Genomic DNA, 72,089 nt, shown 5'->3' on the forward strand with positions numbered 1-72,089 from the left:
ATTATGTTCTGTTCGGATCTTAAGATTTATCAATTTCTTTTTTGCATGCAAAGATTTTTATGGTTACCGTCGCCCATGGACTTCTAACGCAGCAATGCAGGAGAGCAATGCCAGGGACTTAGCCAGGCCGCTGTCTACCGCTTAATATTCTCCAGTTCACCCCACTCGGAGACTCGCCTCAGATAGTTCTCCACTTCAGACACAAGTTTTGATCGTCTCTCTTGTAACAGAAAGCTCCGAGAGATATACTGATGGCCGATATATGGCGCATCCTCCGTGCTGTCATTCGCATAGCAATGCATGCCATCAATAGATAGCACGTCATTTATATACAGGATGAAAAGCGTGGGGGTTGATACTCGGGATGTGTTTTTTGTCATAAAACTTTTAAACACTTTAATGATTGAACTTAAAAATGATTGTTTCAGCTTTAATTCAGCTTGCTGTTTGAATGTTTTTTTTTTGTTTTTATTATTTCTCAAAGAACATCTGACATTGAATTGATAGATAAAAGATAAACGGTATTATTTACCATCATTGTCATTTTAAGTCCACAGTAACTAAACTTGACTTCCTGGTGGAAATCTGATACCTCTGAAGTAACTTTTATCGAAGATTACGTTGCACTTTCCTTGAGTCGAAAATTAGTTAGGGCAAAGAATAATAATAGTGTTGAAGATGACACTTCAAGTCCAACAATATTTGAATTGGCTTTGGACATTGCTTGCGAAGACAACAACAAAAAACTCATTTCTTATTTACCCTCGTTTCCCGTGGTCAGCCAAATGACGTACATGCTCGCCAAATCTATTCTACGTTATAAAATCGATTTGCAGTCAGGGAATCTTCGTTGGCAATCAATTCTGTAGATCGTATTTTGAGCTACCCTGTGGTATGAGTGCGATGTATCGCGAAGCTATCACAAGTGCCAGTTTGAAGTTGTTATTATACTTGAATTCAGAGCATTTATGTGTCATGTCTTTTTGGTTGAAAATACCAAGTTACTCCAAAATTTTCAATTCAACCCGTAATCATTCCGCACATTGTCCGGATCGGCCCGGTACTATCAGAGTATTGGGGCGTGAATCAAAACACAGTATCAACCTGTTTTTTTTTATTGCTTAGATGGGTCGACGAGCTCACAGCCCACCTGGTGTTAAGTGGTTACTGGAGCCCATAGACATCTACAACGTAAATGCGCCACCCAGCTTGAGATATAAGTTCTAAGGTCTCAGTATAGTTACAACGGCAGCCCTACCCTTCGAACTGAAACGCATTACTGCTTCACGGCAGAAATAGGCAGGGTGGTGGTACCTACCCGCGTGGATTCACAAGAGGTCCTACCACCAGTAATTACGCAAATTATAATTTTGCGGGTTTGATTTTTATTACACGATGTTATTCCTTCACTGTGGAAGTCAATCGTGAACATTTGTTGAGTACGTATTTCATTAGAAAAATTGGTACCCGCCTGAGATTCGAACACCGGTGCATCGCTTTAATACGAATGCACCGGACGTCTTATCCTTTAGGCCACGACGATTTCGTATTTAAGACTTTTATTAGGTTTAATAGCATATAATTAAAGAAAAACAGATTTCTGCTTATATAGCACAGGTGTGATACGAGCTGGTGATGGCGTGCCACTAACTTATGCAGTAATCATAAATTTCTACCAAACAGCACTATTCAAGCACGGGATGATATCAAGAGATGATACCGTCATCTCGTTTTTACCATCACACCGCCCGCCACCGGAGTAGAGTTCATCCATACTACCGGGAGCCACTGCGGTCATCCACACTGCGTTTCCAGAGATCTTTTTTGCCACGTACCATCCGGCTATGGAATGAGCCCCTCCCCTCCACGGTGTTTCCTGAGCGCTATGACATGTCCTTCTTCAAACGAGGCTTGTGGAGAGTATTAAGCGGTAGGCAGCGGCTTGGCTCTGCCCCTGGCATTGCTGAAGTCCATGGGCGACGGTAACCACTCACCATCAGGTGGGCCGTATGCTCATCTGCCTACAAAAAAAAACGGCTCATGATCTTCGCCTATCTTAACACAGAGAAAATCAATGAGAAAATGCTTTCTTTGCTATGATTTGTTGTATGCCGGTAATACGTCGAAAAGCAATTACTAGTGCCAGTTTGAAGTTGTTATAATATTTTAATTGAAAGAATCATTAATCTTGCGAAAACATAATTATGATAATTACTTCGGAGCACGATAATAAAAAACATCTTTGACATGATCCCTCGAGCAATTCCGAGTGTTTCATAATTGAATTCTTGCTCTAGTCTATTAATATTAATATACAATTGATGAAAAGTTTTGTCCGTTCTGACACAAATTATTCTGTGGTTTTCTTGGGAACTGCGCGATGATGATCCGAGGCAGTTATTGAACGAAGTGTTTGTAATTTCACCTGATATTAAGTTGGACAAATAGCTTTAGCTAACTAGTTGTGTATAAAATACATGGCAGATACAATTCACTAACACTTTTATAATTTTTATTTTATTTACAGTGATGTCCATAAATTTTGTTTCGATAAAAGTAGCGTGTTACAAAAACACTGAAGGCTAGTTAATATATTAGTAATATCCCTAAAATGGTGTATACATTTAATCCAAGTCCAACCAAATTTATGGTAATATATATGGTATTATTTATTGGTATGGTATGGTATGGTAATATTATTTATGGCATAAAGGTATGTGTTGGTTTAATATTATGACCGTCTGAAATATTTATTATAAGCCATACATTACTTGTCAAGTGTTATATGTTGTTGAAAACCATCTACAAATTGTTGTAATTATTACAGAAGACTTTAGTGGAACATACCAAGGAGTTTTAATTTCTCTAAAAGCAGTGAATGACGAAGTAATATAAGTCATAACTAATAAAGGAATGTATCAAAGAAAATAACCATTATTTCAATAATTAAAAATGAATTAGTTGCTCACCCCAATACGATAGAAACTTAAAGCTTCCGTTTATGAAAACATCAATAACCCAAAAACATTAAGTAGTTACATTGTTATAAGGATTGTCAGCATCAATTACAATGATGGTTAAACCAAACAAATGTTTGCTCCTTATATTTTCCGCGTTTGTCAAACGTTTGGCTTACGAAAACCAATCTTAAGCCATTGTTTGACCAGTATTTATGCACGCGTTTTATGAGACTGGGATCATTGGTGTGTAATGGAAGAAATAATTGGATAGACCTTCTGGGCTTGGTAAAAATGGTGCTAGCTATTTTGGTTTTTTTTATTTTTTTTTTTATTGCTTAGATGGGTAGACGAGCTCACAGCCCACCTGATGTTAAGTGGTTACTGGAGCGCATAGACATCCACAACGTACATGCGCCACCCACCTCGAGATATAAGTTCTAAGGTCTCCCCACCCTTCGAACCGAAACGCATTACTGCTTCACGGCGGAAATAGGCGGGGTGGTAGTACCTACGGACTCCCAAGAGGTCCTACCACCAGTGATTACGCAAATTATAATTTTGCGGGTTTGAGTTTTATTACACGATGTTATTCCTTCACCGTGGAAGTCAATCATGAACATTTGTTGAGTACGTATTTCATTAGAACAAATTGGTACCCGCCTGCGGGATTCGAACACCGGTGCATCGCTTCATACGAATGCACCAGACGTCTTATCCTTTAGGCCAAGACGACTTCAGAATTGTGTGTTGGCAGTATTTATATCGCTCAATAATAAAATGGATGTTGGTCCCAATGACAAACATTGGCCGCTTACTTAATTCTATTGTTTCTTTCACTGTATAAAATGCTCATTAAGAGAAAAATAAATGCCTTTTCATTTATACTAAGCGTTCGTCGAGCCATTGTTTTAATAACAATTTATGTGAATCATTTCATTTATTTACGTTTTACGCTTTCATTTTCAAATGTTTTTTTGTAACTGGATTCATATTATATTGTTTTATTTATGTTATTTTTATCGTTTCTTTGGTGTGTATTGGTGTTTTACTGTTTTCTAATTAACAAACAATTGAATATCTAAATCTGTATCTGTTAAAAGATAAACAGCGAAAATATATGGAGTCAATATATGATAGATGTAATAAGATAGAGAGAAAAAATTTTTAAGTCGTCGTGGCCTAAAGGATAAGTGGTGCATTCGTATGTAGCGATGCACCGGTGTTCGAATCCCGCAGGCTGGTACCAATTTTTCTAATGAAATACGTACTCAACAAATGTTCACGATTGACTTCCACGGCGAAGGAATAACATCGTGTAATCAAAACTAAACCCGCAAAAATTATAATTTGCGTAATCACTGGTGCTAGAACCTCTTGGGAGTCCGCACGGGTAGGTACCACCACACCGCCTATTTCCGCCGTGAAGCAGTAATGCGTTTCGGTTCGAAGGATGGGGTAGCCGCTGTAACTATACTGAGACCTTAGAACTTATATCTCGAGGTGGGTGGCGCATTTACGTTGTAGATGTCTATGGGCTCCAGTAACCACTTAACACCAGGTGGGCTGTGAGCTCGTCCATCCATCTAAGCAACAAAAAAAAAAAAATTTTTTTTCTTTCTGCAGTCGTTGTATCTGTTGAACCGTGAAATTTTGTTTTTGTTTTTAGTTGCATTCTAAGTTTAAAGGTGCGAGCTTACGGCGCATAGACAATAACAATACTAAAAGCTCATGCAACCAGCTGTTTACTAGTGTCTCTTTTCAAATTTTATTCAAGACATGGTATTTGTGCACCTCTTACCTTGTAAAATGACATTGTTTTTTTTTTTTTTTCCACAGGAGAAAATCGCCGGATCCCCACCCGCACGGCAGGTGGGGTATGTAGGAGTCGAACCTCACTAAAAACTCCTGCCGCTCACAGCCAGCGCCCTACCCCGGACCGGGCGGGAACCCAGTCGGAGCTATTGAGACGGCGGGACAGGGTTTAGGCAGAGCACATTACATCCATCCCGCCGTCCCCCAGACGCCGGACCGGCGGCCGCCAGCAACATGACCGCCGGTTCCCTCGGTGTAAAATGACATAGATAGACATAGATAGATTCTAAAGTCCAATAGCTCATAGCAAACTAAAGCCTTGAATGTCATTGTTGATGAATGCAGTCACGGCTCTGGTATAGATAATATCTGGTTTAGTGGCGAGTTAAGGCAAATGTTATACAAAATACAGATAACAATGGGGTCCAAACGATTTGTCACTTTGGAATTAATGACAATCTGAAACAACTACGGAACCCTTCAAAGATCTGTTTCTTATCTGCCCTAGCTCAACTTCCAATGACCCAATTTGGATAATAAGTGTTCAACAACTTTGAAACCATCCTTACTCGCGCAGTTAAGACGCGGTCTAATCGAGATTTGAAAAAAGTTTTGCACCGGCTTACGGGTATTACAATAAAGTCGAAATTATCAAATCATATTTGATGGTTTTCTGTTATTTTAGTGGCACTATTGAATTAACATAGTGTTCTATCTTCTATATATATATATATATATAAATGAATTGCTGTTCGTTGTCTCGCTAAAACTCGAGAACGGCTGAACCGATTTGGCTGATTTTGGTCTTGAATTAATAGTGGAAGTCCAGAAAAGGTTTAAAAGGTAAATAAATATGAAAATGCTCGGAATTAAATACAAATAACAATTTTGTTTTTCCTTTGATGTGTCTCCCGTCGGACGTATTCCCTTTGTTTGTTTTAAGTTTATTTTATACAAAAGTTTAGGTCTTTTATTTATCTATTGAGGCACTACAAAGTCTGCCGGGTCAGCTAGTCTACAATAAAATCGTTAAATCCAGTTGAAATTTTAAGGCTTAATATCCGACGTTACAGTTTTAAATATTTAATTTATGTATGCATTTTTTTAATTAAGAACAGTTATTTTTTAATTCCCTTATAGGCAGACGCGCACAAGGCCCACTTGATGGTGAATGGTTACCGTTACTCATGCCATGCAATGCCAGGGGCAGCTAAATCACTGCCTACCATTAAGTACTCTCCACAAACCGTGACTTTATTATGTTCTGTTCGGATCTTAAGATTTATCAATTTCTTTTTTGCATACAAAGATTTTTTGTGCAAGACATTTCGCCAAGTAATAAAATAATCAATTCCAATTAATCACTCATACTTATTGGAACATTGAAATATAAAAATAAACGTATTATGTATACTTTGTTTTCATAAATAATTTTACAAATGTGTTTTACTTTTTAACATTTCCAAGTAATGTATGGGAAGGAGATGTTTTGAGTAAATTAAATGTATCTTAAAAAGTTCCGGTTTTATCTCAATATACATGATATGCTTGAAAATATGATTAATATTCGACCTTATGTCTTTTGGAGGTAGATTTACATTAGCACTGATTCGTAGAGATCGTTTGGCCTGTTATAAGCTCGTAGGGGAGGTCACACTATCACACACTCCTGCAGCGAAGCGGTCATGTGTTCCAGGTTCAAAGGCGGGAGAGCCTCTATATTTATAACTAGCGACCCGCCCTCGCTTCGCTTCGGAAACATTAAATTTTATTGTTGATAGCCGAGTCCCGCAATGCTACCCGCGGTTATTCTCGTACCGCGGGTGATGCCGCAGGGCAAAGCTAGTCTAAAAAAGTAGCCTAAGCTACTTCTTATATCATCAGCTACCTATCAGTGAAATTCCCGTCAAAATCGGTCCAGCCGTTCCAGAGATTAGCCGGAACAAACACACAGACAAACAGACAGACAAAAATTGTAAAAAATGTTATTTTGATATATGTACCGTATTTATATTCATATGCATGTATGCAGTAAAAAGCGGTTATTTCAACATTACAAACAGACATTCCAATTTTATTTATATGTATAGATTGAGACTTCAACGTCATATCTGAAGGTATGTGCGGGAATTCACTTTGTAAAGTCTATCAGGGAAGAGAGCTCATTCCCTGATTTAGCGGGAAAAAAATAGGAACTTTGGAATAATCTAGAGTAGTGAAGAAACGTTTTTAATATTTGTTTTACATGTTTTTTTTTTTCGAATTAATGACCATCGTTGAAAACTTTTTTCCTACCTTTTCGCTGGTAGCCTAAGAGGCTATTACAGTTACGGCCGTATGAGTAGATGCGCTCACGGGCTCAACCTGAGAGAATTTGCTAAGACTAGCCATAGCAAGAGCAGCGCTTCACAGTATCTACCACCGGATCGGAATCGCTGCTCCCTTTTGGAAAGAAGTTCCTTAAGGGACGATGCGGAGGGGTAACCTAACCGGGAAAAAAACGTCCGTAAAGTAAGATTTTTATTAGTTATGCGCACAGTGTATGATTTAACTTTGTAATAACGTACAAAAAATAGCATATTTTTTATCATTCATTGACCTCGATCTCAGAGCGTTCGTTTGCGCAGTACACTAACTCTTATGCAACAACCGTGAATGAAGTGTATGTACCACAATAAGTTCGCACGTTACCGAAAGGCCGTGGGTTGTTGCGAGACCTCCAGTTTTATTTTCTTTATACTTCGAATAGAACTTAAATTTAATATTTTTATAATAAGGAACTTCGTTCCCATCCGGTGTCCCACGACACCACACATCTTTCTTTTTTTCCTACCTATACTGCTGAGCTTTACCCTAGGTGAGCTCTACGGGCTCAAACCGGAGTTGTTGCTAACACTGGCCCTAGCAAGAGCAGTGCATGGCAGAATCTACCACCGGATCGGAATCGCGGCCCAATAAGAAGATCCGGCGAGAAACTCAGTGGGCTGTGTCTATGGGTTAGCTCGTTCAATTACGACTAAAAGTTCGACGAGTATATCATTGCAAGCGTACCCCAATTGATGCTATTTTAAAACCTATTTCCGTAGCGAAATAAAATATTCAGTTTGAAAGAATACTGGTGGTAGGACCTCTTGTGAGTGAAGCAGTAATGCGTTTCGGTTTGAAGGGTGGGGCAGCCGTTGTGACTATACTGAGACCTTAGAACTATATCTCAAGGTGTGTGGCGCATTTACGTTGTAGATGTCTATGGGCTCCAGTAACCACTTAACACCAGGTGGGCTGAGCTCGTCCATACATCTAGGCAATAAAAAAAAAAAAAGATAGTTAAATAGCTTTGATTAATTATTCAACAAGTGAAACAATGGAAAGTACTTCACATATTATATTATATATTATTCGTGATATTTGTAAGACAATATAATGCAACAAGATAAGTACTAATAACATTTCGAAACATTTAACCCGTCACTATAATCTAGATATAATTTTACAATTATAATAAATAGTACAATAATTATTGCTGTTATGAATTTTATTTATTACTAAATTTACGTTAAATTTAATAAATAAATAAAAAACATCCTTCAATTATATTTACAAACCGTAAATAGCTTAAATGAAATCAAAACAATTTATTGCAATTAAATATAGCACAATGACGTCACAGTTCATTTATTTACACCTAATGATTCACGATACTTACTATCAACACTCAAAATTATTTATAATGAGAACACTTACATAAATCTAAATCTATCTACATAAATGCACATTTTAAAATTAAATCTTAGGTCCAAGCATGATCTTATAAAGTTATATCAATAGGTATTATTGTTTAGACTTCGTTGGAGTGGGGAACCTTTTCAAACCATACGGCGCAAGTAGAAGAAAATGTTGTCTATCGGGAAACATTGCCTAACACATTAATAAGGCATTTTGATTATCCTTTTGTTTCGCTTCTGTGAGTCGTAAGCTGTATATATAATTACACTTCAGTTGCAAAGAGCAGGACAACACGTATAGTGCATTGGAATAATTATTTTGGAAATCTTTCAAATATTTTTTTTTATACTTCATAGAACATCGTCGTGGCCTTAAGGATAAAACAGCTGGATAAAATGTTCTCTTACTGAGTGACTATGCCAGTGTTCGAATCCCTCTGGCCGGCGCAATTTTTTCCAATGAATCACGCATTTAAAGCATGTTCACAAAATACTTTTATGGAAATCAAATTGCAAAAATTATGATAGGCGTCATAAGTATAATCGGTAAACAATATGACGAAAATATCTCTAGTATTCATTATACTATTATGATTTCTAGTTCTGCCAAGGTATGTATACAAAATAAATTAATAACTCTGATCAATATGATGTATACATTGTTTGATATTATAATACAAATCATAATTATTAAAGTACTACTGGCCTAAATGAATTGAGTATCTAATCAAACATCTACAATAAACATTTATTCCCAACACTAACACGGAAATGTAAAATATCTGGATAAAATCTCACACAACAACATTTATTTACAAAAACAAAGGGATTATCACAATTTTTACATCGATACTAAAATCAAGAACGCACTCTAACAAACATTTTTACATTTTACGATTTAATTTACGTATTTCTTTTCCCCTTTTCTTTGCGAATTAATATTACATCTCAAATGTTAATTAATAAATAACGTTATAACGGAAACCAACGTTATTTTAATATTATTTACAACGTTAAAGCTGCCATAGCGCGATCATCCGGCTAAAGCGCAGTTGGTTCTCGTTATAAAGTTTTTATAAACACGTTTTTAAATTTATAAAAAAAAAACACACTCACACAAAGCTTAATTAACTCGCTTAAAGATTAGATAGCTACTAGTTCCGTAAACTTTAGTATCTACAAGATCGTTGGACAGAGATTTGTTTAAACTGATATTTAAGCAGACGCTTTCCTGTTGTATAGATGTAGTGAGAAATTATTTTCCTTCAGGAAAACTCGGATCTTTATCGGAATACGATGACACCCGAACTGTCAATGAATAATGGTATTAAATGAGTAACATTTTCATATCCATTAATATGAAACTTTATTGTTTAGTGTCAAATGTGAAAATGAATAATGTCATTGTATAATATAGAGATGTTTTATATATTTGTTGGAGTTATACGGTCAACTTTTATTTGTCATTCGGTGCAAGTAGAGTGTTTAAACGCCCACCTGTCCTGGTGAAACTGGAAAGGCCTCCGGGCCACCAGTAATCCTTCAGTCATAAAATAAATAAATAATAAAAAAAACGTTAAAAACGACGACCCTTTTCTACAAATAATAATAATAATAATAATAATTTATTTATTAACCTTGAAACATTTACACATAACAGTTTGCTAAAAACTCTCCACACTAGGCACTGCCTATCTCGTGGATAGTTTTTTTAATTTAATTATAATTAGCATATAATTTATAATTAAATTAATATTATAATTGAATTATAAATTAATTATAATTTAATTATAAATTATATGCTTACGTTAAGATTACTAAAGTGTAATTGCATGACATCACTAGTTAGTTGCCAAGATGTGAGTGAGCTGTGTTAATTTAAATACAATAAAATCGCCATAGAGGACGATGTTTGGGCGCACAATAAAAAACTATAATAATATATTCTTGAGGTCTGGAATTTTATTTACCTCAAGACTTCATTTGAGAAGTATTTCATTCTGGTGTTTGGTACATAAAGGTCGCGATTTGACCAATTGTTTTTAACATCTTACATTTTATGATTGGAATTAAAAGTTGGGTATGTTTGTTGATGGGAGTGTGATATGGGGATTTTAGTGTCGAAACGATGTCTATAGTCCGTGTCTCTGTCTGTCGTATATCTATAGTCCATGTCTCTGAACTTGATAATTCCACCAGTGGTTACATTGTTACTGGAGCTCACAGAGATCACAACGTAAAGGTTACTTAGACACGAGAAGGAAGTCTCAATTGTACCGCAGACATCCTATCCATCAAAATGGAACGTGTGACTTTTTTTGGAAAATATAGACAGGGTTTTGTACCTACCAGTGCGCGTTCATAAAACACTTAACCAGTGTCTTCAACCTGTGTTCACCCAATGCTGTTTTTTTTTTTTGCTTAGGTGAGTGAACGAGCTCACAGCCCACCTGGTGTTAAGTGGTTACTGGAGCTCATAGATATTCACAACGTAAATGCGCCACCCACCTAGGCCTCTTTATACGCTTGGTCTTTATATGTCTAGGTCTCTTTATATGCACTCTAATATTTTCCGTCTTTTGTCTTTCGCATCCAATCCCCATCAGTTATTTTGATCAGGTCATCCGTCCACTTCATTGGCTCTCTGCCGTCTTAAGACGACATTGTTTGTACTAAGCGTGTTGAATGACAAAATCTTACACTTCATAACTGAATTTCAAAGTTAGCATTTTATTCCCACTGAGTTTCTCGCCGGATCTTCTCAGTGGGTCGCGTTTCCGATCCGGTGGTAGATTCTGCGAAGCACTGCTCTTGCTAGGGTCAATGTTAGCAACTCTCCGGTTGAGCCCCGCGAGCTCACCTACAAACGTTTGGGCGAAGCTGAAATAGCCTCTCAAGGCTATCAGCATAGGTAAAAAAAAAAAAAAAATTTTTGTGCCTAGGCACGTTCTTAGGATTTCATTTGTTTGCACTTTTCTAAGCGAAGCCGTTTTACACTGGCAAGCTCTACAGCAAATTACGTCAACTGTGCTTTAAAATGTCCAATGCACTTTCCACGTAGGATTTACGAGAGGTGCGCAAGTGGAAAGCATTTCTGTGTTTCAAAAGCTACGTTTGCCTCCGGGGAAATGTTTCGAGCGAGTCAGTTAATCTTGTTCATTATAGCAACAGGGGCTTTTCGTTTGTCGTCACACTTTTAAGAATTGTTTTCGCGTCTTGAATTAGATTACGTAAATTGCGGGGACCTGAAGAGTTCTGGGCTTAACTAGTCATTCAGTGAACGGTTTTGCTGTGGCTACACAAGTAAGCATTACGTATTACGCTTTTTTTATCTTTGTTTGTTCGATAACGTAATGAGGTTAAGCCAGAAACATTTTCTCTGAGGTCCTAATGGCAACTCGAAAAGTTTTGAAAGTTTTCGAGTATTGCACATTTTGTAATGAGTAATAAGATACAGAGAAAAAGAGAGAGGGAGATAGAGAACGAAATACAGAATGAGAGAGACAAAGAAGAGCACGAGAGAGAGAGAGGATTTTTAGATTTTTGAAATCGGCTATTAGAAGTTCTTTAGAAAGCCACTATTCGAGCCACTTTTTAAAAACAGCCCTCATTGGGAGGAGTAACTTACTAGCATTAGTAATTTGTACGTGAGATATTGAATTCACCACTAAGCCATTGTTGTTTTCTTCAATATTATAATTTGCTTTAGCGGAACCAATCTAGGCAAGCACTCACCTACTCCTCGGCTAACTAACCTTTATAATAATCTAGTTAGAAAAGTTGAAAACCTTGACGTATTTGGCGATTCCCTTCCAATATTTAAGAACAAAATTATAAAAAGTTGTTGTTGAACCTCAGCCTCGGCCTTGGTCTGAGTACTCGGGTATTACTGTCCTTGTTGTCTTTCTATTTTTAATTTTTTATTATTATTTTTTTAGTATTGTTAAATCTCTATTAATATGTTAATGTAATGCATGCTGTGATTGCCTATAATTAGAGTTGCAGTTATCAATTGCTCTAAGCATGTCAATGTTATTTTATGTCTTACTGTAAACCCTGTCGGTAATCCTTAAATAAATAAATAAATAAATATTTGAAACTGATGGGGCATGATTTAGGACCGTTTGATTGTATGTTTCTCAAACAGTTTTAGGTTTCTATATAAATGGAACTACACTGGTGAGGTGATCTGGTGGCTGAGAACAATTGATCTGACTACTACGCAAGATAAGTGGCAAAGATAAATGGTCAAAATCAATAATGAATTGGTTCACAAGTCATATGAAGAGGAAAAAAGGTAGACCATCCAGAAGATGGGTGGATGATATTAAATCCGTAGCAGGAGGTTTATGGACAAGAACTGCCAAAGACAGAGAGGAATGGAAAAGGTTGGAGGAGGCCTTTGTCAATAAATGACATACAGACGGGGTTATCGATGCTAAATAGTTAAGGATAGAGTTAAGACTTTAATATATAAAGTATATAAAAATAAAATTGTTAACAAAAAGAAAATAAGATATGTAAATGAAATACTGTCTGAATAAAGGCTATTATTATTATTATTATTACTACACAAGACTTTCGTGATTTTAATAACTTTTATTTTTGATTCAACAAGCACGAAATCGTTTCAAAATATCGGGGAAAATGCTTACGTAACGCAATAACTATCCAGATTTAATATCCGAGATCGGAAACTCATTTCCTAGAGTTCGTCAAACAAAATACATTACAATAAGGACTTCGAATTTCACATTACTAATTCTATGGTAGAGTTTAAGTCAGAACGTGCTTAAGTTTTCAGTTTGAATGGTGATCATTGATGTCTAATCAAATTTTAAAGACGTCGTGTTTGAACAAAAAAAAACATAGATTCTCAATTCTGGTTGTGTAAATTTCATCCAAATCACTGTCTCTGATTCAAAATTTAATTAGATGTTAAATTCACAGCCATTTTTCTATTGTACACATTCCAATGCTAAATTTAAAAACTCATAGTTAGTTTGGATTTTCCAATGTCCATAAGTCACTAGGCAACTTAGATGGCGTCTGCATCAAAATCCCAAAGAATAAAAATCGTTTTGGACAGTTAAAAAAACCAAGGTAAAATGATTTGGACTTTGATTGAAGCAAAAGTTTCTAGAAGCAAAAGTTTCTAGAAGCATTTCGATTGACATATATGTATATATTACATTTACGACTAATATGAGCAATCCGAAATTCGTAACTAAATTATTGTTGACTAGCTGAACCGACAGACTTCGTACTGCCTCAATCGATAAATAAAAGACCTAAACTTTTGTATAAAATAACCTTAAATAAAACAAAAGGAATCCGTCTGACAGGGGACAAAGGAAAAACAAAATTGTTCGTTTTTATATAATTCCGAGCATTTTCATATTTATTCTTTATCCTGTATCTTATCCTTTTAAACTTTCTCTGGACTTCCACGAATAATTCAAGACCAAAATTAGCCAAATCGGTCCCGCCGTTCTCGAGTTTTAGCGAGACTAACGAACAGCAATTCATTTTTATATATGTATAGAGATGTTTGAACACAGGATAGGTACAAAAGTCCATTAGTCCTCGACACAGAGTTCCGTTTTATTCGATAATTCGAAGCAATAGCGCGTTCAATACCCTCCCAGTTCGGAATGTAGCGTAGAATGGAACTGCGAGATTGATTTATGAATCCCATCTAACCGATCCATTTTATTGGGGGCGGATATTTGAAAGGGTGCAAGGATATGAAAAATTGTGTTTCGTGGTATCTGCTTTTATTAAATTGGCTTATTTATTTATGAGAAAAGATATCAAATAAAAATTATAATAAATTATAAGTTTAATAACTGGGAACAAATCACGCACGGTCTAACAGTTCTAAGGTCTCAGTATAGTTACAACGTCTTGTGGGAGAGTCCATGCACCCTGCCTATTCCTGCCGTGATGCAGTAATGCGTTTCGGTTTGAAGGGCGATGCAGCCGTTGTAACTATTCTTGAGATCTAAAATTTTATATCTCAAGGTGGGTGGCGCATTTACGTTGTAGATGTCTATGGACTCCGGTAGCCACTTAACATCAGGTGGGCCATGAGATCGTCCACTCAATTAAGCAATATTTTTTTTTTGATAATAAGCACCCAGATAAATAGCAAGGAAACCTGTTCATCAAACGAATGTTTGCTTGATGTCGGGATCGAACCCACGACCCTCGACGCGACAGTTAAGGGCGTTAGCTACTGTACCACCGTCAGTCAGTTAAGATTTAAGCTTTATTGAACGAATAACTGAATAAGCTTATGGCTCACATCGTTATCTGGTTATCAACACCCCTAAATGCCGCGCATGCCGCCATCTATCTTGTGACTCCCATCTCGAGACCTCATGTCATGTCGAAGTCCTGATTAAATTGAATAACGCTAGCTTCACCCATCAGAACGGAGGCCGAGATTGCGAAATTAGTAGAAATATGTAGATTGGTGGCTATCGTTTTGTTACGAATTCTGCTCTAATATCAGTCAATGAATCTACGTGTCTAATTGGAAGGTTCTGGTTTTAATTAAGGGCTAACTGGATCATAGCTTAGGCACTTGATACTTTAGAGCGAGGATTGATGTTCGGTAATAAATAAAGGTCGGATTAAATTGACCTCAAAGTTTGAGTAATAATTTATAGTTGTAGTTATTTAATATTTTTAATGATTACTGACCTCGCTTGTACCAGTGAACGGTGATATAGAAATTGATGTTTATGTACTCTAGTAATCAGTAAAAAATTCTGTCCAAAAAAACCATCAAATCGTTCTTAATAACCATCTTTGAGAGAAGAAAAAAAAAATTTTTAAATCCCAAAAAAAATATGTATCACTTTCGCACGCACCATTACCTTTGGCGTGCTGTGATGCGTGTAACGGATTTTTTATGCGCAGAAAAGCGTTAAGCTGTAACAGAACGTACTTAACGACCGGGCTTATTGCTTAGCGATTCGTGTGGAGTTTTTCGGAGCTTTTCAAAATTATCTTAAAATTATTAATGGACTTAATTTTATGGGTGGAATGGCTGGAAACGAGAGTTTAATCTGACAATTCTATGATTGGGTCAAGTCGGAAGCTGTCATGTTACATTCCAAAAAATGATACAATGACCACAGTACGGAAAATGACGTGTTTTAAGACTGATGTGTAACGTATACGCGGCTTTAAGTCAGAGTATCAATAAAAAAAATACATTCCCAGCGATTGTTAAGCTGCTCTTGTGACACTCAGGACCTCTAGAAATAGACTCTACGCTGATGCTGGAGTATATGTGGACCTTAAAATGGTTGGATCGATACAGCAGTGTCGATTAAGTCTGGTTATCTGGACGTATTTGTGTTGTAAGAAATGAGTGTTGAGATGATGTGGAAACGACTGATTGTCTAGACATATCGGCTATGACAAAGTAACGATAGCCATATCGAGAAATTCCCATCGCGATGGGCAATAAACACTGAGGACCCTTCCTCCGGGACCTGCACAGGATATTTCGGCTCTAGGCAGCTGTCGATGAACCTGGCTGACGACGCAACCTGCCATTTCAGCATTTTGAAGGTGGAAGTGTACCACATACTCGGCTGTTATATTTGCCTACTAAAGATAAAAATTAAAATCTTGGGCAACATTACAGTTACCTGGATCAAGATGTCAATAGTATCTTGTCTCCTAATGCTATTACAAGGTTCAAACTTGTATTATTTGGTGCGAATGTTGCGATGTGTGGAGTAACGAGAATGGATAGAATACGAAATGAATATGTTAGAGAAAGTCTGAAACTGGCACCTGTGACAGAGAAGCTGAGAAGTGCGCGTTTGAGATGGTATGGACATGTGATGAGAAGAAATGAAAATGAGGTTGGTAAGAGAGCTTAACTATGAATGTGGAAGGATGTAGAGGAAGAGGCAGACCTAATAAGAAATATATGGATTGCGTGAAAGACGATATGAGTAAGAGGGGAGAGGGCGAAGAAATGGAATATGATAGAAGAGTATGGAAGGAGAAAACAACGCTTGCGCTGATCCAGGTGACTGGGAGAAGGACAGGAGAAAGATGATGACGGTGATGAGGAGCAGGGTACAAGAGAAAGACATAAAATTTCTCAGGGACAATTGCTTGCCCAGCCTTCCGTCCGTGGCTTCGCCCGCTTAGACTACTCTTAGAATCGTGTGGGCGAAAACCGTGATTTGTAGGATAAAAAGTTTACTGTATTCATTCCCAAGATTCAAACTGTTTCCATAGCGAATTTCGTTAAAATTACTTCAGTGGTTTGAGCGTGGAAAAGTTACAGAGACTTTTCCATTTCAACACCATTACATTCGTATTTAAAGTATTAATTTGATATGGTTTATCAAACCGCACAGAAATTTAAGGAAATAAGGTGATATGAATTTACAGCTACTCACGAATTGGCATGGTTAAATCTCTGGCATTCTCAAAACTAAGCATTTGAATTTGTTTGACTGTGTGCGACCACGAGGTCAAAAAAATTAATGATGACTTCATTTAACAGAACCTCTTTTATGTTTTGCAAAAATGTCTCTTATACGTCAGAGCGTAGTGTACATTTTACATTATAGCTTATTACCGAATGACAACCGCCATTAAATGATCGTGTCATTCTTGAGCAACTACTTAATATATACACTTCTCTTCCTTAACAATTAACTAAAGCGTACTTATTCTATGAACATAAGAGTTATTGCTATGTGTTCGCTATCATAATTAAATCTATACACTAACGCTTAATGTTTTTTCTTGTTTGTTTTGTATTTAATTGCGACTTGCGACCAAAAATTGATTCGTAAGAATTATCGTCAAAAACTTTGTTTGGGAAGTTAAAATATAAGTCCTCAATTCCTTTGTGATTTCGACTCGTATTTGTTCAGAGCACTTGCTTACCCTTCTATCTACTCGTGTGATACTATTTCAGAAAGATTCCCTCGAGGGCTACCGATATTTTTACTGAGTTTCAACTCAATCAGACAAACAATCCACAGGTGCATTTAATACCAACGCACAGACTATCAAAGCCATACAATGTTTACAGATGACAACAAATTGTTTATTAAATTTTATTGATCATTTTAAATTATGACAATCGATATATGTTTGCTATGTTAAACAACATTTTAATAAGAACGTTAAAGTTTTTTGGAACGAAGTTCCTTATGCGACGATGCGGAGGGGTACCCTAACCGGGAAAAAACGTCCGTAACGTAAGATTTTTATTAATAATGCACGCATTGTACGACTTAACTTTGTAATAACGTACAAAAAATAACATAATATTTTTATTATATATTTTTTCTAAATCATTGTGAATAACATAAAGTTGATAACTTTGTAAAGTAGTTTTTTTTATATTTTTATCAATAAAAAAAAAACAATAAAAACTGTATACCCGAATAATTATTTTCTTTATACCTCGAATAGAACTTAAAATTAATATTTTTTATAATAAGGAGCTTCGTTCCTATTCGGTGTTCCACGACACCACACAACTTTTTTTTTTGGTACAACCAAAAAGCAATCAATTGTTTAGTCGCACGTCAGCTAATTACTACACAAACTGAGCCGTACCCGTATCCTTCCAACAACCGAACAAACAGGGCAGGGCACACATCAGCGTGTTCTTAAACGCGTCCCGGAAATCTCGATTGAAATACGCGTAAATCAGTGGATTCAAGGCCGAATTGAAATAGCCGATCCAGAAAAGCACACCGACCACAACCGAAGGCGTCTCGCAAGGCTCCCCGCACACGTTCGTCGTAACGTACCTGAGAAAATTGAATATTAATACATTTAGTTGTCGCTAATTGCCGACTAATGGGGTGCCAAAGTGATTTAACATGTCTCAGTGCCTCATGTACGGGTATATCGGAGTTTGATTAATGGATTCTCAAATGTAATAATTTCGAATATTTTCCGTATAAAATTAAAGAACAAAGTGAAAATTAAGGTAACATTTAATTAGCGTAATTGACGTCACACGGGTTGGTTGTTGGTACCTTGCATTTTCATGATACTGAAGCCAAAGAGCCATGCGTTACTGTTCAAAGAATCGGTGAGTCGTCATAGGCTACAATTGGGATTTCGATCTAATATCACAAGGCTTTATTAACGTCTATTATACCCGGTAATCACTTACCATCGAGCGGGTCGTATGATCGTTAATTTCTCGAAGCAAAAATGAAGGCAGACAGACTTTGCGTCTAGTGCAAAAATAAATTCAAAGCCTCTAAATACAAAGTCGAGCTATCTTACAAGGTTAAACAAGCTAGTTGATAAATGTGTGGCGTATTAGAAAATTTTATCATCATCATAATCAGCCCACAGACATCCACTGCTATAGGCCATCGCCAAGGTTCGCCACGACACTGGTTTTACGCAACCTACATCCAGCGGATTCCCGTGGTCTTTCAGAAAAAGAATAACACCTCCCCATCACGTCCAATGGGTGTCGTAAAAGGCGATTGAGGGTCCAGAGGAGAGGCATCAGCGTTCTCCGACCACTACGATCCGCCAATTCGCACAACAAGCCTGACGATTATTCTTTTTTTAATTGCCCTTGTAGGCAGATGAACATACGACCCACGTGATGGTGAGTGGTTACCGTCGCCCATAGACTTCAGCAATGCATAGCCAAGCCGCCGCATACCGTAAAATTCCGATTCCTTTGTAAATTGTTGAACTTACCAAAGAAAAAATGGTAGCCAGCACAGCAGGAATGCACCTACAATGATGCCAAGTGTACGCGCTGCTTTGTGCTCAGCACGCCACGACTTCCCAGCGGCACGAAGCGTTGCCCCTTTAGAAGAGAAGACAAAAAACAAACAATTTTTATTAGAGAGTAATCTCAGGGTTCGTTTATTTAAAAAATGACCGTAATCGTTAGTGATTTTAAGAGTTTGTTTTGATTGTCATTTGAACAATGAGATATTGTTTAGTCTAGAACAAAAAAAATACAGGTCAAGCGCTGTGACGCCAGTATACAAGAACGGCACGTGGATAGAAAAGGATATCAATCAAGTTTTTTTTTATTGCTTAGATGATTGGACGAGCTCACAGCCCACCTGGTGTTAAGTGGTTACTGGAGCCCATATACATCTATAATGTAAATGCGACACTCACGTTGAGATATAAGTTCTAAGGTGTCAGTATAGTTATGGCTGCCCCACTCTTCAAACCAAAACGCATTACTGCTTCATGGTAGAAATAGGCAGGTTGTTGGACCTACCCATCTGGACTCACAAGAGGTCCAACCACCATTAATTACGCAAACTATATTTTTACGGGTTTCATTTTTATTACACGATGCTATTCCTTCACCGTGGAAGTCAATTGTGAACATTTGTCGAGTACGTATTTCATTAGAAAAATTGGTACCCGCCTGCGGGATTCGAACACAGGTGCATCGCTAGATACGAATGTAACGGACTTCATATCCTTTAGGCCACGACGACTTCGAAACTATATAGACAATTTACTATGCTCGGAGTCTATGTGGACAGTATGGGGAAAGCTTTGTTCGATAAATCGATAATGCAAGGTGACTCAAGCTTATTGAATCAAAGGCCTTTGCTTGCATAATCCGAGTCGACAAATTCAGGGCCATATTAAGTGGTCAACGGAGTACTTAGGAACCATCATGTGCATGCCTTCGTCGAGACACGGTCCTTGACCTCAGGGTCGATTTCGCGATTGTGTCGTAGAACAGCGACCCCGTCATTCAAATTAAACACACGAAAGTTTCGCGGCAGAATAACTGTAATAATCAGCTAGAGACGCAGCATATTCTCCCGTGATACACTTAATACCATAGAGAAATACGGTAGTGCTATTCTAAACCGATTTTACACAGCCATACTTTAACTTGATGAAAGGAGAAAGAAAAGAAAAAAAAGATATGTGGTGTCGTGGGACACCGGATAGGTACGAAGATCCTCATTATAAAAATATTAATTTTAAGTTCTATTCGAGGTATAAAGAAAATTATTATTCGATTTTTATGAATTTTTTTTATTGATAACAATAAATAAATAAATACTTTACAAAGTTATCAAGTTTATTTAATTCACAATGATTAAAATATATAATAATATTATACAAAGAAACAGCTATTTATATGAATAATAATAATAACAGTCATGACGCAGACTATATATTAGGCACTGTATAGCCATCATACTAAGACTGTACATAAATAATAAAAATCTTACGTTACGGACGTTTTTTCCCGGTTAGAGTACCCCTCCGCATCGTCCCATAAGGAACTTCGTTCCAAAAAAAATATTGAAGCCCTATTTAAGATATTGTTCATCGTTTATTAGGTCAATTTAGTACTGAACTATCTTTTACATTTAAACGAGCAATTCTTGTATATACATATTTAATCTGAATCTAGGAAACGGCTCCAACGATATTCATAAAATTTAGTATACAGTGGATTTCGGAGGCGATAAATCGATCTAGCTATGATTTATTTTCAGAAAATGTTGTTTTTTTCGTGTTTCCAATAATCAACTTTATCGATAATTCCCGACATCTATTGGCGAATAATAATACTATTTTTCATAATCTATATATTAATACGTGAAGCAAAAACTTTGTATCCCTTTTTACGGAAATTGCGTGGACGGAGGAGTATGAAATTTTCCACACTTATACAGAATATAGAGAAGAAGTGTATTTTTTTTAAATAATGCGTAAAAGGTACTTTAAATCAATAAACAAAACATTACACACACTACATACCATACCATGTATTTGACGCACACACGCATGCATACTATTTATTGTCAAACTTTTGTTCTTGACGTCTGTTGTCAAATTGAGAAAAGATTAAATATTGTTTGTCTTTGTTAATATTTTTTATAGTGTAGTCTTGGCGAATTTTGTGATTACAGAAGTATAAAACACAATCATAATAGTGTACAAACTTACAATTCCAATTAATTATAGTCGAATTTCGACTACTGCGGGACCTCTAGTTGTTTTAAAGACACAATAACACTAAAGCTATTTCAGCAGAAGGCGTTGTTAAGCCACCCGAAGTCACTTAAAAATGCCAAAACGATCTTGGAATAAGGGGTCGATTGCTTCCCGCTTCCGTAGGTTTAACCCGCGATTCCCTACAAGTGACCCCTGGGTGGTGCTAAACGGGAGCCGAAAACATAATCGGTGGTAGGACTAGTCCGACTGGCTGGCGACCACCCTCCAACTAGAGTCCGCCGCCAAATAGCCTAGCTGTGTTCCGGTGTGTGGGTTGGAGAGCCAGTTTTATTCCTTTCCTTTCCTCTTCCTTGTTGGGGGTGAATCTTGATGACACCTGGAACATGCGGATCATGAACGTGCGCGCGAGCTTGCGGGACGTGATTGTTTGACAGGGGTATAGGGAGACCCAGTGAAACGGTGTTCGCCGCCGCCCGCCGGTCAGTAGGGGACCTGAACCCGGGTGTCACTACTAAACTCCGCCCCGGGAAGCTGTCCCGCCAACCGGTGTAAAATCCTGTCGTGCGGTCGTCGTGCCGGAGTCGGAGACCGGAGTGGATCCCGGCGATCGTACGCAGGGTGGACTGGGGGCCCTTCCATGCCCTGCGTCGGACTCTCACGGAACCCGTGATCAACCGCACACTATGTTCCGCGCTTTATTCAGGTGTTGTCATGTTTTCACTCCGAACATCCTACCTCACCTTATCCCACTCTCCAAAAAACAAAATGAAAATAAGAAAAAGAAAAAGGGCTATATCGGCGATCCCCTATTCCACATTTAATGTGGATTTCAGCAATGTCAGGGGCCTACATAGCAACCTTGACGCCGTACACCACCACCTTGAGACGGCGCAGCCTGCCCTACTGTTTCTGACGGAGACACAGATATCTGCTCCGGATAATACCTCTTACCTTGAATACCCCGGCTGCGTATTGGAGCACAACTTCCTGCGTAAAGCCGGGGTGTGTGTATTCGTCCGGGCTGTTGTCTGTTGTCGCCGTCTACGAGGCCTCGAACAACGGGACCTGTCCCTCTTGTGGCTGCGCGTAGATCACGGGGGTTGTACCCGAGTCTACGCGTGCCTGTACAGGTCCCACAGCAGTGATGCAGGTGCAGCTCTGATAGAGCATGTGCAAGAGGGGACTAACCGCGTGCTTGAGCAGTACCCATCTGCGGAGGTGGTGGTTCTTGGAGACTTTAACGCTCACCACCAAGAGTGGTTGGGGTCCAGAACCACTGACCTACCGGGTCGGACTGCCTACGATTTCGCCTTGGCCTACGGCTTCTCCCAGCTGGTGACACAGCCCACCCGTGTCCCAGATATCGAGGGGCACGAGCCTTCTCTGTTGGACCTTTTGCTGACCACGGATCCGGCCGGATACAGTGTGGTGGTCGACGCTCCGCTTGGATCGTCCGATCACTGCCTTATCCGTGCTGCCGTACCACTCTCTCGTCCTGGTCGTCGAACGACGACCGGGTATCGAAGAGTTTGGCGGTATATGTCAGCAGATTGGGATGGATTGCGTGAATTTTACGCATCCTACCCATGGGGGCGGTTCTGCTTTTCCTCTGCTGATCCTGACGTCTGTGCGGACCGTCTTAAAGACGTGGTGCTCCAGGGGATGGAATTGTTTGTTCCCTCTTCTGAAGTGCCCGTTGGGGGTCGCAGCAGACCCTGGTATAACAATGCCAGCAGGGATGCTGCACACCTCAAGCGGTCCGCATACGTGGCATGGGATGATGCCAGGAGGCGTCGGGATCCTAACATCTCAGAGGAAAGGCGGAAATATAACGCCGCCTCCAGGTCCTACAAGAAGGTAATTGCCAAGGCGAAGTCGGAGCACGTTGCTAGAGTTGGCAAGCGACTAGAGAGCTATCCCTCTGGGAGCCGTGCTTTTTGGTCGCTCGCCAAAGCTGCAGAAGGAAACTTTTGCAGGTCTAGTCTCCCACCACTACGCAAGTTCGATGACACTCTGGCCCACAGCGCGAAAGAGAAGGCTGACCTTCTGGTCAAACTCTTCGCCTCGAACTCGACTGTGGACGACGGGGGTGCCACACCACCGAACATCCCCCGGTGTGATAGCTCCCTGCCGGATATCTGCTTCACACAGTGTGCAGTCAGGCGGGAGCTCCGACTCCTGGACGTCCATAAGTCGAGTGGGCCAGACGGCATCCCCGCAGTGGTTCTGAAAAAGTGCGCCCCTGAGCTGACGCCTGCGCTAACGCGTTTGTATCGCCTCTCTTATTGCACTAACAGGGTTCCGTCTTCATGGAAGACCGCCCACGTCCACCCTATCCCCAAGAAGGGTAACCGGTCGGACCCATCGAGCTATAGGCCTATCGCGATAACTTCCTTGCTTTCCAAGGTGATGGAGCGAATAATAAACACACAACTCCTGAAGTATCTTGAAGATCGCCAGCTGATCAGTGACCGACAGTACGTTTCCGTCACGGTCGTTCAGCTGGCGATCTTCTTGTATACCTTACTCACAGGTGGGCTGAAGCCTTGGAGAGCAAGGGCGAGGCTCTTGCTGTGAGCCTTGATATCGCGAAGGCCTTCGACAGGGTCTGGCATAAGGCGCTTCTGTCGAAGCTACCATCTTACGGAATCCCCGAGGGTCTCTGCAAGTGGATCGCTAGCTTTCTGGATGGGCGGAGCATCACGGTCGTTGTAGACGGTGATTGTTCTGATACCATGACCATTAATGCTGGCGTTCCACAAGGTTCGGTGCTCTCCCCCACGCTTTTCATCCTGTATATCAATGACATGCTGTCTATTGATGGCATGCATTGCTATGCGGATGACAGCACGGGGGATGCGCGATATATCGGCCATCAGAGTCTTTCTCGGAGCGTGGTGCAAGAGAGACGATCAAAACTTGTGTCTGAAGTGGAGAACTCTCTGGGGCGAGTCTCCGAGTGGGGTGAATCGAACTTAGTTCAATTCAACCCGTTGAAGACACAAGTTTGCGCGTTCACTGCGAAGAAGGACCCCTTTGTCATGGCGCCGCAATTCCAAGGAGTATCCCTGCAACCTTCCGCGAGCATCGGGATACTTGGGGTCGACATTTCGAGTGATGTCCAATTTCGGAGTCATTTGGAAGGCAAAGCCAAGTTGGCGTCCAAAATGCTGGGAGTCCTCAACAGAGCGAAGCGGTATTTCACGCCTGGACAAAGACTTTTACTTTATAAAGCACAAGTCCGGCCTCGCGTGGAGTACTGTTCCCATCTCTGGGCCGGGGCTCCCAAATACCAGCTTCTTCCATTTGACTCCATACAGAGGAGGGCCGTTCGAGTCGTCGATAATCCCATTCTCGCGGATCGTTTGGAACCTTTGGGTCTGCGGAGGGACTTCGGTTCCCTCTGTATTTTGTACCGAATGTTCCATGGGGAGTGCTCTGAGGAATTGTTCGAGATGATACCGGCATCTCGTTTTTACCATCGCACCGCCCGCCACCGGAGTAGAGTTCATCCATACTACCTGGAGCCACTGCGGTCATCGACAGTGCGTTTCCAGAGGTCTTTTCTGCCACGTACCATCCGGCTATGGAATGAGCTCCCCTCCACGGTGTTTCCCGAGCGCTATGACATGTCCTTCTTTAAAAGAGGCTTGTGGAGAGTATTAAGCGATAGGCAGCGGCTTGGCTCTGCCCCTGGCATTGCTGAAGTCCATGGGCGACGGTAACCACTCACCATCAGGTGGGCCGTATGCTCGTCTGCCTACAAGGGCAATAAAAAAAAAAAAAAAAGAATATTTCATCATTAAAATTTTATCAATATGTAATTCGTATTTAAATAAAATTTCTAAAAAATACAATTTATCAAAAAAAACCGAGCCAAGCTCGGTCATCGTCTAGTTATTGTTATACAAGTACATCACGCGATTATAAGACGGGAACTTTTCATCGCTGACAACAGACATTTTGTTGTTCGTAATACGTAAGAAAATTGAATGTTCTTCTGTTTTTTTGTGAGTCACATTACGTAATCAAAACTACTTTTACGATTTAATCTCACTTTTACTATTTTCACTTTACTGTTTCGGATGTTGAAAATTCTTTACAATTTTTCTGGTCACCGATGATGAATAAGGAATTATGGGTTGACATTTGAATATTGTGGTAACGATCGTCAATAATTATTGTTAACCGACTTCAAAAAAGGATGAGGTTCTCAATCGACTGTATGTTTTTTAATGTTTGTTACCTCATAACTTTTGACTGGGTGAATCGATTTTGAGAATTCTTTTTTTATTAGAAAGCTGACGCTTCCCGTCCCATTTCAATTTAGTCCAGTTCTGATATTGGTATCCATGAGAAAACCATGTAAGTCTTAAATTTGCATTAAGTACGTGCGCGACAAATATATGAATAACTCAATAACTCAATATCACGCCAACCGATTTCAATGTTTCTTTTTTTCAGTGTATATTGATTTGTTTTCGAATATCTTTTTTTTCTATTTGAAGTCGGTTTTTGTTAAAGCATGTCTATTTATAATTATTATTTAATTAAATATTTATTGACATTTACGTTTCTTTTCTGTATGAAAAGTGGCAATAGTAAAATTAAACTATACATGAAAGATTGAACAATAGAAGCAGTTTCAATTATATTTACGATTGATGAAAATTCAAGAAAATACTAAAAGATAAATTTTCAAATTAAATACGAAATAATAAAACAATGAATATAATTTCTTGCGAACAGTATACATCAAGAATGCTTAGAATACAGTTTTGTTGAAATCCAAACCTTTTGATTGCCCAGGCTGTAGAGAAATAAAGTTATAATTTATCTTGTTTTAAATTGTAATAATTTATCGAGGCCTCGATTATGAGTCATTGACCTTTATTTATAGTAATAATCTGCTCCGCTTTTAATATAGATAAGTTTTGAGTGCTATAAATGTACAAACGAGGTCGTGTACCCATATAATGTTAAGTGGCTACCGAAGTCCACGCCACAAACCTATTATCAACTATAGATATGTATATTAGGCGGAGCTCTCGCGGTATTAGAATCTTATCAGTTGATTTTTTATCCTCATCCACCCATCTAAGCAATAAAAAAAATTATGTCGCCTGCCCACATAGGTTGTTAAGTGGTTACTGGAGCCCATAGACATCTACAACGTAAATGCGCCACTCACCTTGTGAGTCCGCGCGGGTAGGTACCACCACTTCGCCTATTTCTGCCGTGAAGCAGTAATGCGTTTCGGTTTGAAGGGAGGGGCAGCCGTTGTAACTATACTTGAGACCTTAGAACTTATATCTCAAGGTGGGTGGCGCATTTACGTTGTAGATGTCTATGGGCATCAGTAACCAATTAGCACCAAGTGGGCTGTGAGCTCGTCCACCCATCAAAGCAATAAAAAAAATCTGCCTTTCTTGCAACACGGCAGCTGCTTCTCTGCAACCAGGTTAGAATGGCGACCCGTAAGAAGTAGAAGAAATTAGTACCCACATCAGAAGTTGGACACCGTTATAACCGAAACATAAACATGCCATATACACCATAGAGACCCCAAGGCTGGTAGTGGATTTAACAGTAAGCCGTTTCATACTAAATCTTCCATATCTATACTTAATATTATAAAGCTGAAGAGTTTGTTTGTTTGAGCGCGCTAATCTCAGGAACTACTGGTCCGATTTAAAAAAATCTTTCAGTATTAGATAGCCCGTCTTTGTAGTCGTCGTGGCCTAACGGATAAGACGTCCGGTGTATTCGTGTTGAAGCGATGCACCGGTGTTCGAATCCCGCAGGCGGGTACCAATTTTTCTAATCAAATACGTACTCAACAAATGTTGACGATTGACTTCCACGGTGAAGGAATAACATCGTGTAATAAAAATGAAACCCGCAAAATTATAATTTGCGTAATTACTGGTGGTAGGACCTCTTGTGGACAGAATTGTTCCCCATTAAAAGATCTAAAAAAAAGTCCGCGGCAGCATATGTCTATATGTTAAGGTTGGCTCACTATAACGTTTTTTTGCTAACCAAATTTGTTCTAAAATAAAGCATTGTTTGTTAACTATTCCACGCGGACGAAGTCGCGGGCAAAACCTAGTCTATACTAATATTATAAAGAGGAAAGATTTGTTTGTTTGTTTGTATTGAATAGGCTCGGAAAGTACTGAACCGATTTGAAAAATTCTTTCACTATTTCGAAGCTATACTATCCCTGAGTGGCATAGGCTATAATCTTTTTTTAAATAAATTAGGGATCCGTACTAAAACTCCAATAATATAACCCAAGGTGTAAAAAAATTACCTAAAATATTCTTTATATCGCGTTCCCTGCGAAAACTATTGATGATAGAATAAAATAATGTACTACGACTTTGTATTATTATTTACAAAAAGTGTTGCGACAGCATATGTCTAACTATTATAGTTATGCCGCAATCAGTGTTTTTTTATTTAAAAAAATAAAACAACGTCAAATATCGTTGAAATTTTTGTTAAAGACCCGAGCGGTGCCGGAGCGGGCCGCTAGTCTTTAATATTTTGCTTAAAAAAATATTAATAAGACGCGAAGCATCGACCCATACACTGAACTCGAAGCGCTCCTGTTTTCTCATAGCATAAAAATTTTATAAAGTTCTAAATTTCGTAAAGAAACTTCCGACGAAGGACCGGTGCTCTTCACCATTACCCGAACCGCGAAAAAATATGACAAACGATCGAAATTTTCATAAGTTACGAGCCGCGACTTAGAATTAATGCGAAATACTTTATTTTTCGACGGCTACAGAATTCAAACTCGCGTTTAGCGGCACAAGTTTCACGGAGAACGAATGTGAATTTCAAATTATCGGGAAAACAACAGTACGAAAAAAAAACACCTAAATTTATCGATAGTCGATCAAATTCAAAACCTTTTTTAGTTGTATAAATTTATTTAACGCTCTCAAAGAGTGCTTCTACCATCGATTCGGTAAAAATATTAGTAACTAGCTGAACCGGCAGACTTCGTAGTGCCTCAATCGATAAATAAAAGACACATATCAAGGGGACACATCAAAGGAAAAACAAAATTGTTTGTTTTTATATAATTCCGAGCTTTTTTATATTTTCTCACCTTTTAAAACTTCCCTGGACTTTCACGAATAATTCAAGACCAAAATTAGCCAAATCGGTCCAGCCGTTCTCGACTTTTAGCGAGACTAGCGGACTGCAATTCATTTTTATATATAAAGATTACTGACTAAGGATCAGAATTGCTTTTTCTAATTACAATCATGCTAAATACTGGCTTAAAATGCTTTCTTCTTCTTTTTCTCCACCTTATTCCACTAGGTGGCGTCGGCACAGCTAATCTTTCTCTTCCATTCTCTTCTATCAGCCGTCATCTCAACAATCATTCCTCTCTCTCTCTCTCATATCGTCATTCACACACTCCATCCATGTATTTTTCGGTCGACTTCTTTCCGCTCTATCTCTAAATTTAAAATGCTTTATAACATAGTAATTATTAATAAATTTAGGTATTTTTTGAACTGTTATTCTTCCAATATTTTAAACTCACATTCGCTTTCGCTGAAGTTTCTGCTAAATCTATTCAGTAATGTCATATTTTGGAGCACAATTTCAGTATTTATAAATAGCTTCAATGGTTATTTTGATTTCTTCGATCATTTTAAACCGATTTGTCGACGTCTTTACCATGGAGTATTCGTAGCGTTGACATGATGCCCCGATACACTGGCAGGTAGCGGTTCGATCATGCCCGGGCTCCAATCCCCAGGGGGCCAATTTGTGAAACGAAATATATTCTCAAAACATGGTCCCGAATGACTTCCACGATGATTGAAAAGTTCTAGTTGAAAAGCCGCTTTTCCGTCGTGATTACATTTAATACCAATCAACATTTTAATGTTGCCATATTATTTTAAAGTTTGCCTAGAACAACCTTCGTTATGATTAGCATCGGTACTTTTGAAGCAAAGGGACATTGGTCCGTTCCGGGAAAATCCTTGAGAAATTAAGATATTATAATCAAATCGTTTTAAATGGATTATCCTGAATTAACTCCAAACTACGTAGCGTTTGTAAACATTCGTTAGCGGACTCGATTCTTGGGGATTGTCGAATAAAATTTTCGAGCAAGACTGAACGGTTTTTCATTTCGTGATTCAATTTTCTTTCGTTTCGGTTGATTGAATTAACTTTAAACTATTCCTATTCTGCATTACTGTTTTTGGTATTCAAATTTAAATCTTATATAGTTCAATATAGCTATTAAAATCTTTAAGCGCTTAGGAATTGTTTTAGATCTTCATCTCCTAATTGTCATCGCACCTCTCGCCGCCGGATCATCCACAATGCGTTTATCCACAGATCTTTTTGTTACGTACCATCTTCCCGAATGAAGAATGAGCTGCCTTCTACGGCATTTCCGAGATCGCTATGACATATCTTTATTGAAATGAGATTTGTGGAGAAAACTCGGCGGTAAATCGCAACTTAGATGTGCCCTTGATCTTACTGATGTCCATGAGCGACGGTAACCACTCACCTTCAGACAGACCCTATGCTCGTCTGCCTAAAAAAGCAATAAATAAGACATTACTGCTTCACGCCAGAAATAGGCAGGATGTTGCTACCTATCCTTGATCGCCCCCTAGACCTATCTACCACCGATAATTACGTAAATTATAAATTTTACGGGTTTGATTTGTGTTACGTGATTTTGCTCCGTCGTGGTGGACATCATTCGCGAACATCTCGTCAAGTAAGTAATTTCATCAAAAAAATTGGTACCTGCCTGCGGGATTCGAATTCGGCACATGCGATACGATGCGCTAGATATAAGTGCACTGGACATCTTATCTCGCAGTCTACGACGATATCAAATTGAAGTCATCGGATAATTAATTTAAAGTGTGACCATTTAAAGAACTAAACTTTAATGCAACAAGAATAAACAAAACTCATTTTAGCAGTGCTAAAACAAAATTATATTGCTAGTCAACAAAGACGCGGTCCTATGTAAATTATCTTAGAATCTCGGTCCCGGTATTCGCCCTTGGTCCGTACTTGGTCCGATTGCCTTAATCCTACAAACCTGACAACAACAATACCATTATCGGAACAATTACGTCCGGAACCGAACCGCTTTGCGTGACATCGTCCACTTAGCCATACATTTATCCATACGTTTTACTTTGATTGGACCCGACGTTTTCCGGTACCCTTTTAATTCGGTTCGCTCCCATACCCCATCAAGCTGTACTCACTTTATTGCGGTTGTTGAAAACAATGTGAATAATTTATCAGAAACACATTGGCTTGGAGTTAATAACGAGATAATATTAGAGGTCGCAGTAAGTTGGGATATGGCTTTGGGTGGAGGACGACACTGAGACTATTTAATTACCTTTTTATTCAAATACATTCTCTATACCATAAGAGTCACACAAAATCTTGAAATTCTATAAACTTGTTTATAATTTTTCGAGATACTAAGTTTTTTTTTTTTTAATTCTACTCCTGTTTGCCCAATGGTGTAAATTCATACGTACGTCCGTTGGATCGTCTCAAGATCTCCATTCTAGGCAAGATAAGAACAGTATGTAAATCCTCAGAAAAACTGTCCTTAGAAGCTAACGCAAAGAAATTCCGCTTGCTGGTTTAATAGGTGGTACAACACGATTCAATTGAGTCTTTACGTCTATATGTCTCTGGGTTGCGGTACCCATTTATCTTCAAATGAGTCGCGAGCTTGTTCATCGATTTAAGCAGAAACATCATAGACTTAAATAGGTTCACGAACTTTGAGTTCATGGTCCGTATTATCGGCGGACGTTACCATTGTAGATATAAAAGTCAATTGCCTTACGGCCTGGCCACGGGGATCGGCGGTGCGAACAGCGAAGCGGTGGACGAGGCGACCATTCGCGCAGCACCGTTTGCAGGCCACGGGTACTCACGTTCGCCGCCGCGACTAGTAAGGAAGTCCGACAGCGAAATGTCTATATCGAAATTATCTCGATATTGCTTACAAATTAATAGTTTTTTGGTTCAGGACCTATTATTTGGAAAAGATTGTGAAGTACATGATTTGAATAAGAATCGGAGCATACCTATAGATGGAGAATTCCACAAGAAGTACGAGAAATACTTTGGGTGGCTAGACTTCCAAATAGCTGGTCTAGCTAGTATTTCAGCTAATTTTTTTTTATTGCTTTGATGGGTGGATGAGCTCACAGTCCACCTTGTGTTAAGTGGTTACTGAAGCCCATAGACATCCACAACGTAAATGCGCCACCCACCTTAAGATATAAGTTCTAAGATCTCAAGTATAGTTACAATGGCTGCCCCACCCTTCAAACCGAAACGCATTACTACTTCACGGCAGAAACAGGCAGGGTGGTGGTACCCACCCGCGCGGACTCACAAGAGGTCCTACCCCCAGTAATTACGCAAATTATAATTTTGAGGGTTTCATTTTTATTACACGATGTTATTCCTTCACCGTGGAAATCAATCGTGAACATTAAAATTTGTTGAGTACGTATTTCATTACAAAAATTGGTACCCGCCTGATATTCGACTACCGGTGCATCGCTCAACACCGGACGTCTTATCCGTTCGGCCACGAGGAGTTAAAAATATAAAATTTTTTTTTATTAAAAATATAAAATATAAAAATTTCGGCGTTCATTTTTCGCGGCTACAACTAAACAGCCTGGCCACGGGACATTCGCCGATACGAATATTCGCGCGGTGCGAACGGCGAAGCGACCGGCGAAATGTACCGAGCGAATCGCGCGATGCGGCGGGCGAGCAAAACAAATGCATGAATACGGACGGCGCGAGCCACGGAGTCGAGCGGTAGTCGCGGCGAATAGTACAGTGATTAAATGAGTTTAGTTGTTTTCGCCGCGAAAAATTAAAACCGAAATTTTTATATTTTTTATTTATTTTTTATTTTATATTTTTAAAGTCGTCGTGGCCTAACGGACGTCCGGTGCAATCGTGTTGAGCGATGCACCGGTGTTCGAATATCAGGCGGGTACCAATTTTTGTAATGAAATACGTACTCAACAAATGTTCACGATTGATTTCCACGGTGAAGGAATAACATCGTGTAATAAAAATGAAATCCTCAAAATTATAATTTGCGTAATTACTGGTGGTAGGACCTCTTGTGAGTCCACACGGGTGGGTACTACCACCCTGCCTATTTCTGCCGTGAAGTAATAATGCGTTTCGGTTTGAAGGGTGAGGCAGCCATTATAACTATACTTGAGACCTTAGAACTTATATCTCAAGGTGGGTGGCGCATTTACGTTTTGGATGTCTATGGGCCAGTAACCACTTAACACAAGGTGGGCTGTGAGCTCGTCCACCCATCTAAGCAATAAAAAAAAAAATAGCTGAAATACTAGCTAGACCAGCTATTTGGAAGTCTAGCCACCCAAAGTATTTCTCGTACTTCTTGTGGAATTCTCCATCTATAGGTACACTCCGATTCTTATTCAAATCATGTACTTCACAATCTTTTCCAAATAATAGGTCCTGAACCAAAAAACTATTAATTTGTAAGCAATATCGAGATAATTTCGATATAGACATTTCGCTGTCGGACTTCCTTACTAGTCGCGGCGGCGAACGTGAGTACCCGTGGCCTGCAAACGGTGCTGCGCGAATGGTCGCCTCGTCCACCGCTTCGCTGTTCGCACCGCCGATCCCCGTGTTAATCACTGCACTATTCGCCGCGACTACCGCTCGACTCCGTGGCTTGCGCCGTCCTTATTCATGCATTTGTTTTGCTCGCCCGCCGCATCGTAAGTCGCCCGCGTGATTCGCTCGGTACATTCCGCCGGTCGCTTCGCCGGTCGCCGGTGCGCGTGGCTTGTTAGGTACATTTCTATGCTCTTATTTTAGTCGCTAGACGCTTCGCCGTTCGCACCGCGCGAATATTCGTATCGGCGAATGTCCCGTGGCCAGGCTGTTAGTCCCGACGCCATAACATTGAACGTGTCAATTTAGTACTGACTTAGTAAGCATTGCTTTTTATTGTCATGTGTTCGAGCGCTAACACCCATAAACCTAAGACAAATAACAAAAAAAACTTTACTGGCATTTTATAGATCTACATACAAAAATCAAATGCCTGACCAATATTTTAAGCATTTTATTTAAAGCAAGATTCAGACTTTTTTATCAATTATTGACTAAAAAATATTTAAAGTAACAATACAAAATGAATCATCACATCATTTTCTTCCATTTTTTAGCAAAGCCAAACACATTTATGCTCCTTGAATGAAATCATGTGCATTATAAAGTGATGTGCTTTAGTCCAATTTATTAAGTTCATTGCCTCGATCGATCAAAAGCTTAATACTAAGCACAGAAATCTATCCATGCTCAGTGAAAGCCATGTGTTGTTTCTCTCAACTTTCAACTCAATGACGCACAAGTTCTGAATATAAAAACTACGGAAAATCAATATTAATATCCCTATTCCCTATAGTATTCGTAAACACCTTTTACCGTGTTGTTTTCCGACGGCGCTTGTAACTAAGTGCTTGATAATTAGGACAAGACGTAAGATCGTCTACACGGAAAGCCAGAGTTTCGTTTCTCATTCATTCTCGCTAAGTGAATGTCGAACTTTTATGGAAGTTCTTTCCTCATTAGTACATGTAGCACCATTAACAAAACTTGCGAAGGGTTTCACAGTTTCAATTGCTGAAATTATTCTAAAACCTTTACTGAAATATGTTTCTATTGATTGATATTCTTGCATTTTATGTGTTCCTGTTTCTTTAATTGCAAAAACAAGCTGATGACCGGTCTGATGTTAAGTGATTGACGGAGTCCATAGGCGTCATATCGTGAATGCCACCACCCAGATTGAGTCCCCTGATATTTAAGTCACAATTGGATTAAATGGGAGTTTCCCAGTCCTTCAAATTGGCTCGCATAGCTTGTTTACAGCAGAACCAGCCAGGGTGGTATTTTCTATAGGCTACCTTTTAGATTTACTAGGTAACAGGAGTTCTAACAAATTCACAATACGTTTTCAAATGTCATATTATTATCACGTTTCATAAATTTACTTCCTTAACTTATTTATTGATGAGTGAGAGACTAGAGTAGTTAAAAATAATTTAGAACAGATAAAAATAAATAGAAGTGGAGTTTCACAGCTGTTGCTGCATTTTGAGATCGATTAATTATTTTCTTAACAAAATATATATATGATTGTTTCTTAAATATTTGCCAACTTTCATTGATTAATGAAATGTACTAGTGTTTTCGGTGATTTTGTATGAGTATTATATTATGTTTATTCGAATGAATCCCGAAATGTTCTTAACGGCACTTTTCTAATATCGATAGTGCTTAAGAAAATCCTAATCTCAACAAATTTCTCAAAATTTGATGTGTAATCCATTAATATTTAAAACCCATTTATCGTTAACCCAAGAATCTTTAGATTTTTTTTGTTTCTCTAGTCTTGACTCCATGTTGATGAGGTAAGCAGCATTTCCAGGGTGACGTTGTGTAGAGGAATAATTATCCATAATAAAACACTGTTTGTCCAGATTTGAATGTAATTGTGAGTTGGTTAGATTCCAGTTCTATTTCGATTAGTTTAAAAGCTATTTATTACACCAGAGAACTTGGCCACTTGACAGTAAAACTTTACCGCTTTCGAATTCAACAGAATTTGTTATTGAATTAAATTTCTCGAGCTAAAGTTAATCTATATTTTAATTATTTAGAAAGGAAACTACAGGAATCTAGTTCAGTAAGGAAAGGTATTCTTTACTGGTGACAGGACCTCTTGTGAGTCCGCACGGGTAGGCACCACCACCCTGCCTATTTCTGCCGTGAAGCAGTAATGCGTTTCGGTTTGAAGGGAGGGGCAGCCGTTGTTACTATACTTGAGACTTAGAACTTATATCTCAAGGTGGGTGGCGCATTTACGTTGTAGATGTTTATGAGCTCCAGTAACCACTTAACACCAGGTGGGCTGTGAGTTCGTCTACCCATCTAAGCAATAAAAAAAATATGAAAAGAAGCGCTTCAGAATTTATATAAACACGCGAAACGGATCAAATTAATTTATATTTTACTACTACAAAATTTTAACGATTTAAAAACAAGTGATTCTCACCTTGCGCATTCAGCTCCGTGGCAGCTTTTGCAAGATCTCTTGTAGCAATCGCGGAAGAGCAACTTGGTCTCCATCCATAAGGTGGTTGACCACTTGAAGATCTCTTGTTCGATCCTCCGGAACAGTACCCCGAACTAGCAGTATCACAGCTAACGTTCACAGATTTTCTCGGGCTGGCCTCTTTACTAGGACAGATATCTCCCAAAGACATAACAACTTCGCCAAACTCAGTTTCTTCAGGACCCACTTCAGTGAATGTACTGTAGTTTGGGCTTATATCTGAAGGTCTTCTGTCAGGGTGCAGATAATGGGAATGATGAGCAGCATGTGACGTGTGCTTTATATGTACAGAGTTCAATAGAATATTTGACGAGGTTCTCGTTAAGGCTTCTCTTTGTCTGATCGCTTCCCGGAATATTCGGCAGTACATCGAAATCATGACCAAACTCGGAATCCAGAATGAAACGCTCGAAGATACTATAGCATATACCATATTGACTTTGAAAATGCACACATCAGGATGATCCTTCCTATATTGGCGGTGTTGTTCAGTCGTATACCAACCCTTGAATATGGGCACGAAACTAATAAACGCGGGCCACAGCCATACGTTTGCGAGCATGAAGCATACAGTCCTATGAGTCATGGTAACTGGGTACTCGAGGGGCCGCACTATAGCGTAATATCTATCAACAGATATGCAGCACAGATGAAGTATAGAAGCACTGGAGAAGTAAACGTCAAGAGAATTAAAGATATCACAGGCTAACGGACCAAACAACCAGGCGTCTGTTAATTCGGAGCTAGCGTTAAAGGTCATTGCGCATAAGGCGACCAGCATATCGGCCACAGCAAGACTAACAACGTAGTAGTTAGTGAGAACTCTGAGCTTTCTGTGTCGATGTACTGATATGATAACGAGAGCGTTGCCGAATAAAGCGCCGAGGATTATTGTGGAGAAGATGAGGCCTTTGATGATGAGGATGAAGGTATGCTGCCAGTCGTGGTCGGGCGCGGCAGGAGGCGCCAGCGTTGAATGCAGCCCGTCGAGAAACGCTGACTCCGTACCGCGCCCTCGCGCTTCTACCTCGCTCCGGAATACACCATCTGACAACAATAACACATTTCTTATTCATTTTGTTTTTTTTTTACACAGGAATGGTTTAGTACGAATTTTGCCGGCTACATTGATCGAATAGTGTCTATCTCATATTTAGCGTACGCTAAACTTACAAATTATTTTGCTAAACAAAATCTAATCACGGTATTTATAATGGTGAGCTCTTATTATTTTCGCGTTTTTACAAGCGCCTTGGTAAAGCCTTGGTAAGGATTAAAGCTTACCAACATTACTGTGATGTAAAACCACACCGTTGCCATAAAATTTGGTAGTAGATGGTAGGACTTCTTGTGAGTCCGCACGGGTATGTACCACCATCCCGCCTATTTCTGCCGTGAAGCAGTAATGCGTTTCGGTTTGAAGGGTGGGGCAGCCGTTACAACTATACTGAAACCTTAGAACTTACATCTCAAGGTGGGTGGCGCATTTACATTGTAGATGTCTATGGGCTCCAGTAACCACTTAGCACCAGGTGGGCTGTGAGCTCGTCCACCCATCTAAGCAATAAAAAATAAATTTTCTTTAGTAGCCGCAATGTCCCAAGCATCCTTCAAAAAGTGATCAATGTTTACTTCTGTAGATCGTGATAGTTAATTATCAGTCATAAAACGTGTTGTGATTGGCTCCTACTTATTATAGCCAATTGTACATAAAAAGGCTGCCATTAACGTTCGATGCTTACATCATATTCAAAAAACAAGAAATTCGTATTCAATGAATCACAGAAACAAATGTGGATAAAATCAGGCACGACTGATAAGTTTGACTATTACGGGCTTTGTCTCGCTCAGCTTCTATCCGTTAGCCGCAAGACGGGTTAAGCTTCATCGAATTAGTTTGGACATCTAATCAGCCTTAATTTGTTAAATCACCGCGTTAATACGTAAATACAAACAAACCGGTGAGATCTTCTGATTTGTATATTATTCTTATTAAAAAGGACGTGAGTATTTTAAGGATATTTCTGTTTACGTAAGTGAATTGATGATCTTTTTAAAAGCAGCTATGATTTCATCTTTTTTCATTTGGCCAATGTCTAAATCAGTATACATAATATATTACTGTAATCTGTATAGATAAAAATGAATTGCTGTTCATTAGTCTCACTAAAATGCTGGAAGAACGGCTGGACTGATTTGGCTAATTTTGGTCTTAAATTATTTGTGAAAGTCCAGAGAAGGTTTAAAAGGTAGATAAATATGAAAATGCTCGGAATTAAATAAAAATAACAGTTTTGTTTTTCCTTTGATGTGTCCCCCGTCGGACGGATTCCTTTTGTTTATTTTAAGTTTATTTTATACAAAAGCTTAGGTCTTTTATTTATCGATTGAGCCACTACGAAGTCTGCCGGGTCAGCTAGTTCAATATAAATATAAATTTGTTTTTAGAAGAACATCCGACGGATACTGGAATCGCATTTTTACCTTTTTTACCCATTGAAATACATGTTTCTCTTCGAATTACCCTAGTTAATTTAATTAAGGAGACCGTGAAGGAAATTTCAGAATCGAGACGTGTGACCAATACCGTATGATTAAAGTTTAATTATCGTTCAAACCGCAGGAATTACCGGAGCACCGTTCTGTCATGACAGATAATAAGGAGAATTCTATTCAGTGCTTTTCAAACGCGAAACGGACCCAAGATGGCGTTTAATTAAATAGGACATTTATGTGGATAACGAATCCAATTTCGGGTAGAATGTGCGATACGAATCACAATCACGGATTTGATTATTTTATTATTGTCAAGATAGTAGAACGAACAATCAAAGAAGATAAAGTGGAAAGATTTAGTGCTGAAGGACAATAGGGAATGCAATGTTACTGACGAGGATGTCGAGGACAGAGCGAAGTGGAGGGAGTCAGGAAAGTTGACCCCACCCATCACTGTGGAATAAATAGCTAAGAAGAGATAGAAAGGGTATAACAGACAGTCAACTTGATTTTATATCCTTATCGGACAACTTAACATTAGATTTGAATCTTAGACTGAGCATTAGATTCACTAACATTAGATTTGACTGTTAGTGATTTCTCTAACATAGCATTAGATTCGAAGTCTCGGTTGCATTTTACAAGAACTATCCCTTCGAACTGAAACATATCACTACCGCGACTGAAATAGATCAGGTTGCAACCACGATCTTTCAACGCACCCAATCACCAATGTAAATTTATAAATGTTTATGGTTTAAATTTTTACACGATCTCATTCCTTAGTCGTGGACGTCATTCGTGAACAAGTATCAAGACGTTTTTCTTTAGAAAAATTGAGCACGGCTTGCGAGATTCGAACACTGGCACAGTCGCATCGCTTGATACGAGTAGACCGAGCGTCTTCTCGTTTAGATCAGCATGATATCAATGAAATTACTTTACTGGTGGTAGGACTTCTTGTGAGTCCGCGCGGGTGGGTACCACCGCCCTGTCTATTTCTGCCGTGAAGCAGCTATGCGTTTCGGCTTGAAGGGCGGGGCAGCCATTGTAACTATACTCGAGAGCTTAGAACTTATATCTCATGCGTGGGTGGCGCATTTACGTCGTAGATGTCTATGGGTTCCTGTAACCACTTAGCATCAGGTGGGCTGTGAGCTCGTCCACCCATCTAAGCAATAAAAAAAATAAAAAAAAATGTGGTTTGTTATTTGTCCCATGCATTCGCGGGATATTTTCACTCCGACCATATAGAAGTCAAATACACCATTTCAATAATCTATTTAATGTGTACAATCTTGACGAATACGCGCGCGAATCTTGTTGCATGACGTCACGGGACACCTGCGCGTTCGGTAACTCCGATCGAGAGCGATGACGCCCGAGTGCGACCGAACGTTGCACGCTACAAAATCATTTTCAAATTCAAAAATGTTCTATTAAGAGGCGTAACTTTCTGTGAGAATTTATTTACCCCGCACGAAGATCCGTCTTAACATTCATTAAATAAAGAAATAAAATGTGTGTGTATGTATGTTTGTGTGTGTTACATGTATTGATTAGAGTTAGTCTCAAGATAGCAGTCAGAAGCAAGCTATTCATGTGGCCTTATCGTCCATTTACTAAATTTTCTACCAGTAAATAAGTTGACAGGAGCCGATTTCGAGTTCACGATAAAGCGATATAATATATAGTCATTTGCCAGAATTAAATAACTATAGAGTCTATGTCCTGCTGAGCTTATGCCAAGTTCGAATAAAGTTTAAGCTTTTTTAATACCTTTAAGCTGTATAACTAAAAACTGAAAAAACGTATTGTTACATCGTGAAGAGCTCGCAAATGAAATTGTACGATTTTTCTAGAAACAATCTTTATGTTTCTCTCAAAGCTGCGCATCGTCTGAGCTTCGCACAGACTTTTCAGCTAAGTAATCCTTAAATCTGGGCTCAACAAATCCTCGTTTTACTTCATTACTTCAATAATGTCGCCAACTTTAACTTTATTGCCGCTTATTTAGCGGGTACCTTTTGTGGAGAACTTTAACGATAAAATTATATTTATAACGTTCTTTTGTTTTATTGGAATGGAATAGTAAAAATATGTTTTTTTTTTAAATATATTTAAAGTAATTGTGCTGGTTTTGTATGGTATATATAATTACAGGCTTTATTGAATAGATAAAGGCATAGCAGTTCCAAGAGCGGAAATAGAGTATAAATTGAAAAAAAATCTTATCCGCCGAATGTAAGTTAACGAGTCATAAATAAAGATACTACTAACAATTCACAGCGTTAGAAATAGTTGACTGCTTGTGAAACATTGTGTTGACAACTAATCTCTTTACATTTTTGTTCTACTACATACTAATACTAGGTATATACTTCATATCTTTATACAGAAGGACACATAAGTTCTTGTTTTTTTTTGTATTTTTTTTGTATTGCTTAGTATAGTTACAACGGCTGCCCCGCCCTTCAAAACGAAACGCATTATTGCTTCACTGCCGAAATAGGCAAGGTGGTGGTACCTACCCGTGCGGACTCACAGGAGGTCCTACCACCAATAATTATGCAAATTATAATTTTGCGAGTCTTATTTTTATTACACGATGTCATTCCTTCACCGTGGAAGTCAATCGTGAACATTTGTTAAGTACGTATTTTATTAGAAAAATTGGTACCCGCCGGGATTAGAACACCGTTACATCGCTAGACACGAATGCACCCGACGTCTTATTTGATACTTTCTATTATAGCCGTCTTCAAACATTATAGTGATCAAAAACCATAAAAATACTATTATAGTACGTAAATTATTTCAGAATCTGTAATATTTTTAGTTCTGCATTACATAGACAAACATTGATTCTTTCGTATTACTAAAATCCGAAAGTGTTTTTTCCCATTAATATTGAAATGTACCTATGTCTGTGAGTTAATATTTTTACTTCCACATTACATAGACAAACATTGATTTTTTCATATTACTAAAATCCAAAAGTATTTTCCCATTATTATTGAAATTTACCTGTCTGTTATTATATGTTAGTTACTGTGAGCCTTCACGACTCTCTGCACTTTATAGATCAGATCAAGTGTGAACTTGGACAACGTGAACTCGGGACAAAACTCTTAATTTCAAAAGAAATATATTACCTAGATTTAAACTAAGACTTCCATAACACTTGACGAATTTTGTTTGTTTCGCAGAATCCCGCATCGATCGGCACCAGCTGGCTGAAGGTCATTCTGACCGTCGTTTGGCAAATCTACCCGGCTTGGAAGCCAGCCAAGAAGTTCGCAGCAACGTTTACCAATATTTTGGGAAGATGTAAAATTTACGGCTCTATGTAGACGACATGCTCTCTGCAGCTTTTAACAGTATTAATACTTGCTTGAAAAATGATGTAATGTAAACATAAATTATTATTTTTATTTTGATAAAACGATGCTGCAATACAACAGCTGCTGCTGATGCTGCAGTAGAACTGTTTGTGTTTATAGCAGAAGCATAAATTGTGAAAATCTGCTTTCTTTTGTAGGGTATTTAAATGTTCGGTTTTGAAATGTCGTTCGTCGATCTTTGTTGATTAACTTTGTTTAATCCTCTTTAAAGGTTTAAATTCCAAAATTTTAAATCAATGAAATCGTTTAAACAAATTAGGTATTTTTAAATATAAGCAACGGTTTTTAACTGATCAGGTATACTGCTTCATAAAACATTGGCTTTCCCATAATATTTTTTCTGTCTGTTCTTCAAACAAACGCCTTAGTTGACAAATAAAACAATTCGAATGTGTTGATGTAAGCGTTTACTGCTTTTTGTTCTCAGAAGGGCGATTTATTAATATGGATTTCATATTATATTTGTTAGGCTGCAATAGATTAATATAAAAAGGATCTAAAATTAAAACTAATATTACGGTTAAATAATGGATTTATTACTCTCATTATGTTATTTCCGATGTTACAAATACTTTGGTTTTCGTGATTTGACTTTAAAGCAAAAAAAAAACTGTAAATAAACTTCAAAATAGTTTTAATTACACTTCTGAAAACCGTAGGCGATAAATAGTTTTTTTTGTTGTTGTACAGAAACGACAAGTCAATTTAATTATGTTTTTCTAACGGTTCTAATAGAAATGCGTATTTGTTGCCTATCTTGTTTGATGAAACTTGAAAGAGGGAACTTGACTCCTAACAGCCTTAACAGGAATTCCTTTTAATTGAAACAGATAATAAAAGAATTGAAATGAAAATTGGTATTTTATAAAATATGTTATTGTTGTTCCTTTAATAAGGAAAACGTAGTTCGTAACTTGAATATTTATTTATTTCTCCTTTGCGATAAGATAAAAGAAGTATGGAGGGAAGGTAGGTACTTTTAGTGTGGACATGATCGAATTATCTTAGATAAAACCTGTAAATTGTAACAAGAGCTAAACTAGTGGTCGGATATTGTTTCAGGTTTTTCAATGCAATTTAAAAACTTATGTTTTAACTTGCGCTACTCAATCTTTTTAGACTGTGGTTTAATATAACAACAACATAAAGGTAAATCGGCACAAAGAATGAAAGCACTGAATTCTAAGAAATCATTTAAAAGTAATTCGATACACAATTTCGATCGAATGCAGCCATTCATTTTAAATGAAATTGTGCTATTGATTTTCTTTAGAATCGACAAGGCCGCGGCCTATTGCAAGTCTCGACGTTTGATCACCGGTCAAGGAATTTTAGGCCTTATTTCATTAGGGTTTGTTTCGTAATTGCCGGTTCTTTTTTTTTTTTGCCCTTGTAGGCAGGCGACCATACGGCCCACCTAGTGGTGAGTGGTTACCGTCGCCCATGGACTTTAGCAATGCCAGGGGCAAAGCCAAGCCGCTGCCTACCGCTTAATACTCTCCACAGGCCTCGTTTGAAGAAGGACATGTCATAGCGCTCGGGAAACACCGTGGAGGGGAGCTTATTCCATAGCCGGATGGTACGTGGCAAGAAAGACCTCTGGAAACGGACTGTCGATGAACGCAGCGGTTCCAGATAATATAGATGAACTCTGCTCCGATGGCGGGAGGTGTGACAATAAAAAGGAGATGAGGGGATCATCTCAAACAATTCCTCAGTTCTGCAACTATGGGACTGTTTTTATAAGATTCCATTTTGATAGGAATTTGCTTTGTCTGTTTTTGTCGCGATTTCGTTGTGCTTATTCCAGCCTAATAAGGCTAAAACGGAAACGCAGCTGATGAAAAATGTTTCCAGAGCTGATGGGAAGTCAGGAAAGTCTATTAACCTAAAACTGCCGTAATCACCGTTGTCCCTTAAAGCATCTCGTCGAAGTTTCAATATTGAGTTCTCAGGTCAATGTAGCTTTAAAACTAGCACATGCCATGACTATTTCGCTTCAAAACGGGCGCGTGGTCCTTTACCAGGTTCTTAATTATTGTAGCTTAAAAAAATGCGGCTTTGATTTGTGTTACACATCGTTTTACTCCTTCACAATTCGTGAACAGATCTACAAGCTCGTATTTCTTTACTAAAATTAGCGCCTATCTATTATATTTGGAGACCGTCTTTAGTCGCATACACATCGGGTGTCTTTTCATTGTCGCCACAACCACCTCGAAATTGAGTCGTTTTTGCCTTGGCGGAACCTTTGCCCGGGCTTTATTACTGGTGGTAGGACCTCTTGTGAGTCCGCGCGGGTAGGTACCACTACCCTGCCTATTTCTGCCGTGAATCAGTATTGCGTTTCGGTTTGAAGGGTGGAGCAGCCGTTGTAACTATACTTGAGACCTTAGAACTTATAGCTCAAGGTGGGTGGCGCATTTACGTTGTGAATGTCTATGGGCTCCAGTAACCACTTAACACCAGGTGGGCTGTGAGCTCGTCCACCCACCTAAGCAATAAAAAAAAACTCTAGTGAAGATCACAGAACTATTAATGTCAGAAAAACATGCTGGTTCCTTAGCAAATGATAGTCATTTCATTCAAATCGGATGTATCAATGGATCAATAGTAGCTGGACTTAACGAACAATCACATGATTATCTGATGACAAAGGCAACTATATATAATGGGCTTTTTCTGTAATTAAATTTCAATGTATTACCGATATAAACCCAGGGAAACGTATTGGTAACGAATTAAGATGGACACTTAAATCGAATATAAATCAAACGAATTATCACCCTGATGTTTCCAATTTCCGAACTTAATATCTCCGTTGTGGATAGGAAATAGCAGATACATTACACGGCTGTCAGTCGAGAACGGCTTTAGATCGTTCAGTAGCAGGTCCAATTAAACTGGAGCAAGGTTCGTTCAAAGCAAACTTGAAACATCACAGTTTTTGATTAACGAGCGGTTGTCGGCGATTTCGATCAGTAACTAGTTGAGATATCGTTTATTTATTAACAGCCAAAATTGATTGAAAAGTACTCAATTTTTGAAGTACAATCCTTTTTTTCATTTATTGCACCTATTTCTGCGATAAAGCTAACATGTATTCAAGTACGAGGAATGGGACATCCTTAATGCATTATAATTGAGACGTCATCCTCTAAAGGTGGATGGTAGATTTTATGCCGGCAGCACCTTTATGGACTCCAATAAACTACTTATCATCGGACCGTGAGCTCGTTAAAAGCGAGTGACATTTTAATTTCAACATTCCAATTGTACCAGTATTTTTAGGGGCGCCATATTTATAAACAGATGCTACATGAACATGTTCAAAGTCCTTACAGGTCCAATTACTTTTGCATTAGACTTCTTTTTTTTTATTGCTTAGATGGGTGGAAGAGCTCACAGCCTACCTGTTGTTAAGTGGTTACCGGAGCTCATAGACATCTATAACGTAAATGCCGCCATTCACCTTGAGATATGAGTTCGAAGGTCTCAGTATAGTTACAACGGCTGATACACCCTTCAAACCGAAACGCATTACTGCTTCACGGCTGAAAATAGGCAGGGTGGTGGTACCTACCCGTCCGCACGTCCACACGGTCATGTCATGTTCACAAGACATCCTACCACAAGTAATTCATTTTTAAAGTAATGTTTTGTTAGTTTAATATATACGTTTAATGAGAAGGTAATATTTGTAGCTTCACATAGCATCACTAATGCGGATGCGATTAGTAAGTAAACGGTCAACACTACAACCAGACTCGCAGAGCCACGGAGGGGACGGATTTTGCTACAAATTATGATAAAAAATATACAAATATATTAAAAACAAATTATAAAATTAAAAAATATGGGCCCCTGGTGCCCATCTGCTAAAAGCTTTTTTAAGGACCTTAAAAAAAAGCTTTTTGAGGCCTCGGGAGACCAGAAGGCCGGTACGTATTTTGCACAAAGAATTAGCATTGCTATCCAGCGTGGAATGCTGCCAGCCTTCTGGGTACTCTGCCAACCAGCGGTGAGCTAACGCAGATTTTCTATTTATAAGTAGCTTTACCTAAATAATTATTATTTTTATTCGTTTACTAGCTGACCCGGCAGACTTCGTAGTGCCTCAATCGATAAATAAAAGACCTAAACTTTTATATAGAATAAACTTAAAACAAATAAAAGGAATCCGTCCGACGGGGGACACATCAAAGGAAAAACAAAATTGTTATTTTTATTTAATTCCGAATATTTTTATATTTATCTAACCTTTTAAACCTTCTCTGGACTTCAACAAATAATTCAAGACTAAAATTAGCCAAATCGGTCAAGCCGTTTTCATGTTATGTCGTGACAACGGAAAACGGGTTTCATTTTTATATATATAGATTAGGTTGTTTGTATATTAAAAAGAAACAAATTATACATTAAGGCAATTCCAAAAGTGCGCTAAATTTCAAATCAACGCTAAAGATCGTAACGGAACACTGCAAGTGGCAATTGCACAAAAACTAGGTCTCGTAACCCAAGAGCGGGGTTTTCATATATCGTGGCCTATATTGTGCTTTTATCGGAGAGCACATTCTTTGCTCCGAGGAGGTTAATAATATCGGTTCTAGGTAAGTAGTCCAGCACATGTCAAATTCGGGTTTGGAAATAGACATTTAAAACATGAGGTAGTAAGCATTCACATGAGTCGCAGTGATGGGCTCACATTGTTCACACATTTGTATGTTTTTTATTTTTTTTATTTATTACTTAGATGGGTGAACGAGCTCACAGCCCACCTGGTGTTAAGTGGTTACTGGAGCCCATAGACATCTACGACGTAAATGCGCCACCCACCTTGAGATATAAGTTCTAAGGTCTCAAGTATAGTGACAATGACTTCTCTTCAAACCCAAACGCATTACTGCTTCACGGCAGAAATAGGCATGTTGGTGGTACCTACCCGCGCGGACTCACAAGAGGTCCTACCACCAGTAAACTGTTTATTCATTTTAATAAAAATAAGTATCGAGTCAGTATTGTGGGTGAAATAAATTGAAACTATGACGCTGATCCCTTAGTTGTTTGATAAAGATCGAACTACCTAAATAACTTCCAATTCCGCGTTGTTTACCTAAGTGCCACGTTTTCTTCGTGGCTAATTTGTCAAGTCCAATTTCTGAGTTTTCTGTTGTGTTGTTACGAGAGGGTACACAACAACGCTAATGCTTGTAACTGTAGCCTGGAGACAGGGTCGATGAGTTAATTGTATTGTAAAACGACTATTCCACCCAAGATTCTCTTTAGAAACAGCCTATGGTACCTTCTCGTGCGGACTTATGTGCCCTCTAGCATATGTAATTTCTGGTTGAAAATCGCACTGTGCTACTACTTTATTAGGTAGGCTGGCAGCGCTTGACACCGTTTTGGCTTTGCCCCTGGTATTGCTGACGTCTATGAGCGACGGTAACCATTCTTCATCAGGTGGGCCGTATGATCATCTGACTAAGAAGGCAAAAAAAAAGTATTCAGAGAAAGCTACTTCTCAATCTCTGCTAATTACCACATTCGCCTTATAAGGCACATACCAGAAGAAATTGCTTGGTGCTATTCTAGGTGGTAATCACACGGCCTGTATAGATGAATGAACATAAAAGGCACTTAGGTTTCTTAATCACATTGTGTGGTGATGAAATTTTAGTTTACATTAGAACAACATACCATTGATGAAAATAATTTAATTTTGATTGGTCACCTTAGCGACTTTTGCTATGCCTTGTGTTTCTATAATGCGTTTACAAGACGATAACTCTATTAAGGGTAAGATTTACGTAAACCACATTTTTTTTTATTGCTCTTTCAGGCAGACGAACATACGGCCCACCTGATGGTGAGTGGTTACCGTCGCCCGTGGACTTCAGCAATGTCAGGGGCAGAGCCAAGCCGCTGCCTACCGTTGAGTACTCTCCACAAGCATCGTTTGAAGAAGGGTCTAAGAGGAGGATTTAATTGTTAATGTTAATTTTTTAAGTAAGTCCGATAGTTTCGGAGAACTCATGATCACTGAGTGTGATCTGATTCAATAGAATCTATGTTCCCGCTAACAAGCCGAAGCGAGGTCAATACGAAAAGCTATACTTTCTATTTCAGTAACTAGAATAGCTCTATTATGCTGTTTATTCGTTTAAGACCATATTGGAGTTGGCTGATCGTAGGCCAAGGTTTCTGAAATTACCTCAACTCACACGCTAACACCGCCCTTGGCCGAACGCAACCTTCAATAGACTTCGAAGGGTTCACTGTATAATTTCTTGAATTGTTTATTTCTGTAAATAGTTTTTGTTTTGGCGAAAATAGACACAAAATTTCGGACCCAGCTGCTTAAAAGTCGACTCTCAAATGTTGTAGTGTATCATGGTTAATTTTTAATTTTATTGCTTAGGTGGGTGGACGAGCTCACAGCCCACCTGCTGTTAAATGGTTACTGAAGCCCATACACATTTACAACGTAAATGCGCCACCCAGCCACCCACCTTGAGATATAAGTTCTAAGGTCTCAAGTATAGTTGCTAACCTAAGCTGAGGGTTTTGAGAGACCACATCAGCGTCACCGGGCGAGTAGGTGAGCTCACGGGACTCAAGCCTGATATTCTTGCTGACACGAACCCTAGCAAGAGTCATGCTTCGCAGAATCTACCATCGGATCAAAAACGCAGCCCACTGAGAAGATCCGGCGGGAAATTCGGTGGGCTGTGTCTGTGGGTTAATTTACTCGCCGAGTCCTTCGTCGCAAGCGACGGGTTCGCCTAAAACGATGACCGGTGCTTGGGGTACCTTGCGGTACTTTGGGGATCCGAAATGACGTGTTTTGGGCGATGTCGACTGTTTACCATTCGGTCCGCAGGATCGGGAATGTAGCTCACATCATACATATTATTATATGAAATTCATTTTCATTAAAAAAAATATAATAGTTCACATCATCTATATAGGTAGGTATATTAATACGTGAAGCAAAAACTCTGTATCCCTTTTTAACGAAAATTGCGCGGACGGAGGAGTATGAAATTTTCCACACTTATAGAGAATATAGAGAAGAAGTGCATAATGATAATATTTTTTTAAAATAATGCATAAAAGAAAACATTACACACCCAACATACCATGTATTTGACGCACACACGCATGCATACTATTTATTGTCAAACTTTTGTTCTTGACGTCTGTGGTCAAATTGAGAATAGATTAAATATTGTTTGTCTTTATTAATATTTTTTTATAGTGTAGCCTTGGCGTAATTTGTGATTATAGAAGTAAAAAATACAATCATAATAGTGTACAAACTTACAATTCCAATTAATTATAGTCGAATTTCGACTACTGCGGGACTTCTAGTACATATTATTATACGAAATTCATTTTCATTAAAAAATATATAATTATTGCATATTATGCAATACGATTCTAATTATTACGTGTAATAGATTAGTACCGAAAAGCACATAGTTCATCATCGTTAAAAACATCTGATATTAGCGCACACCGTTGTTCTGTATCTTAATATAACAAAGTCATCGTGACGTTCACAAAACTGCCCCACCAAAACAACACAAGCTACTTGCTGCTTATTACATACTAGCGGACCGCCCCAGCTTCGCTTGGGAAATAGCGCACGCGATGCAAAGAATTTTAGGTAATTTTATTACACATTGGGTTACATTATTGGAGTTTCAGTAAGATCCCTAATTTTTTTGAAAATATAATAAACTAGCGACCCGCCCTCGCTTCGCTTCGGAAACATTAAAACACACATGAAACCAAAAAAAAAAATATAAAAAAAAATTTTTAAAGTAGCCTATGTTCATCAGGGACAATGTCGGCTTCTAATGGAAAAATAATTTTTCAAATCGGTCCAGTAGTTTCGGAGCCTATTCGAAACAAACAAACAAACAAATCTTTCCTCTTTATAATATTAGTATAGATATAGATATAGCCTATGTCACCCGGGGATAGCGTAGCTTTCCAAAAGTGAAATAATTTTTTAAATCGGTCCAGTAGTTTCGGAGCCTATTCAATACAATACAAACAAACAAACAAATCTTTCCTCTTTATAATATTAGTATAGAGTATAGATTTAGCGTGTAACTAAACTGCTGTGTGCGTTTATGTGATGTAAGTATCGTTTTGATAATCAATTCCATTTCTTATTCAGGGAAAATGAATTGTTTCACTGGTGGTAGGACCTGTTGGGAGTCCGCACGGGTGGGTACCACCACCCCGCCCATTTCCGCCGTGAAGCAGTAATGCGTTTCGGTTCGAAGGGTGGGGTAGCCGTTGTAACTATACTGAGACCTTAGAACTTATATCTCGAGTCGGGTGGCGCATTTACGTTGTAGATGTCTATGGGCTCCAGTAACCACTTAACACCAGGTGGGCTGTGAGCTCGTCCATCCATCTAAGCAATAAATAAATAAAAAACTTTAACATGTGTGGTAGGATTTCGAATTAGAATGTTAATACAATTAAAATATACACACACTAGCTTGTACCCGCGATTTCGTCCGCGTGGAATAGTTACTTTGAAATAACGCTAAAGTTTTACCCGCGACTTCATTTACGTAGACGGTGAAAATATCTTTGAATATGAATGCTATGGAGCCTTAACCAAAATCACGATTTTTAAACGACTTCAAAAGAGGAAGCTATCAATTCGACCACCATTTTTTTATCTATGTATGTATGTTGACCCTGATTTTGAAACATTCCTTATTAGTGCTCCGCTCGTATTGATCTTAGCGTGATGTTATATAGCCTTCCTCAATAAATAGGCTATCTAACACTGAAATATTTTTTTAAATCGCTCCAGTAATTCTTGAGATTAGCGCGTTCAAACAAACAAACAAACTCTTCAGCTTTATAATATTAGTATAGATTCCGAAAAAGAGGTCGTTATTATAGTGCTGTGAGGTGATCACTGATGCTTTGAATTGAGTTGTGGACACGTCGCACGGATTAACTTTCTTGCTAATGAACATGCAAAATGCCATGTTTTTTGCAGATTAATTCAGCTTTGCCACATATAGTCTTTTCGCATTAAAAGTGTACAATTTCTAAAATATTCGAAATTGAATTCATATGCGGAATCATTTGGTATTTTACTAATAAATACTGTCAAAAGAGCGTAATTTAGTTTTACTTTTTTTTTTAGTTTACCTATATGAGTCGTCTATTATCAAAGGTGGCAATCTGTGCATTTGGACAAAAAAATGTTATTGATATGTCAATACAGACTGATTTGAATATAATCGTTTCCTTCAAAGAATACGGTTCAAAACCTGCATTAAATAAAGGTTAATACTTAACCTGTTATTTATCTAAGATGTCGTTCAGAAGAGTTTTGTGACAGCCAATGGAATACAAAGTCAATAATTCGTTTTTCTGATTTACCAATAATTGTCCAAAAGTCACATTGCCGGCTTTGATAATAGTCGACTCATATATTGACTACTATTAACAAAATTAACTCATAATTTTATCTTACTTTAAAAGACAGATAATGTAACTGGTAAAATATAAATGTTGCAAAGATGATTAATATTAAAAATATCACATGCTTAAACCTTTAAAACACTCTCCTGTAAAATTAGTAAGTTTTGAGATTATACAGTTTTAATGCGAGAAGACGATATGTATCTATCAATATCATATTATATGCAATGTTCCAGTTTATATGTAAGTTAATTGTGTGCCTCTTTTATACGTTTGCGGAAGTTAAAAGTTGATTTTTTTAAGGTAAATTCTGCACAGAACTAGATAAATAAGGTTTCAAAGACTAAGTTGATGGTTCATCGAATACAATTTTGACATTCATCTCTAAATATCCACGCTATGTGCAACTTCTGTTTATTTTATTGGCATAGTCGACAGAAGAGTATACGGCAAAACTGATGATATGTAGTCACCGTGCCACTTTTTTTTTTTTTTTTTTTTCCACAGGAGAAAATCGCCGGATCCCTATGTGGGAGTTGAACCTCACTAAAAACTCCTGCCGCTCACAACCGGCGCCCTACCTCGGACCGGGCCGGAGCCCAGTCGGGGCTATTGAAACGGCGGGACAGGGTTGACGCAGAGCACATTACATCCATCCCACCGTCCCACGGACGCCGGACCGGTGGCCGCCAGCGACACGACCACCGGTTCCCTCGTTCAGCGGGCCGAGAGCCCGCTCTGATGGCGCCGCGTTACACCTTCCCCCAGAGCGGTCGGGGGAACACGGTCTACCATCACCCGGCTTCCTATTGCGGGTGAGCGTGCAGAGCACGCCACCCCACGTCTGGGTCCCTCCCCGCACAAAACGGGTGGGACCCCTAGCTCTTAGGGGGCCAGGTCACGGATACGACTCCGGTCCCGACCCCCTGCTCGGCGGCGGCGGGTTTCTGCGTAGTGAGGAGAGCTTTCCCTCACTCGCCCCGCCGCCTCCTTCTGCGAGATGGTGCACTCGCAGAAGTCGAGCATAGCCTTCCATGACTCATCGCTGCCAAGCATCGACGCCACGACGTCAGGCAGCGACAAGTCAGGTCCTATCTTTGCGACCAGGACACGGCGCTGCACCTCCCAAGCGGGGCAGACAGCGAGCGTATGCTCCGCCGTGTCCAGGTCGTGTCCACAATGGTGACACCTCGTCGTCGGCTCAGCCCCTATCCGGCGCAGGTACTTCCCGAAGCATCTGTGCCCGGTCAGCACCTGCACCAGACGAAAGGTGAGACGTCCTTCGCCACGATTCACCCAGTCATCAAAGACCGGGTAAACCGCCTCGACGGTCCGTAGCCCCCACGTGGGGTTGGCCAATCGCCTCGACCACGACTCGAGCACGGACCGCCGAGAATGGGCCTTCCGCGCCCGCAGCTCACTTTCGGGGAGACGCGCCACGCCCCGAGCACGAAGCTCGCTGCGCCACCGATAGTCGGCAGCGAGCGACTCCGCCTCCAGCTCCCATGGCGGCGTCCCCGCCAAAACACACGCCGCCTCGAAGGAGACGGTGCGATATCCGCGAATGACCCTGATGGCAACGGTGCGCTGCGGCCGGCGCAGGAACCGAGCCATAGTGGCCCGGTTGCGCGGCTCAGCCCACACAGGTGCACCGTACAGGGCCATCGATCGCACCACCCCCGCGTAGAGGCGGCGCACAACCTGATCCGGTCCCCCAACATTCGGGAGCAGCCGGCTCAAAGAACCGGCCGTCCCCATCAATCGGGGGACCAGCTCCGCAAAGTGAGCACGAAAAGCCCACCGGCTGTCCAACACGAGGCCGAGGTACTTCAACTGCACCCCGACCCCTATCCGGACGCCTCCAACCACGATGTGGGTGTCAACTGGTGGCGCCCTCCGCGGCCCGTGAAACCACAGAGCCTCGGATTTACTGAGCGCCACGTCGAGGCCCAGCCTCCTTATCCTTCCGACGACGAGGGCCACTCCCGCTGTGGCGAGACGGGCAGACTCCCTAAAATCATCCCCCCGGGCCACGACCAACGTGTCGTCCGCGTAACAAATAACGCGGAGGCCCGGGAGGAGGGCGCCCCTCAGCACCCAGTCGTACCCGATATTCCACAAGAGGGGGCCGAGAACCGACCCCTGTGGAACACCACGCACGACCGGAAAACGATGAAGGGTCCCACCGTACCCGGTACATACGACCGACCTGGCCCCCAAATAGGACCCAACCAGGCGGCGGAGGTAGAGGGGCACTCCATGCCTCTCCAGTGCCCCCCCTATCACGGTCCAGGGCAGAGTGTTAAATGCGTTGGCGATGTCAAGAGACACCGCCAGCGCCACCCCACCCCGAGAAACGGCCTCGTCCGAGAGGGACCGCACGCGAAGAATTGCATCCACGGTCGAACGGCCCTCCCGGAAGCCGTACTGCTCCGCCGACAGGTCAGGCCCCACCCCGACCAGGTGCCGAACGATGCGGGCAGCCAGAATACGTTCCAGCAATTTTCCCGCCTCGTCCAGCAGCACGATAGGACGATACCCGGCGGCTGTATCCACCGGGCGCCCCTCCTTCCTCAACAACACAAGTCTACCCGTCCGCCAGAGCGACGGAAACCGTCCCGACTCCAAGCAGCCATTATATAGCTCAAGGAGCCGGTCCGAAAGGGCACCGAGGGCCAAGGCCAATACCCGGCCGTGGACTCCGTCCGGGCCGGGGGCCGTGTCTTTCGCAGTCATCTTGACAACGGCCACCCGGAGATTTGCCTCGGTAATACGAGGCACCTCAGCAGGAGCTTGGCCGTCGACGGTGTCAGACGGCCCGCCCATAGCGGGAGGGACAAAACCCTCCCGCTCCTGCGGGAACAACGCCGAAACGATGTCCCGCAGCTGCTGGGGCTGGAGACGCTCAGTCATAGAGGGGGCCCACGGGCGCAACTTGCCGCGTACCAATTTGTATGGGTTCCCCCACGGATCCGCTTCGAGCGCCTCCAAGAGTCTCTCCATGTTCTGCTCCTTGGCCCGCCTGATGGCCAGCCGTAGGGCGTCCTTCGCAGCGCGATATTCGCGGTGCAGCCGAGCTTCCTCCTCCGCGAATGCGACGGGCTCGTCGCGCCGCAGGCGGCGGCGACGGCGGTGTCTAGTGCACCGGCGGCTCGCCCGAATGGAGACCGCACGCAGTCTTGCAATTTCGGGCGACCACCAGGGCGACTGTCGCCGTCCAGAGTGCCGAGAGCCGACCCGGGGCATCGAGGCATCGCATACGCGGTGCATCGCGCCCCGGAACCATTCGGCCTCGGTTTCCACATCGACAGGTTGTGGGCGCTTGGGCGCCCACGCCGCCACCATAGAGGCCTCCACCAGGAGCTCCCTGTTCAGGAGCTTCAGTGCCCACCTAGGGAATGACCGGGATGCACTCTGCGGGGGGTCAACCCCGCGGGCACCTGCAGCCGGCGTCGGCGCAGGGGCAGAAAGATCGTACCGGATATACCGGTGATCGGACAACGATTCCGCCCCCACCACCACTCTCCAGCCGAGGATGCGCCGTGCGACGGGCGAGCTCGCGAACGTCAAGTCCACGATAGACTCGCCCGTCCACCGCACGCAAGTCGCGATCGAGCCCCTATTAACGATACAGAGACCGACCGCGACCGCCCACTCCTCCAGCAGCCTACCACGACCGTCCGTGAATGGGGAACCCCAAGCGACAGACTTCGCATTGAAGTCCCCCGCCAGTATCACTGAACGGGGAGCGAGGTGACGAGCGATCACCTCTAGCCCGTCCAGGAACCGCTCGAACTCGACGGTAGGCCGATTCGGAGAAAAGTACACCCCGATCACGACGATATTTTCTAACTGTACCGCGACGATCCCGGGGCCCCTGGTCACCATCGCCAGGGGGGGGACCATCGCGGTTCTTCTGATATGTATGGCCGCCAAGCCATCAACGTCCCCAAACCAACAGTCATCCGCTGGGGGAACGAAGTATGGCTCGGCGACCACAGCCACGTCAATTGACCACTCCGCCATGGTCTGGAGCAACATGTCCTGAGCCCCAGCGGAGTGGTTCAAGTTTCCCTGCAGGAAGCGATAGGTGTGATCCATTAAGGCTGAACCACATCCATCGCTCCCTCCCCTACTCCATTGCCCCCGCTATCGGGCGCGAACGCCTCAGCGGGGGACAAAGTGCCGGCCGGTGCTCCCCCGGTCAACCGCTTCTTTTGACGCCGCTTAGCTTGGCGGCGCCGATTTCGTTCTGCATTCTTGCTGGCCGGAGGGCAGGCCTTGCCCCCGGCCCGGTGGTCAGCCTTGCGCCCGGCCGCCGCACATAATAAGCAATGCGGCGCAGCCGAGCACACGGCCGCCTTGTGTCCCGGCTGACCACAGCGAAAGCACAATCCGCTGCGGTCAACCGCACTCGCGCATTTGCGAGGCAGTGCCCAGTGCTGAAGCATCTGAGGCACCGCCAGGCGCGTGGTTCGAGAAGGCGCACGCGGGCCGCTATCCAGCCCACGCGCAACCTGCCCGGTTCCCCCGACGGTCTCCCGGGCGGAGGAGCAGCCAAGGAGGTGGCCGCCTCTACCGGGCAACGCACCCAAACAGACCCAGCCCCGGTATAACCGAGGCGCAGCTCGCCTACAGTTATATTCTCCAGGGCGCAGTTGCCCCGGGCGGCAATAGCCGCCGCCACCTCATCCTTAGTGGTGCAGTCGTCCAGGCCGGTCACTCTCAATTCAGCCATTTTGACCGGCCTGTGCACTCGAACCTCCTCCTCAGGTAGAACCGTACGGAGCTTCGCCGCCAGACGCTCCGCGATGCCGGAACTATCGGCACCAGGACACTCTAGTAGCTTGGCCCCATTGGCCGTCAGCCTACAGCGGAGGCCCTCCCCCGCCCCGATCTCGTCTAGATCAATAGCCGCGCGCGCCCGGGAGACTACATCTCCGTATGACACGCCCTTGGCCTCGGCGGCCGGCAGCAGCATTAAGACCACTGCCGCCGACCGCGGCGCGCGCGACGACTTCTTCTTCGTCTTCTTTTTCTTGGCGGCCACAGGCGCTCGACCCTGTTGGGGAGCAGCCTGAGACGCCGCAGTGGCCGGTGCTCCACCCACTTGGGGAGCTGTCGGTACGGCCCTCTTGGCACCCCGCCGGGCCACCACATTCCACCCCTCGTCCATGTTAGACGGGGGCGGGGGCAGCGGATGGGGTTGAGGCGCTTGCGATGTGCACTTCGCGTTAGCGCCGCCCCCCCGCTTGGCTCTGTCTCGCCCCGGGCCCGCCCTACTGGCTGGAGCCTGTACGGGGGTGGAGCGGGTCACTGCAGCACCCGACACCGCGGCATGTGTAGACGCAGGCCGTTCAGCGTCACTAGCGACAATACGTTTCGCTTCGAGAGCCGCCAGCCCGCCACCCAGCCTTTCCATTACAGCCTGGACGGTGCGATCGATAATCTCGTCCAGGCTGTAGCAATTCGGTTCCGGCAGGCCCACGATCCGTGGCCCCGCGGATCCCTGCTGCCGCTCGACGGCCGTCGCCTCCCTAGACCGCGGCGACGGGAGACGCGAACGCCGCTGTACCGCGCGCGATGGTGGCAGCACGGGCCACGGGTCGCCAGCCGCCGCTGAGGGACAGGGACCCCGAGGGACCCCGGAGACCAGCGGCGACACCGCCGGCACAGATGCCGGAGGAGTCCGCGACCCAGCGGCACGTGGCAACGCGGGCGACGACCTCGTGGCGGCTACCCGCTTGGTAGCAGCAACCCTGCCATCGGGCCGCTGCTGCGCCTGTAGCTGTGCTCGGAGCCTCGAATTCTCCGCCATCAGCTGCACCACCTGGTCATTGGCGGAAGCAACCGAAGGCAGAACCTTCGAGACTCGCGAGACGACTTCCCGCAGCCTGCGGCCAGCAGCTTTGGTTTTGGCACTGGTCGCCGCATACGACTTGACGGTCTTCATGGCCCTGCCTATGACCAAGGCAGGGTCCCGAAGACCGCCCTCCTCCTCTTCCGTCGTCCGCCCGTCCAGCGAGGCGCCGGTGACGGTGCGCCCTTCCCCCGAGCGGGTCTCCCTTTAGGGGGCGGCATCTCCTCCGCGGCAGAGGCCGAATCGGAGACTACCACCACTTTCTCCGGTGGGGCATCCGTGTCAGAGGACGACGTTTGCCCCTCCCCTTCGCGGGAAGAAAGTCCCCTCGACTTTCTCTTCCGCCTAACTTTCCCTTTCGGGCCAGCCGCCTCACAGTCGCTGACGAGCGCAGAGCGCGTCAAGCCAGCGCTGGCACACCTCGGTTCGACGGGTTTTCCGCTGCCCGTCGCACAGCCCCCTTCATCGTGGCATGCTTTGCCCCCCCCCAGAATACGTGGGGCAGCATGCTCCCACCGAGGTGGAAGCACGGAGGGATTCTCCACCTAGAGTGGTACCCTCCTGGGGTAATTTTTTCGTTAAGTCTGCCATCATTTATTTATTCCTTTATTATTTAACCAGGGGTCGGTCCCCTGGGACGGCCCTCACGACTGGACACCCTCCAGCCACTCATCCCATCACCGGGCACGTCACAGGCTTAGGATTAGGGCATTTTTTATAGAGGTTTGCATCCTCGCGGCCCCTACTAGGCAGCGGCCCCCGCCCCCCACCAAGTGGGGATTACGGTATGGGACAACCCTTGGGACTAGACTCCCTCCAGCCATTCATCCCATCGTCAGGTGTCAAAAACTTGGGATTGGGGCATTTTTTATAGAGGTTCGCATCCTTGGTAAACCGATACCCCCCTTTGGGGGGCCTTCCCCTGTAGCCGCCAAGAGGCAGCCGGGGACATGGCAACCAGCGACCGGAAGGGAGTGCCCTCCGGTTCACTTCTCATCCACGTGGGGTCTACCATTACTGACAGACCCACACGTCTGACCACGGTGTGGCCACGCCGGCGTACCGGTACCTTCTGGAGGGCCTTCCCCTTTAGCAGCCAAAGAGCTGCCGGGGACATGGCCTAGCATCCAAGAGGGCTCCAGAAGGGAGCCCTCTCCCGCTTCACGCACCCTTTGTCCAGCAAAGGTGGGAAACGGGAACACGGTGTGCAGTCTTCTTTGTTCACGGCACCCCTGTGCAGACAACGCTGCTCCACGGTATCGGGGTGCACGCTTAAGCCCCACCGCCGCGACAAGGCGAGACCACGTTCGGTGGGGAGTCACCGTGCCACTTGGAAATTAGCTATCCCGGAGACACAGCTAAGTCAATCTAGACGGGTAATGGATTTACTTTTTTTTTTATTGCTTAGATGGGTGGACGAGCTCACCTGGTGTTAAGTAGTTACTGAACCCCATAGACATCTACAACGTAAATGCGCCACCCACCTTGAGACATAAGTTCTAAGGTCTCAAGTTACGACGGCTGCCCCACCGCTTCAAACCGAATGCTTCACGACAGAAATAAGCAGGGTGGTGGTACCTACCCGCGCGGACTCACAAGAAGTCCTACCACCAGTAGTTCCCCTAACTGAAATCGAAGTTCATGACTGCTTCGTAGCAGAAATGGTAACTGCAATCCGTGTATGCTTACGTCCTACAACCTACAGATACATTCAAACACATTCGTTTAAATATTATCTGATATTAACCACATTCCCAATTATCGGTCAACCGAACAAGAAATCAAATCTCTCGCGATTCACTGGCCCGTTAATAATTGGTTGCATTAACAGATTATCTTAAGTTAATTCTCGAGATAAAGCCGTCGGTATCAGTTTTGGAATTAAGCATTACGTAATATCGTACAATTTTATAAGGGGATCGTTTAAAGAATGAGCTCTTTCAATAGATGAACTGGTGACAATAAATTTTAAGTAAGGTAAAAAGTTATGGTGGTAAGGTAAAGAGTTACAGTTGTAAGGTAAGGAGTTACGGTGGTAAGAAGTAAGGTAAAATGGTAAGAGAGAAAGTTAGAGTGGTAGAAAGGTATGGTCAGGTAGAAATATTAAAGGTTAGTTACAGCTGTCATAATTGACACAAAATTGAGAGAGACAAGCAGTTTTTTTATTTTTTTTATTGCTTAGATGGGTGGACGAGCTCACAGCCCACCTGGTGTTAAGTGGTTACTGGAGCCCATAGACACCTACAATGTAAATGCGCCACCCACCTTGAGATATAAGTTCTAAGGTCTCAGTATAGTTACAACGGCTGCCCCACCCTTCAAACCGAAACGCATTACTGCTTCACGGTAGAAATAGGCGGGGCGGTGGTACCTACCCGCGCGGACTCACAAGAAGTCCTACCACCAGTAAACAAGATGTCAAGTTCTTAAGATGGCATTATAATGAGTCTTGTTCAAAATAGCTTATAGGATATAATTGTTTATTTTTAGTATGGTGGATCATGTCGCTGTATTTTGAAACGTTCCCGTAAGAGAGTTCATGTGTACATATATGTATATCGACGCTTGAAAGGCAAACATGACTAAGCGACAATGCGTGAACTTTACAGTAGAGCAATTTAAAGTTGAAATATCTGGAAAAAAAATTATTTTAACGAATCTAACTGTAGGATTGAAATTATTTTAATAGACCTAGATATCGTTTTTTTTTGCCCATCGAATTTACTTAAAGGTTATTGCCTATCATTTGTGTATATAGCAGTTATTGTCGCTTATATATATTGTCCATAATTTGATAAACAGGTAAAATTATCTGAATTTTATATAAAAGGTTTCTCGTCACAAGTAAAATTATCTAAGCCAGCATTGAAAGATTTGGAGTAAGATGAAAAACTATATGAGCTATCGTTGAAAGATTTTCAGTAACATGTAAAGTTAGACAAATTCGCACAGCTTACAGTTTCGTTTTGGGTATATTGGACTAAAGTGATCCCATAGTTCACAAAAAACCGAGTAAATGTATCTAAATACTATTCTATTTTTTTATGCATGTAGAAAGTGTAAAGAATTGAACTAAAATTTAATAAATTACTATGGTAAATGCAAAAGAGCGAAACCAAAAGGGCGAGACGTTTATGAATAAACATTTATTGTAAGAAACAATAGGGATATATTTTTTTGTAACAAAATCACGCTATTACTATTATATTTTATACAATATTAAATAAATAAACCATAACACATTGTAGTGTATTCCAATATAATACCAAAATCTAGTTATTGCCTCATCAGTCTTAAAAACAATAGAGAATTATTAAAACTCATAAAAGCTCTAGTTTTCAGAGTAAATCAACAACAAAAACAATAATAAATTGTATTCTGCTATTGAACATAACCAAACTTAACAACACTATTGTAATTTAATCACTCTCCAAAGGCATACGATAGATATGCGACATGAGATCTTGTTATTTTTTGTTAATCGATCACAGTCTTCAATATCGTAAAATGTCGTGCACGTGGAATGCTCAGAAACTCTTGTTTAAGACAATTAGGAATGACTTTGTCAGTGCAAAGTTTGAGCAAATCATCATATTTGGCTTTTGATATGGGTAACTGAGACCTATAACAAGATGTCAGTGATAACTTGATTTTAGGCTGAACTTCGACATCAAAAGATGATGCAGAAGCATTCATAGATGTTTTGTATTTAACGCTTTGCTTGTATTTTTTGGAAAGTCATAACACGGATCTTGTCTTTGAAGTACTTATCACTAATACTATCCCATTTATAAAAATCTTCATAGCTCAGTCTTTCCACCAAAAAAGGCGATGAATCTTGCCTAGCTGTTGAAAATACTGTAAACCATTGTGATGATGCGTAAACAGTGGTATTTTTTGATCGATTCTCTACAATGGCATGGTATCAACATGTAAGTGTGTCCCGTCAATAGAAAGTTTATTTGAATAATGTCGATATATTTGCACTCCTGTAATGATGAATGCAACATTGCTAATACCGTATGGTTACGGTTTTGGCCTGGACAACAGTCGCAATAGAGAAGTAATCGCGTAACGTTTCTTCTAGCATCAATGGACTGAATATATTTATGTAAAATAGTTGCAATCTCATTGGCGCCACGCTTGCCATTACTTTCATCCCAGTAGTAACAAAAAACACTACGAGTTCCGTTTCATAAACACAAAAATTATATACGGCTTGTTTCCTACTACGAGCATAATACAAAAGCATAGATTGTGCAAAAGGCGTGTTGAGTACTTTTTCCGAAACTAGCATATGAGATGACGGATCATCTCGGTGTATATTTTTGTGGGCTCTAAAACGGGTATAGCTTTCTTCTTTTTCTGTTTCATGTTATTGCTTTTCACTTTAGTTTTTCAGGATTTTTAATTTTTTTCGTAGTGAAGACGCTTTAGACACTTGACTTTTTTAGGTACATGAAATGCGATGTTGAAATTATCTTGGAATATTTTACGAAAAATTATCTCCCTTACAATATCCATGCCCCGATCCATGTTGTGCTAATTGTATAGTTTGTATAAGTTGGAGATATTTCTAATTTCTTCAGAAAGGTAAACTTTGATCGAATCTTGACGATAGTAATGCGAAGGTACCGCTGGTATTTTTTTTTATTTTTAGTGCTCAGATCACGAGCTCACAGCCTAGCTGGTGTTAAGTAGTTACTGAAGCCCATAGACATCTACAACGTAAATGCCACCACCCACCTTGAGATATGAGTTCTAAGTTTTCAGTATAGTTACAACGGCTGCCCCACCCTTCAAACCGAAACCCATTACTGCTTCACGGCAGAAATAGGCAGGGTGATGGTACCTACCCGTGCAGACTCACAAGATGTATCAGCGTAACTTTAACTAGTAGGTGAACTCACGGGACTCAAACCTGACGATGTTGCTAACACTGGCCCTAGCAAGAGCAGTGCTTCGCAGAATCTACCACTGGATCGGAAACGCGACCCACTGAGAAGATCCGACGAGAAACTCAGTGGGCTGTGTCTGTGGCTTAATTTACTCGCCGAACCCTTCGTCACGAGCGACGGGTTCGACGAGAACGATGATCGGGGAAGTCAATCGTGAACATTTGTTAAGTACGTATTTCATTCCAAAAATTGGTACCCGCCTGCGGGATTCGAACACCGTTGCATCCCTACATACGAATGCACCGGACGCCTTATCCTTTAGGCCACGACGACTTTGTAAACTTTTGATAAATCTTTTTACGGAATCTATAGTCGTTTCTTTGGTCTTATTTGGTGGTTCACATCTCCCTCATGGGAACAAAATGCAAAATAATGTGACAAACGACTTTACTAAGCGACGCGCAGCTTACGAATGTCACCTTTTACCAGCCCGCCAAAACGTGGTACGCGACTAATTGCGCATACCCACGCGACGTATTTAAACTCGCGCAGTTCCTTAGCGACAAAAAATTATATTTTGTTTGCGGGTAAACATAACTAAGCGCCAAAAGTAACCATTGAAATTAATCAAGTAAAATTATCTAGGCGACGTAGTTATTAGAAATGTTGTCATGTACAAATATTTACGGATGGAAAGTGATATTATGTTAAACAAGTAAAACTATCTAGGATTCAATATTATTAATATTTTGTTTCAAGTTAAATTGTATAACTGTACCAATTACGACTACTTTGTATAGGTACAATCTACTAAGTGGTTTCAAAGAAAATTTTCATAACAAGTAAAAATAAATAAATACAAACAAATGAAAATTTAAAAACATGAATAACTGACTAAGTAAATAATACCTTATTATTAAAATGTCCTAACTGCGGGATGTCTCTAAAATCACTTTTTTTTTGTCGTTTGGTAGGAAAAAACTCTGCATTTTTATGAAAATCACACCATATCTAAGCGACACAAAACATGTCATAGAGTGATGAAACCTATACTAAACGACGCAGAAAAATCAGACGATTCCAATGGTGTATCTAACTCATTTTACCTACTTTTGTCGCTTAGTCAGGATTGCCTTTCAAGCGTCGATATGTATTTCACTGGAATGGTACACCGTGCGTAGTTCGTTTCCAAATGATTCTTGTCCACCTGATTGTCTGGAAGAGATCGCTCTTAGCGATAAGACCGCCAATTGTACTTTTTTGTGTTTAATGTATCGCACTGTTTATTTGTTTTTTTGTGTACAATAAAGAATACTCTTTCTCTCTCTCTCTGTGTCTCTTAGTTTCAATACGTCTGCAATATTAATTATTCAAAAGTAAAAAAGAAGCGGTTTTAAAATTTAAGTTTAACAGCCTAAAAGGTGTAATTACGTCAATACTCATTTATTTAATATATCCAGAAAGGATAAACTTCCAAGCCCGTAATATTTTCGGTAAAACTTCAGACTCATCTTTGGAACTTTTCAATGAATGTATGTATACACATTATATATTTTTATACACAATTCAACAACGATTACGCTGCTAAATTTAAAACCCAACGAAAATAAACACGAAAAACCTTTCGTAATAGACTACTAATTTTTTCCGGGACATCTGTCCGGCTTGATGCGGAACAAGACCTTAAGTCCAAGCAGTAGGGCATGAAATCCGTTGATAATTTATCATGATTTATTATAACGCGGAGTGCTGGGGCTGTGAATGAGAAGGGTACAAATACAATGATGTGTTTCGTTTGTTAGATGACGGGTTTAAATTTAGAATTATTTGTGCTTTTTGTTTTCCTATCTTTGCGTGTAGGTGAGCTCTCAGGCTCAAACCGGAAGTGTTGCTAGCACTGGTCCTAGCAAGAGCAGTGCTTTGCAGAATCTACCATCGGATCGGAAATGCGACTCACTGAAAAGATCCGGCGAGAAACTCAGTGGGCTGTGTCTATGCGTTAATTTACTCGTCGAGCCCTTCGTCGCGAGCGACGGGTTCATCGAGGACGGTGGCCGGTGCTTAAGGTAACTAAAAGCACCGTTAGTGGATCGGGAGGATCCGTAATGACGTTTTTAGGGCTTATTTGTACGTTTTTTAACAATCGGTATTAGTTTTTTTTTGTCGCCAAAAAATATAAGAGGAGTATTAATTACACTCAGTGAATCAGTGATGCAGTAGCTAGCGGCCCTGACGCTCTGAGGGCTGTGGTTTCGAATCCAGCATTAGGCAACCATTCGTACGATGAACAGGGTTGTTTCCTCTTTGTCTGGGTGTTTGTTATCAATATATGTATATATTTAAATGTATATAAGTATGTATAATTTAGAGCCGCATGACCGTGCTTGATTTTATCCCAGTTATTTATTTATTATTATTACAGAAGTATCATAGCACAGAGCGAAAAAGTCTCTCCGTGCACCCCGATTTTCCTTAACGATCCGTGTGACGTGAGATTAAGTTTGTCCATAGTTTATCAATCAATTATTAAACTACCGGATTATGCTTCTAATTTCAATGAATTTCAAAAGGTTTAATTTATACAGGGGTCTCTTATATTCTATTTTATGGATTTATTGTATTCGATATCACGACGCAAGAAATACGTAATAATAAAGAACAGAAGGACAAAAAAATTGCGTAGTCACTGGTGGTATCGCGAGACTGCATGGATAGGTAGGACCAGCACATTTGTTCCTACCGCGAACAAGTCACGCCTTCCCACGTAAATAGGACAGGCATTACATAGTACAATTAAGATTTACAGCTCCCATCTCAACGGGGTCGGCATTAACGTGATGCTACAAGCCACCACTGAACACCAGATGAACCTATAAAAGAAATTACCTAAAAGAGAAATTTTGTAAGATTGTTTTTTTTTATTGCTGGAACGAACGAGTGGACTGGAGTGAACGAGCCCATCAGGTGTTAAGTGGTTACCGGAACCCATAGACATCTACAACGTAAATGTCGCCACCCACCTTGAGATATGAGATCTAAGGTATCAGTATAGTTGCAACGGCTGCCCCACCCTTCAAACCGAAACGCATTACTGCTTCACGGCAGAACTCGGCAAGGTGGTGGTACCTACCCGCGCGGGCTCACAACAGGTCCTACCACCAGTAAGACAAGAGGTCCTACTACCACTAAGACAAGAGGTCCTACCACCAGTAAGACAAGACGTCCTACTACCAGTAACACAAGAGGTCATACCACCAGTAATGTTACTCAATCACACAAAAGTGACTATGCATAGGATAACTTGATCAAGGTGTAATTAATATAACAGTGCGTCTTGTGATTCGTGGATTTACGCACTGATTTACAAATTGTTTTTTTTTTTTTAAGCAATCGCGCCACGTTACTTGGTCCCGTGATAAGTTTTTGGGGAGTTTACGACGAAAGGAAAGATCTTCCACCGAGCGGATGATATTGCTCGGTAGACCGACGGTCCGAATGTTGTTTTGTTCGGAACTTGTATATATGCGCTTTTATCTTGAAAATTTCGTAAGCGAGATTCAGGAATCTGTCAATTATCTTGCGTTGAATGATGGCTACCCGCCACAAGTTCGTAAAGAACTTGTGTTACAGGTACCAGATAACGGAAATAAATGTAAGATTTTTATTATACACATACATATATTTCATATACATCCATAACCCTGGAAAAGACATTTATATTTATCATACAAATATCTTCCCTTGGCGGGATTCGAACCCGCGACCCCCTTGTGTAGTGACCATGTCACTTACCACTACACCAGACGGCCGTGATTGGTAGTTTTATGGGCCAGAGAGTGATAAAAGCAAAATTTTTACCGGTAAAAAGGAAATGATGTGTTTCATTACATTTGAATTAAGAAAAAAATACGCCTTACGGGCCAGAGAGTGAGCGATACAAGGAACATTTTATCCGTTGAAAATGTCATGACGTGTTTCATTACATTTGAATTAAGAAAAAAATACGCCTTACGGGCCAGAGAGTGAGCGATACAAGGAAAACTTTATCCGGTGAAAATGTAATGACGTGTTTCATTACATTTGAATTAAGAAAAAAATACGCCTTACGGGCCAGAGAGTGAGCGATACAAGGAAAATTTTATCCGGTGAAAATTTAATGTTTTATTATTTGAGAATTTAAAAGAATAACATCAATTAAAGAGCGGGATGCGTCTAATTAAAAACGCGCAAGGCTATATATAGAACTCGTAGGATTTTTCATAACATTATTTCTAAAAACTAACAATGAAATATGAGTTTCTCGGTCAACCTATAAAGGGACAAATCGTAAAGAAACTCTTATCCACTTCAATATCATATTTTTTCCGATCTCACGTGTACTGTCAAAAGCAAAAGAAATATACACACATTAAATTTAGTAGTGTGAAAAAGAAGGCTCGATCCTCTAATATTTATTACTCAGCGAATCCATTGGCTAGTCATCTAGTGCTAAGTAACAAATACCCATTTCTTCAGGTCCTAGTTATACCTATTAAATGTATCGATGTATTTGGTATATCCACACCCCTAGGCCTATTCCTACCCATCTGCCCAGGTGACACCGGGAAAGCCTTTGAGCCACAAGTGATAGTTTGTTCATTTAAAATAGTTAGTATGTTTCTATACTGTGAAATACATTAAAACACACATTATACATACGTTGCAGCTGGTTTCTAGTTTGTTTCTCGTTAGAACAATGTAATTCTGTTTGGAGGAAGCTGAAAATAGGTGGCGAAACAGGAAAAGAAACTGTACGGTGACAGTGACAGAAAAAGAGAGGCTAAGGAAAATCTTACAAAGGCTTTGGTGAAACTCTATTCTTTTAGTAGATAAAAATATAAATAAGCGTGTTGACTTAATACTGGTGGCCCCGCAGTAGTCGAGATTCGGCTATAATTAATTGAAATTATAATTTTAAACATTATTATGGTTCTATTGTTAAACACTAATACTAGGCTGCACTAAAAGTATCGGGAATGGAATATTTCCACTGTTCCTGTCATATTAAAATCTTTTTAATTGAAAACTCCTTGGTTTTAAAAATCGAATACCATTTATTTATTTAAAAAAAGATTCTCGGTCTTGTCACGAGGTTTTGTCAAACTTGTTTAGTCGTTGAGAAAATGGAATTGACTCGAGAAAATTCAAGAGCGATGATTTATTATGACTTTCGAAGTGTTTTAACACAAAAACATTGTGTTGACCGGATGATTTCTGCATTTGGTGATGAAGCCCCATCGAAAACCACAATTTATCGCTGGTTTGCTGAGTTTCAACGTGGACGTGTCAAGCTCAGTGATGATCCCCGTCAAGGTCGTCCAAAAACTGCAGTCACCCAAGAAAACGTTGATGCTGTGCGTAAGCTGATTGAGGAAGATCGACATGTGACATACCGCGAAATTCAGGCAACTTTAGACACTGGCATGAGTCAAATACAAATAATCTTGCATGAACAATTAGGTGTAAAAAAGTTGTTTTCCCGATGGATACCGCATTCGCTCTGTGAAGAGCAAAAAGCGGCTCGCGTTACTTGGTGCGTCAGAACTCTCAAAAGATTCCACGCAGGATTCTCAAATGCTGTATACAACATTGTATCAGGTGACGAATCCTGGATATACGCGTACGAACCCGAAACAAAAAACCAGTCACGAGTTTGGGTGTTCGAAAATGAGTTAAAGCCAACAAAAATTGTTCGTTCACGGAGTGTTGCAAAAAAAATGATGGCCACGTTTGTCTCCAGAACCGGCCATGTTACGACTATTCCTCTTGAGGGACAAAGAACGGTTAATGCAGAATGGTATGCTAGCATTTGTTTGCCACAGGTCGTTTCTGAACTCCGTAAAGAGAACTGCAACCGCCGCATCATCCTCCATCACGACAATGCGAGTTTTCACACCGCGCACAGAACAAAAGAGTTTTAGAGCAAGAAAACATAGAATTATTAGACCATCCGCCGTACAGCCCCGACCTAAGCCCTAATGATTTCTATACTTTCCCTAAAATAAAGAATAAGTTGCGTGGACAGAGATTTTCATCACCTGAAGAAGCTGTGGACGCCTACAAAACGGCCATTTTGGAGACCTCAACTTCCGAATGGAATGGTTGCTTCAATGATTGGTTCCATCGTATGGAAAAATGTGTCAAATTTCGCGGAGAATACTTCGAAAAGCAATAAATACATTTTTAAATAGTAATGTTGTGTCACTTCGTTAATTCCCGAAATTTTCAGTGCCGCCCTCGTATATTTCGATGATATTATCACAGTATTCGTCAAAACTGCACTATAGATCAATAATATTATTGACAAACAATATTAATCTATTTTCAATTCGACCACAGACTAAAAAATAACAAAAGTTTCCCAATTGACAGTAAACAAAGAGTATACTTTTATGTATGTGTTTTGTCAAATACATGATAGTGTGCGTAATGTTTTCTTTATTGATTTAATGTATACTTTATGTATTATTTAAAAAAAAACTTCAGAGGTGTCAAGGGACACCCGGATGGAACGAAGTTCCTTTCGATTAATTAGTGAAGGAATTGTAATTTTTTTTTTAAGTTATAATAATAAATTACGGCATTATGAAGAAGAAAAAAACAATACTATGAACTAAATTACTATTGTTGAAACCCTATCTCGAGAAACTGTACTCATTACGCGGACCAATCGGATACGAGCAATGTCACGCGATAAGCGCCTACACGTTGATTGGTCAGAATGACGGATCTAAAAAGTGTCGTGACAACTTTTCGTAAGAATTTTTTCCGTCTAGCCCCCTTTCACAACGCGCGATAAGGAACTTGGTTCCAAAAATATTAGCATTGTGCACTTCTTCTCTATATTCTCTATAAGTGTGGGAGATTTCATACTCCTCAGTCCGCGCAATTTTCGTAAAAAGGGATACAAAATTTTTGCTTCACGATTAATATATAGATAAATTAAAGGAAACGTTTTTAAATATATTAGGAAGAGGATTCTATGCTTCTAGACGCAGCCTGCCAATTGTGAAACTTAATTATTTTTTAATTACTTATGTGTGGACAAACTCATAGCCCACCTGGTGTTAAGTGGTTACTGGAGCCCAGAGACATCTACAACGCAACGCCACCCACCTTGAGATATAAGTTTTAAGGTCTTAGTATAGTTACAACGGCTGCCCCACCCCTCAAACCGAAACGCATTACTGCTTCAGGACAGAAACAGGCAGGGCGGTTGTATCTATCCGCGCGGACTCACAAGTCCTACCATCAGTAAAAAAGACCCAGAAACGCGACCCACTGAGAAGATCCGGTGAGAAACTCAGTGGGCTGTGTCTGAGGGTTAATTTGCTCGTCTAGCCCTTCGTCGCAAGCGACGGGTTCGACGAGAACGATGACCGGAGAGGGTTGAGATGACGGCTGATAAAAGAGAATGGAAGAGAAAAATTAGCTGTGCCGACCCCACCTAGTGGGATAAGGTGGAGAAAAAGAAGAAGATCTCTTAAACCATATAGCCTTTGATCTCTCGATATAGTATTTTATTTCAAAAAAATCCTTTTTCATTATTTTCCGACATTGAGATTTTCCTTCGAGCACACGTTACTTTGCTAAGAAAAATATAAGATGTTTCCCCACGTATTCAGTACGTGACCTACCGCTCGTGATAAAGTCGTGCCTAGAAATGGAAAAAAGTAATACATTTTCCCCTTTTGCAAGCGGCGTCTGAAAATTACTATTATTTTGATTTACGACACTTGAAAATGATACAGAGTTTAGTTTTCAACAAACCGGCAAAGTTTTTCTATATATGGCATATAGAGGGCAGTAGAATCTATTGTGTCGCTCTAAGCCATATTTGATTTGGAGGTTTATCTGTGTGTTTGTTTTATAAATATTTTGGGCAGGATTTTCGTTCTGGTAACAGAAATGACCTAAAACCATGACCAAATATGGGGTTTCGCGATTCGTAGAAACAATTAAAATTACTTTTATGATTTAATCTTGCAAAATTTTTAAGCCTTATATTATTCTTGACCCGGCCTCATATTATTCTCGAATACTTCATAATGTTCGTGGTCACGGATGATAAAGACGACATTCGAATATTGTGCTAACATTGTGTTACAGAGCCCGTAAATAATACAAAAGTTCGGAAATGAAAAATGACAAAAAAAAACGCAATATCATTTTTTATAAAATACAATAAATACATTGTTTCTAGAATTTCTATTTTGATTATTGTATACGTTTATAAACATTTTCTCAGTATAGTTACAACGGCTGCCCCACCCTTCAAATCGAAACGCATTACTGCTTCACGGCAGAAATAGGCAGGGCCGTGGTACCTATTCGTACGGACTCACAAGAGATCCTACCACCAGTGGCAAAATGGCATAGAGCAGACCTTCACGTAGAGTCAGCTTTTGGTGTCCTAAAGTTCAAGCAGAGCTTTCAAGTGCCTCGTTTCCTTAAATAAAAATGAAAAATCAAAGCTAAATTATGAACTAGTGGCCCCGCAGTAGTCGAAATTCGACTATAATTAATTGAAATTATAAGCTTAAACATTATTATGGTGCTATTGTCAAACACTATTATAATTCGATACTATAATCACAGTATTCGTCAAAACTGCACTATAGATCAATAGTATTAAAGACAAACAATATTAATCTATTTTCAATTCGATCACATACTTTAAACAATAACAAAAGTTGACAGTAACAAAGAATATATTTTTATGTATGTGTTGTGTCAAATACATGGTAGTGTGTGTAATGTTTTCTTTATTGATTTAAAGTATCTTTTATGGATTATTTAAAAAAAATATTAGCATTGTGCACTCCTTTTCTATATTCTCTATAAGTGTGAGAAATTTCATACTCCTCCGTCCGTGCAATTTTCGTAAAAAGGGATACAAAGTTTTTGCTTCACGTATTAATACATAGATAACTAAATTTCGCTGAACACATAGAAGTTTTTATGGAAAGAATTTGCAAATTTTACAACGTGCCGTATCTAGATATGATGCAAAGAGATACGACGCTATCAATTCGGGGCGCGATAATGTTGATGTGTCGGGAACGCGAACATCAGAAGCTCTCACTTGGAGTTCGTTAATTAAAACAAATATTTGTTATTAAACGAATACAGTAAATGTTCAGTGGTGTAAATCTATTCGAATTACACATCAATTACAAACATCTCTTGTAAGCCTATTCAAATTACAAAAGATATCTGAAATACGAGCACTTAAATTTAATCTGAATTAAAACAGATAATTCATGCTCGTGCTCTGAGGAATTGTTCGAGATGATACCGGCATCTCGTTTTTACAATCGCACCACCCGCCACCGGAGTAGAGTTCATCCATACTACCTGGAGCCACTGCGGTCATCCACAGTGCGTTTCCAGAGGACTTTTTTGCCAAGTACCATCCGGCTATGGAATGAGCTCCCCTCCACGGTGTTTCCCGAGCGCTATGACATGTCCTTCTTCAAACTAGGCTTGTGGAGAGTATTGAGCGGTAGGCAGCGTCTTGGCTCTGCCCCTCGCATTGCTGAAGTCCATGGGCGACGGTAACCACTCACCATCAGGTGGGCCGTATGCTCGTCTGCCTAAAAGGGCAATAAAAAAAAATCATAGTAATACAAAACCATTGAATGATTATACAGTTAATTTAATTATCACTATACAACTTTGTAAATAATGCAACTGCTTACAATTTTAGGTGATACCATTTTGAAGTCGTCGTGGCCTAAAGGTTAAGACGTCCGGTGAATTCGTGTCGAGCGACGCACCGGTGTTCGAATCTCAGACAGGTACAAAATTTTTTTAATGAAATACGTACTCAACAAAATGTTCACGATTGACTTTCACGGTGAAGAAATAACATCGTGTAATAAAAATCAAGCCCGCAAAATTATAATTTGCGTAAATACTGGTGGCATGACCTCTTGTGAGTCCGCGCGGGTAGGTACCACCACTCCGCCTATTTCTGCCTGTGAGGCAGCCGTTGTAACTATACTTGAGACCTTAGAACTCTTTTTTTTTTTTTTTTATGGCCTTTGTAGGCAGACGGGCATACGGCTCACCTGATGGAGAGTGGTTACCGTCGCCCATGGACTTCAGCAATGCCGGGGGCAGAGCCAAGCCGCTGCCTACCGCTGAATATTTCAAGGTGGGTGGTGCATTTACGTTTGTAGATGTCTATGGGCTCCAGTAA

General features: G+C 40.8%; 1 protein-coding gene across 1 annotated transcript; it reads right to left on the reverse strand.

Moving 5' to 3' along the window:
• Positions 1–11,423: 11,423 nt before the first annotated feature.
• LOC114248685 (octopamine receptor beta-1R-like) lies at positions 11,424–36,763 on the reverse strand. Its single transcript, XM_028182011.2, has 3 exons — positions 35,661–36,763; positions 19,223–19,334; positions 11,424–18,303 (listed from the first exon to the last, which is right to left on the reverse strand). Exons 1-3 carry the CDS (start codon positions 36,499–36,501, stop codon positions 18,087–18,089), a joined length of 1,170 nt encoding a protein of 389 aa, XP_028037812.2. The 5' UTR covers positions 36,502–36,763; the 3' UTR covers positions 11,424–18,086.
• Between the last annotated feature and the right edge of the window lie 35,326 nt (positions 36,764–72,089).

This window comes from Bombyx mandarina, chromosome 26 (assembly GCF_030267445.1).
Source record: "Bombyx mandarina strain Sakado chromosome 26, ASM3026744v2".
Classification (NCBI taxonomy): domain Eukaryota; kingdom Metazoa; phylum Arthropoda; class Insecta; order Lepidoptera; family Bombycidae; genus Bombyx; species Bombyx mandarina.

What these genes read in the sequence shown, in the direction of transcription:
- LOC114248685 (XM_028182011.2), bottom strand. Translation starts at nt 36,501, where the DNA reads ATGCTGGTCGCCTTATGCGCAATGACCTTTAACGCTAGCTCCGAATTA. An exon ending in CACGGAGCTGAATGCGCAAG is followed by an intron (nt 19,335 to 35,660) that starts GTGAGAATCACT and finishes TCTCTTCTAAAG; the next exon opens with GGGCAACGCTTCGTGCCGCT. An exon ending in TGGCTACCATTTTTTCTTTG is followed by an intron (nt 18,304 to 19,222) that starts GTAAGTTCAACA and finishes CAATTTTCTCAG; the next exon opens with GTACGTTACGACGAACGTGT.